The 71,068-nt window shown below is 48.5% G+C and overlaps 1 protein-coding gene across 2 annotated transcripts; it reads right to left on the minus strand.

The window, feature by feature from the left end:
- Window positions 1–13,425: 13,425 nt before the first annotated feature.
- Window positions 13,426–60,717, minus strand: RBPMS2 (RNA binding protein, mRNA processing factor 2). Of its 2 annotated transcripts, none has more exons than XM_006273866.4 (8): window positions 60,275–60,717; window positions 37,728–37,805; window positions 36,058–36,096; window positions 35,119–35,181; window positions 32,910–33,060; window positions 32,237–32,385; window positions 15,200–15,269; window positions 13,426–13,845 (listed from the first exon to the last, which is right to left on the minus strand). In XM_006273866.4, exons 1-7 carry the CDS (start codon window positions 60,332–60,334, stop codon window positions 15,207–15,209), a joined length of 603 nt encoding a protein of 200 aa, XP_006273928.1. In that variant the 5' UTR covers window positions 60,335–60,717; the 3' UTR covers window positions 13,426–13,845; window positions 15,200–15,206. The 2 variants fall into 2 exon arrangements, with proteins under 2 accessions (XP_006273928.1, XP_006273929.1); XM_006273867.4 differs by having other exon boundaries at window positions 13,426–13,948; window positions 60,275–60,716.
- Between the last annotated feature and the right edge of the window lie 10,351 nt (window positions 60,718–71,068).

Genomic DNA, 71,068 nt, shown 5'->3' on the forward strand with positions numbered 1-71,068 from the left:
ATAAGCAAGCATTTAGGAGACCTCACCAAAGTGCCCAAGGTCAGCCTCTGGAGGCAGTTTTCAAAATTGCATGTAATTCTTTGAAAATCTGAGGCTCATCAAGTGGGGTGGCAGAACCTGACCATTAGATGGTACTTCTAAATATTGTGAGCCTGTTTCTGGAGACATTTATTCATGCTCCTTGTTCCACTAATCTAAAAAAAAATGACATTTAAGTTTTCAAATGTATCAGCTGCCCTGGGGCATCTACTAAATAGCAGGCATAGGCTTAGTGGAGTGGTTGTAAACTATGATACCAAGACACCCTGTGGGTGCCTTGATCCTTTCAAGTGCCACAGGATGCCACATAATATTAGCACTGTTAGCTGTGCAAGTGTGATTCACAGGATTAACCCAGAGATTGTGAATAGAAATTCAGTGTTAAAAACATTTTGCCGTTTGTATTTCTGAGTTCTTTGCAACGGTCAGAAAACAAGTGAAAACTAAGAGCTGGCATTTTCTAAGGGGGAATCTAACAAGGGATGTCTAGAGCCTAAAAAGGTTGAGAACCACTGGCTTAGTGAATGCTTACTGCTGGTTATATGCTGTGAAAATACCATATGCATAACTGGCATTACCATTTCTGTGTATGCATTATTATAAACCTATGAATCAGAGGTTCAGAAGATCCCTAAAACATTTTTGTATACTACAAAAGTTTTACAATAATGAAGGTCTATTTTAAAAGATGAAATATTATTCACATAAAGTGTGTATGTGCCGGTGTGTACATGTACACATTATGACCCAATAGTTCTGACAGCAAAGGTCACAATGAGAATTGCTAGACCTTGAGAGCTGGAAAATCTTGAGATATTGAAATATTGAAAGCCTGGCCCTTCCAGAGGGGGCTGAGGCTAATAATCTGATGATCTGAAATCTAATGATTTCTCAAGACCTCCCTTGGGGCAGGCAAACCCCAATACCACCACACAGCTCCGGGAAACCAAGGCACAGACACTTGCTGACACCCCAGAACCACAAAGACAGACAAGGTTCTTCGGGTAAATCCAATATATTTTATTAGACCAACTCAAATAGTTGGAAAAAATTCTTAACAAGCTTTTGGGCACAAACACCCTTTGTCAGGCTGAGGAAGTGTCTGTAGATGGTCTGTGTCCTTAGGCCAACAGTGCTACAACCTACACCTCAGGACCACAAAGGAACTCTTGAGGGAGATCTTAACCAAGAAGTTCATGGAGACACATGGTCTGAGTGTAAAAACAGATGTTGGGTTTATCCGGGCCTGATTGTCCCTGGCTTTCACTCCATCAAAACAGGCCTGGGGACAGACACTTACATACACAGCTTGAATGACAATTAACTTAGCCAACGTTCCCAGGCAGAATATTATCTTGGATACTTCACAGGTACTTAAAGTGGGACAATGGGTTTGTACATCTGTACAATCCCAGAATGGGAGGGAGAAGGGGGGGAAGAAATCCAGCTGCTGTTTTTAGCTTGTGAGATTGAGGAAGGGAACCTGGGAACTTGTCTGGACTGGGCCTTATGTTGAGGAACACTGATGGATAGAGGCTCAAGCAAGCAGCGAGGGCAAACAGCCTTCCCGACAAGCCTCTTCCAGCTGAGAGGGATTTTTTAAAGGTTACATCTATTTCTTTGCCCTATCTGCACATTAATCACGTCTTTAGTTGTGACCCAGCCACACAGTCAATCAGGTAATGGCATGATACAACAAGGAATAAGCCACAAAGTTATTCCAGGGCTTCCAGCCGCAGGGGTGCACACACTGCTACTGCTGCGAGTCCTACAGCTGATGGGGCTCACCCCGCAGGAGCTTGCTACTTGGCAGTGCAGAGGGAATCCAGAATCTTAATCTCAGGCTCCCCCTGCACTGGCAATAAGGTGTGATAAGATTTGATGGCACATCCCACAATTGCGCCTCCTGCCATTCACGTGTGACAAGGCAGGAGGTGTGATTGTGTGGCTCATAAATCAGATCCTATCATCCCTTAACCTGAATGTCTGGCAGCCCCTTACTGTTTGATGCAACTCTAAATTTGGACAGACTGTGCCCCCTAGTGTTCTTTCAGGATATCACAGAATAGCTGGCATTTGGTTTCTCTGCCAGTACGTGCGTGTGACCACTGAGTGTATACCGCCACCTGTCTCCACCAGACACACTCCTACTCTTGCAGAAGAGTTCTTTCCTTGTCTCTCTCAAGACAGATACAACGGTGTCAAAACAACCCAGCAAGTTATTGGTTTGTGATGGGCTGTCTTTTGGGTATAGGTGTAATGATGAAACAGAAACTCTTGCTTTACTGTTTTCTAGTTGAGAGAATGTACTTGAGACTCTGAAAGGCAGCTTGGGTGAGAGTGATTGTGAGATGACAGAGTTCACGATACTAAGGAAAGGGAACTGAATAAAATCACTGGATTTCTCTGAACCAGTTAGTATTAGTCTCTAAAGTGCTGCCCTGCCCTGCTGTCTTTCTGGCTTCAGACAAACACAGCTAACCATCCTTCTCTACTGAAATTCAGCAAAGCAGATGTTCACAGACTTAAAGAACTAGTAGGCAAGATCCCAAGGTAGGCAAGTCTCATGGGAAAAGGCATCCAGGAGAGTTGGCTGTATTTTTGAAGAAACAATAGTAAGGGCAAAAAAAAGCAAGCTATCTTGATGCAAAGGAAGGAGAGGGAATTGCAGCAAGAGACTAGTCTGGCTGAACAGCGAGCAAGTGCAAGTTAAACTGAACCGAATCAGCTAATGATTGCTAGAGCCAAGATTATTGGACAAGGACGATTATTAGAATGAAACGTTTAGACAGGGATTATCTTTCCTTGAGCAGAGGGTTGGACAAGATGACCTCCTGAGGCCCCTTCCAGTCCTATTTTTCTGTGATTCTATTTTTCACAATCGGTTCTTCTATAATGTTCTTGCTACTTGCCAAAACCAGATCTAAGATAGCATTGTTTACTGGTACAGTGAGTATGTGATAAAGGAATCTATCAGCTAATTCAGCCAAAAATGCCTGCACTCTCCCATTTCTGGTAGTATTTGGTATTCAGTCACTATCAGGGAAATTAAAGTCTCCCATAATTACACAATTTCCACTAAATAAAGACAATATGAAGTCCTTCTTTAGGTATGTAGGGAACAGGAGGAAAACAAATGAGAGTGTGGGGCCATTGCTTAACAACTCAGGACAGCTGGTTACAGACACCCAGGAGAAAGCTGAACTCCTGAATAACTACTTTGCTTCAGTATTTCACCAGACTAAGGGGAAAATCATACTAGATAAGGTTCAGAATGGGCATGGTGGGAATGACCACCTTCCTATTGTTGATGTTGAGCTGGTGCATGATCAGTTAGAAAAGTTAGACAGTTATAAGTCAGCAGGACTGGATTAACTTAATCCAAGAGTGCTGAAGGAGCTGCCTGAAGTCATCACAGGACCTCTGGCAAAAATCTTCCAAAACTTGTGGCACTCAGGGGAGGTCCCTGAAGACTGGAAGGGGGCCAATGTTGTGCCCATCTTCAAGAAGGGGAGGAGAGAGGACCTGGGCAACTATAGGCTAATTAGCCTAACTTCCATCCCAGGGAAAATCCTGGAAAAATTCATCAAAGAGTCTATGTGCGATACACTTGCAGAAGGTAGGCTTCTGAACGACAGCCAGCATGCCTTCATTGTGGACAGTTTTGTCTTACCAAGCCCATCTCCTACAACCAGGTAACTCGCCACCTGGATAAGAGAGAGGAGGTCAACATTGTATACCTAGACTTCCAAAGGCCTTTGAGCTGGTATCCCATGATGTTCTCATGGGAAATTCAGAGGATTGCGAGCTTAACTGCTCAACAGTTAGGTGGGTAGGAAGCTAACTGCAGGGTAGGACCCAGAGAGTCCTAATAAACAGATCTATGTCATCCTGGTGAGAAGTGGCCAGTGGTGTACCTCAGGGGTCTGTGCTTGGTCCAGTACTTTTCAACATCTTTAGCAATGATTTGGGTGTAGGGGTAAAGAGCTCACTGGCCAAGATTGTGGACGACACCAAGTTATGGGGAACCGTGGTTACACTTGAAAATAGGCTGCAGACACAGGCAGACCTAGACTCAGTGGTGCCAAACTGACTAGCACCATGACTGAAAGTGACCTAGGGGTAATAACAGGCCATAGTATGAACTTGAGCTGTCAGCGTGTTGATGTAGCCATCAGGGAGAACCATGGGCGACTGGTGCCACCTTAGTCAGGGGGGGCACATGCCCCCTGGTCCCCCAGTGACCAGTCAGCGACCGGGGGGAGTCCCCCTGTGATCAGTCTCGCCAGTGGGGGAGGGTGGTCCCCGTGGGCAGTCAATCAACTGCTGCGGCCACTTCTAAGAGTGCTGCTCCCCAGCTGGTGCTCAGAGGGGGCGCACCAGTGCTCCCTAAGCAGTGAGCATGGCCAGTCAGGGGGTGCACTGGTGCTCTCAGGGGGTGCACATGCACCCCCGTGAACCCCTTATGCATTGCCACTGGGGAAAACAATACTCTGGCATGCATTGACCATTGCATCTCAAGCAAACCCCAGGAAGTGATTCTTCTGCATTACTCAGCATTGGTGAGACCGCAGCTGGAGTACTGCATCCAGTTCTGGGTGCCACACTTCAACAAGGACATGGAAAAGGTTGAGAGAGTCCAGAGAAGAGAGACCCATATGATCAGAGACTTGTAAGGCAAGCCATGTGAGGAAAGAGTGAGGGACTTGGGTCTCTTCAGCCTAAAAAAGAGAAGGCTGAGGGGGGACTTGATACCAGCTTAGTGCTATATCAGGGGAAGACATCAAGGGCTCAGTGAACATCTGTTCACCAGGGCACCCTTGGGGAAAACAAGGAGTAATGGCCACAAACTCCTGGAAGACTGTTTCAGGCTTAACACTAGGAAGAACTTCTTCACAGTCAGGGTGTTCAGGAAGAAAGTGGGGCTGCTCACTATTGGAATTGCTCTCATAAAAAAGCCAGGCAAATTTAAGTTTTGGGGGGTTTTTTTGGTCCTCCAGCAGCTCCAAAATTTGCAGTTTTATTTATTCCCAGTTGTACCGAATCACAAAGGTGTTTCATGGTTTTGGCTGACTGAAAATGTGAAAGAAAAATGAATTTCAGAGCTAACGCTTGTTCAGCCTCCAATAGTCTTCTATTTAGATGTCAAAACATTTTTAATGATTTTATTATTTGCAGAGATATGATGCCCACAAGTCTTTTTGAGTCAGAATACTAACACATTTCATTTTTGCCAATGGCAGAACAAAATATTCTGAAACTGTAGGTATTCATTTGCTTTTCTTTTAAGGCAAACACTGAGACCAGCTCTAAATCAAGTCATGGGAAGTTTTGGCGCTGGTGAACATACCAGTATTCACCATAACGGGGGAGCAGCAATAAGATTTTGCCCAGCTCTGTTCACAAGAAAATGGGGTTCGGATAACATTCTGACAGTGATCTGGTCTGGTGACAAGGTCGTCCTTTGGGCTGGGTGATGAGATGATTTGGTTTCCCAGGCCATAGGGTCTCAGTGTTGATTGCTAGTGAGATCTGGCTGTCTGAGCAAAGGGAGGCCTCGCCCCCACTTTGATGGATTTGCTCTGTCCTGCTGTGTGTCTGTAACACAAACTTGTCAAGACTGTTCCTGATTAAGTCCAGAGATTCAGGGGCTGCTCTGGGCTCCAGAAGGAAATAAGAGCCCCACTGATTTTGTTCAGACTGGAAAAGCTTTTTATCTGACATCACAGGTAATGCATCCAGTCACTGCTACAGTTGCTGCTTTCTTTGCATACTTCAATACCATGGGTTTGCCCAGTGAATACTGATTTAGTTCATCTAAGCTGTGCCTACCTGATGCCAAAAAGAGCGATTCCTGCTCCACCATGTGGACACTGCTAAGGGGAATGGGGTTGTGATGGAGGTAGGCAGCAGCATGAGGGTTTAGAAGACACTGGTGGAAGGGTGTGAGGACTGGTTAAGTTTCTTCTGATGTCCTTACACTGCTGTCATGACACATTCTGCTTCAATTTCCCCATCTCTAAAATGGAAATAAGGGTATCAGCTGTCTTTACAACATTTTTGGAGACCAGTTGGAAACCGCTAGGCATTTTGATTGTTATTATCCGGACAGTTTACAAATGCTGGGGGAAGTACCCTGCATCAAGCAGCTGAGGCTGCGAGGCTCACAAGGAGCCTCTCGTACTGGCTAGCAGAGTGGACTCCGGTTTGTGCTTCCCTATAGCATACCACTAGATGGCAGCTTGGCTCTGCTCAGTGGGGAAGGCACTGGGTGCATCCCAGCACTTTACATAAGGTGGACACAGTGATGATGTCCCATGGATGGGACATGGTGGGCCTCTGCTTTCTAGTCCAGAGGGTTGCACTGAACTCCAGTTTCCTCTCCCAGCATCCATCCCACACTTCCAACAGGGCTAGGCAGGAGATGGGGTTCCCTATCCCCTGGTTCTGTCCTGGGTTGAGACAGAAATATTTAGAAACTTTTTGAAAAGTATTAGAGGGGGGGAAGGCCACCTCAGCGTAGCCAACCACCAGGTGTTCAGGGCACTCAGGTGGGACATGGGAGACCCTGGTTTAAATCCTGATCAGGGATTTGAACCAAGGGATCCCAGATGCCAGGGGATCACTGGGCTGGTGGTTGTTCTGGGGAGGGGTGTCCTTCCTGTCTGAGGCTGGGTAGCAAGCCCAACCTTCCCCCCACAAAAGAGTTTGATGCTGATAGGTTTCCTCCAAAAAAGTTTAGGCTTTGGATATAACAAAAAAAATTTACAGGTAATCAAAAGCTTCCAACCCAGCTCTACTCCCAAACACTATCACTAGCCAGCTCAGCTTAATTGTTCTGCAACCATTTTCCCAGCAGTAATGCAGGGAAACCCCCGTTACCTTCATTTTGGACCTGGCTATGCCAAGATACTACCCTGTGGAGATGCTCTTATGCACTGGCATTCTTCTGGTGAGTTTTAACCCAGTTTGGATTAGGTGTGTCCACCAGTAGAGTTATTCTGGAATAGCTGCTGTACTTTCTGTTCAGGACTTACCTCATGCTGGAGTAACTTCCCCAGCTGTTAGTGTTGCACTCAGGGCTGTCCTCAGAGCTCAGGGCATCACCTCAGAGACAGTGGGCATGTCTACACAACACATTTACTGTGGAGTAGATTAATTAGCTGCACAGTGAACATCTTGTATCTACACATGTGGCCCTAGTAGGCTGCAGGAAACTAATTCACTCCACAGCACAGCAGAGTGGTATTGTAAATACAAGTAAAACCTTGCTGCAGAGTTTTTTTCCATGCACAGCAGCACACATGTAGACACCAGGGCTGACCAAGGCACAAGGGTGCTTTAGTGTGGGGGCTGCCTGCCAGCTAGCCCTGCACTGGAGCTCCCTTGTGCCCAAGCCACCCCCCCCCCCCCCCCCCTGCAGTATGTTGAGCTGGGTTGGAGCAGCCCTAGGCTGACACCACCCCCCAGACCCTCTGTCAGCTGGGGCTGCTCTGACCTGGACCAAGGTGCTGCGGTCCTGGGCGCAGGTTCCAACAGTGCACCTGGGACCAATAAACTCCAGTGCAATATGTGTTGGAGTTTATTGCTCCTTGCTAATAGTACGTGTAGATGTACGTAGTGTCTACTCTCTCTCCCTCAGGGGCTTCTTAGCAGGATGTTCAACTCATTGCCCTTTGATCCAGAGAGATCAGATAGCAATACAATGGCACCACTGGCCTGCCAGCCTGGACTCCAAGCTCTACCACTTGTTGCCTGACTTGTGGATGGTCATGGCATCAGTCTGCGCTTCAGCTTCCTGACATGCAAAATGGTGCTAATAAGGCCATCCCTTTGCAAGACATTAGTGGTGGACTGTGTATTTAAGAACTGTCCCTATGGGGTTCCAGACAAAGGCTAGGCTATCTGAGAGCGGGGTGGTGAGCAAGTATCCAGGCACAGTACCTCTCCCCTGAAGGCACCTTTGCTAAGTCAGCTCAGCCTTGTGTGCATCATTCACTTGGTAATTTGTTGCATCGCTATTTACATTTCCATGGGTTTCTGCACCCCATTTTGGAGCCATGACCCAGAAACAGACCTGAGGACAGAGGACAACACTTAGGAGGAGGCAGGCCCTGGTGTGCCAGCTACGCTGGAAGTGAAAGGCCTCGGGGGTGTGGCTGGGATTTTAACTCTGGAGCTGGCATTGCTCCCCTTGGAGGTTCCCCTGGTCTGGCCTAGCCAGCTCTTCCATGCAGACAGCACAGCTCCCAGGAGGCAGTGGTAGCCCCTGCTGCTTTTCACAGAAGATTACTGGCCACAGAGGCCCACAGAGAAGGAACCACATTCCTCAGTTGCAGCTGAGGCCAGTCTGTGCCCAACCAGCACAAAAGGCGCTTGTCCCATTGCACTCAGCCTGGCCATGCTGCTGTGGGGCCCTACTGGAAGGGCCTGGTGGCTACCTGGGGCCTTGGACTCTATTCTGTACCTGGGAAGGACAAATCAAGCACTCTGGGTCCCTGCATCTCCCAAAGGCTCTCTATAGAGCCAGTCACCAGAGCACATGAGGCAGAGGCAAGTCCCTGCACTCAAGTAGCCAACAAGTCAGATCTAGGAAAGCAGAATGGGGCCAGCGTGGGAATCTGGACTATGGCCCAAATGCGAGCCAGAGACTTAGAAACCCAAAGGCAAAGGCCAAGCCCCCCAGCTTAGTGTATTTTTAAAACTCCATGTGTTTAAAGGCAGGCTTGGCAGGGGAGCAGGTTGCATACTGAGCTGCCTGCTTGGGTAGGAGAGTCCTCTGCAGCCAGTGAGTTGCTGGGCTACAGGGGCCTTGGGCTTCCCCACTGTCCCCCAGCTAGCCCACATAGATATAGCCCCCTGTCAGCTGCGCCCAGGATAGGAGATGGGGGTAGGAGGGTGAGGGAGGGAGTGAAGGCCATCAGAGGAGGACAAAGAATACCTGCTTGAGGTGTCCGTGCTGCTGCAGTGCAGCTATCCCACAGGTGGCCTGAGCTCAACCAGTTGAGGAAGCACCTGGTGTAGGGAGATGATGGGCCTTCAAATCGGACACCTAGCACAAACAGCCCAGTTTCAGGGACCATCACAGCCCTCAGCCAACTCCCCTACCCAGTTGGAGGGGAAGGGGGGAGGTCAGAAGTTCTAGGAGCCCCCAGACTCCTGTGGGAGCTGGCATGTCCTAGAGGGTGTAGTCTGCTCCTCTGCCAAGTACCAAAATGGAAGGGTGGAGACACCAGCAGGGCTGAGCACCCTTCCCAGGCCAGGAGTGGGAGAGGTAGCACTGCCATTGCTGTGCCCATCCAGAGGGAGGCACAGGGACCAGGGTCATGCATGTACACACTGCAGCTACCATGAGGGAAGGCTTTTGGAGCTGCTGTGACCTACTTTTGCTCCAGCATAGGTTCGGGGGGGGGGGGGGCGTCCGTCCATCCCAGTGTAAAAGCTTAATAGAGCCAGGCATAAATTATTCATTGCCCAGTCCATGTTAATGCATGTGATAAAGGTTTTTTAAAAAATCTCCTCTATAATTTAAAACCCCACGTTGTCCCAGTGCTGGGCCCCAGCCTCTCCCCAGGGGGAGCTTATGCTTCAGTGAGTAAAGCTGAGAGCTGTGGCTGGAGCTGGCAGGCAGGAGGAAAGGGAGAGGAGGTGAAGGAGAAACGCATGGCCTAGATCAAAGCAGGGCTTAGGGGAGCAGGTATTTGTAGCAGGAGGGGCCCCGAGTGCACATGGGGAAGTAGCAGGAATAGGAACTGAGGAGTGGAGCCAAGGTAGGGAAGGAGTTTTAATGTGGAATTGGCTAAATAGCACCTCCCTGGCACCCAGGTTAGGGACACCACAGTGAATTAAAGCCCTGGAAAGCCAAAGAGATGCCCAAACCCCAGCAGGGCACAGCCTGCTGCTGGGGTTTGGGCAACCAGAAGAGAGGCAGGATAGGGAAGGGGATCTCCCCACCTCTGTCCCGTAAGCCAAGGGCCCTGGCACAGATCCCTGTTCTTTGCATCCCTCCCTCCTCCTTCCAACACACTATGGAGGATGCAGCTAGACAGAAGGGCTCAGGCTTTCAGCATGATCCTAGTTGCTGTGAGCCAGGGAGTGCTGTTTTCTCTCCTTAGCTGTTCTTCTCAGCTGCACTCAAACAGAGTGGGGCTGGTGGGGAAGCTGCTCTCAGCCATCTCTGCCTCCTCGAGAGGGAAGCAAGGGTCCCTGCGCATGGGCGTAGTGGTTCCGGCTGCCCGCAGCCCTGCTTGGAGGAGCGACGTCAGTGCAAGTCAATTCCCAGGGACAAGGGCCAGAAGGCCTATTTTTAGCACTGACTTTTTAAACACCCCCCCCCCTTTTTTTTTTTTTTTTTTTTAAATTAAGAAGCCCTGCTCTGCCCTCACCCCTGGCTCCTGCTCTGGGGAGAAGGAACAAACAAGCCTAAGGAGCGGGAATCTCTGCAGCCAGGAACAAAGACATTGCCAGGCAGATCTGATCCTGGCAGGGATCTCACAACCCTGTGGGTAACAAGGGGGAGGGAGGACCACCGCAGCTAGGGCAGCAGAGCCGAACCAAGCCCCTGCCAGGCCGCTCAAGAGGCAGTACCATGGAGTTAACCAAGCCTCAGATTGGAAGACTCCCCCTCCAAGCTTCCCATCCCACCATCAGGCACCCCTCTTACTTCATGAAAACAGTCACAAGAGCTTCCAGCTCCTGGGTGTTTAGGCTCTATTAGGGTTAGTCACAACTAGGTGCAGAACAGCAAGTAAAGCCAACCACCTCTAGGTGCAGTGTAACCAAGCAGCAAGAGTGAATAGTGGCTTTTGTATGTGTTCACAGATGCTGGTAGGACACATGCCATTGTGAAGGGAAATACAGCAGCACTTACAATCAAGCTGGCACTGACATAGCCTACCTCTGCTCCCAGCTACCCCATTGCCACTCCAGGTTACATTCCCTAGAAACACCACCTTTCAGTGCAACCCTGACTGAGGGCACAGCCTCGTTGCACTGCAGCAAGTACACACTAGGCAGTTGTCTAGCAGTAGGGTCTGCTCCTTTTGCAAGAACAGTATCCAGCCGAGTGGTTGTTTCAACATGCCTGCTTATGTTGGCATCACTTATTCATAGCAACAGACCTCATTCTGGAGATTTGAGCAAAGCTCTGCTAGATAATGGACAGAGTCTGTTACAGCAGCCCCTACTCCCACACAGGCAGGAGAGGGAGGCAGTACTGAAGCTAGCCTAGACATCAAGGGATGCCATAGACCAGAAGTCTACTTTTTCCCGTCTTGCAAGGCCAAAAAGCACATAGGACAAGGGGAAAACAAACACAGGCCATAGCAAATGAATAGCAACCTCCATAGTGTCCCTACCCCCCCCTTCCATCAGAGAGGATGTTAGGGAGTAAGGGGGTTGGGAAGGAGACAACAGACCCCTTTAGGAAGGCAAGCTATTGTGTCAGCTACATAGCTAGTGGGGAAGGTGAGTAACTGTGGCCTATTTCCTTACCTGGTCAGGGAGCCAAGTCAGGCTAGTCTCCCAGGCAGAGGAAGGGTGCCCAGCTCTTTGAGCAGTGGGACATGAAGTCTCTTCTGCAGCAGGGCTGCTATAGCATTTAAGCTCTTAGCCAGATCCTGGCTTAGTCTTAACAAGAGCATGGCCCATGCTGCTGTTAGTACAAGCAGCCCTGGAAAAGGGTAACAGGGACAAGTCAGATGGGGGGGGAAAGGTTACTAGGGGCTGAGCCTATGGGACTGAACATGGAAGACTGGCTCAGCTGTCAGGCTAAAGCAGCCCAGTATTGTTCATGCCAGGGCAGCAGTCCTGGCTGCTCTCCCACTGCCTTTGCTTCTGGAGCACTCTGTACTTGTAGGGTAGAGGACACAGTGTTGCCCACTAAGCCAGTCTGCTCCCAGCTGCAGGCTGGGAAGAGCTCTGCTGCAATCTTGAGAGAGAGTTCAGCAGTGGAAGATATTTTCCTTCTATGGAGATCTCTCCTGTCCCCACTAAGCCTTCCAAAGCAGCAGGCATTCCTGGTGCTGAGGTGCAGGCCTTGTCGTCATCTGCTGAGAGGCACACTGGCATGAAAGTTAGCTGAAAAAGATTGGGCAGATAAGGACCAACTGAGCTGCTGTTAGTCCTCATGCTTTGCCTCCACATCTCCCCCACCCCTGGCAAAAGCACACACCTAGGCAGCATGCTCAGGCACTGCCTCCTTCAACTTGCAAACAAAGATGGCTTTGCACAGAGTACATCTTGGCCAAGGAAAAAAACAGCCATTTACTGCTAGCCCCAAGAGCTGCAAGTCGGTCACCACTGCTTTGCAGTCATTCCAGCACACATACGAGTCCAAGCAGTTTGCACAGCTCTACCACCATGCCTAGCTTCTGCTTCATCCCGAAGGAGATGCACAGATAGAAGAGAATGCTTTCACTTTAAAAAGAGGCAGCACCATTGCTACAAGCTTTGGTAACAGGCACAGAGATCCCCAACAACAGAACAAAAAGACACCAAACTACAAAAAAGTCACAGAAGCCTCTGGGTTTTTGGGGGGATTTTTTTGCATTTTATATATTATCCAGTTTCACATTCTCATAGGATCAGCAATTATAGCAACTTATTCTCAAGTCTTTTAATACAAGCAAGAGCCATGGTTGTATATAATAATAATTATTATTATAATAATACTTAAAGCACTTCAATACCAAGCAATAAGATGCTAAAACAAAACAAAAAAAAACCAAGAATTGCACAATTTGTTTACTATGCCTGACAGAATCATTATTACAGAAAACAATCCTTTCCTTTCAAGCTTTTAACTAAACATTAACTTCTCTTACAGGATTACAATTTCTCTTTAATAATAATAATAATAATAATAATAATAATTAATTGCACACAAAACACACAAGAAACTCTTTGATGCATAAATATTTCCTTATTACACATGGTACAAAAATACTCGTACTTTTTTTTTTTTTTTTTGTTCGGTATTCCCATAAGGATGGCTGATTTGGCAAGACTGGATTCTCTCCAATCAGAAGGGGGGGGGGGGGGGAAAGAGTTAGGAAGAGGTTAGATATATATATATTTTTACAGCCATTCTATGTATGTCTGAGGAAAAAAAAGCCCTGACTTTAAAAAACTGGAGAGAATGGACAAGAAAAAACCCAGTGCATCATACTTTAAAAAGAAACACTTTTCAAATTCTTCTGGTTGTACTGGAAGAAGGGAAGGGGAAGTGAATGGAGAATGGGTGAGACAAGGAGAGTTAGCAAATTTTTTCGAAAGCCAAGTCTTCACAGAAGCAAGATGAAAAACCTTGATGGATCAATAGTTAGGCCAAGACCTGTTGCTATGGTTACACAAATGCTAGAACAAACAAACTTACACACTCACACATACACAAGTTAAGTGTTTTAATTCATGCCAGAAAAACATGCAAAACCGATTGTCTTTCATTTCCTTCGGCAGAGCTGCATAAACAAACGTTTAGGACAAGGCAGGCCTGGGTATTGCTCTGGAAACAGCAAGGCCTCCAATGGCACTAGTGTCTCATTGGGTACAAACCTGTCCACCACCAGGATTGAGCTTCTCCAACTAGGCTTCAGTGTAGGAGAAAGGAGAAACTCAGTCATGGAGCCTCAGGAAGGGAGGCAGGTGAGGGGAGGGGGTCAAGCAGACACAGAATGCAGTCCACTGAGTTGGGTTCAGATATATATATATATTTTCACAGTCTTTGAGGGGAAGGGGAGGGAAATCCCACAGCTCCGTAAAAGGAGAAGTGTGAGGTTACTGCAGACTTGGCACCTTGTCAGATACCTACAAAATAAACCAAAGGGATTTTGATTGATCCACTGCTTCATCCCTGGCACATCACTCCATGGAGAGACAAAAAGGGAAGAATGCAAGCCAAGAAGAGACTCTTAAAAAAGAAAAAAAAAAGGAAGAGAGGAGAGTGTTACTAGGCATGCCTTGTAATTAACTCCACATGCCATTGTTCAAGCCAGAGAATGTAGCAGGTCACCTCCCCAAGCAGCACGTGGAAGATACTGGCAGCAAACCGCCACCTCCTTCCTAAAGGACAACCTGGAGCAATGGAGTTCATAGAACTGTTCTGACAGCTGGTGGGGGTGACAGCAGACTGCACTGGAGCAAAGGGGTGATCTGGGACCCAGAAAGACTTCACCTTTTCTCCCAGCCGTCCTTGGACTCAGCTGTGCACAGGAAGCTTCTACTGTGGCAACATTGGGAAGTCCTCCTGTCCCCAGTTGCATGGCTGCTTCAGGCCTAGTCTCTCTCCAAGGCCAAGTCAGGACCTTTGCCCTCAGAATTCCCCAACAGCCCTTGCCTCATCTCAGGCCGGTCTTGCCCACTTACCCACTGCCCTGCCCCTTGTTTTCCTACTTTGAGGATTCCTTCAACTCCTGTCTCCCAGGTCATGGTACTAACATGCCATTTGGCTGCCCTTACCCAGTTCATGCTGCCCCTTCCCTGCCCTGTGGGACTGAGGCAGATTTATCCAGCCTACAACCAGATTTACTCTGTGCCCAACACAATGGAGCCCTATTTTGGGGTGGCCCTTAGGTCCAACCGGTAAGGGACTCCAAGGCATCCTGACAATATGCAATACAAGCACCTTGATGAAAGTGATGTCAGTCTCTGCCAACCCCAGTGCAAAAGCTGGGCAGTAATGTGGCTCAGACGCACCCCTCCTGGCAAAGGACAAATTTGCCAGCAGGACATTCAGCCTCTATGCATTTACTGGTTATCCTCACAAAGCTTCAAGCCACCTTCAGTTGAACTGAAAAGGCAACACTTACTGTAACGTAACCCAAAACAGTCATTTACTGACCCAAGGTGGCCATTAGTAGCTTCTTTGCATTTAGGCAATGGAGGGTCCCAAAACTCACTCAAGCAGCAAAGCCAGACTGCCAGCAGCAACTCTACAACTCCAGGCCTCGCATCTTCTAGCAAGATGCAGAAGGAGCTTTTCTGAGGATAGCCAGGTTGGGTAGGTGAGGCCAACCTTAGATCCAAATCTTGCCCTATCAGCTCTACGGTGATATGTGAAAGCCCCACTCAAAGCTGAGCTCTGGGCATAGAACACCCTTTGCATGCAGTCAAGAATAGGAGGATCCAGAACCTATCCATCCCACTCAAGCAAGGTACTTACCGAAGAGCTAACAAAACTGACGAGACTTCCATCCTTGCTGGGTAGCTTCAGAGGGAGGATACCAGCGCATCTGTAAGAGAAAGCCATTCCACAGCTGTGATCCAATGTCAGATGAACCAGAGGGTCCGGGAATCAGGACATCTTCCACCACATACACGTTACGTGGAGGGTTGTGCATCAGTGCTGGGGGCCAGCAGGGACTCTAGGATGATGCTATCATCCTGCTGGGAGTTTCTGCTGTTCAAGGCAGATGTAGTGCATCAGTGCTATTCAGCATGCCAGATTTCCCAGTTCCAGCAAGGCTTTTTGCACAGCTGAGCTCATGCTTGAAAAAGGGTAGTTAGACTCTGATCTCTCTCTCAAAAGTCCTTTAAGCTAATGGAGCTTTCCTCATTTAGTACTTAGGATCAGTATTTAGCTTTAGGGAGGAAGTCAAGTCTTTGTTCATCCAAGGATCCAGAAGTGCTGACATGGCATATTGCTGGCAAGTAACTACTGCTGTCTGACATCTCCAAAAGCCCCCACCTTTGCCCCTGGGCAGGATAAATATTGGTAATACCAGCCTGACCATGTGAGAGCATGACTTGGAATTCATGCCTTAGAGAACACGACAACCAATCTTGGAGACCTACCACATCTTAGTCTTGTTCTTAACATACCCATTCAGACATCCAGAATGTGTCCTTCGGTTCCAAATCCATGAGTAACCAATTGACTAGTTTGCCTTTAGATCCGCATACAGTGAGCTACTTCAGTGTTTCCAGAGGCTTAGGAAGGAGACAAAGCTTCTCTCCACTACCTTTGGGTGCTTTTTTGCACTGCTGAATACAGCTGCTCATCTCGCTGGTAGGGGCAAGGGGAGTTCTAAAGGACTCAAGTCCTAATCTGAAAAGGATGGTCCTTGGCTAGCCATAACCACCAAGTCACACCTATAAAAAGACACCAGCATACCAGTTGCCATGTACCTACTGAGGCCACGTAATAACACAGCCTACAAGATTGAGAGAGAGAGAGAGAGAGGGGGAGAGAGATTCTTTGTTCCAATAAGTTTAAGGAGGCCAGGAGTATGTGACTACACCAACTCCCAGGACTGAGGCAGTGGAAGTCTTCCTACCTTGAAGAAGTGACAAAACAAATCTTGGACTAGTCATTCTTACTTGGGTCCTGGGAATAAGGACACACAAGGCTTACTTTATGTACCAACAGGAGCCTTCTTCCTGGCAAGACAGCACTAACAGGCATCTGTACTACTTTTCATAGAATATGGTATTAGTTCCACTACCAAGATCAAACAGATGGCTAGTAAATACATCCCAACTTTTCTATGGAGTCAACCCCAGCCAAAGGAACAAGATTAAGCCCTTCCTTTTATTCCTATTACTAGTCTCCAAGAGGACATGGCAAGAGCAATACAGATCATTCAGGAAGCCCCTGAGGCCATCAGCAAATGTGTTAAGAGGACATGCCAGCCAATCATGTTTGAGAAGGCTCCAGCAAGGCACAGTTACTGATATCCCAGACCTTGGGTTCTACAGCTCACCAACTGATGCAACAAGGTATCCTCAATGCTCCCCCAACAGCAAGGTCTCACTGTCCATGAACTGGGGTGCTCATCTCTAGCACCCACCAGTGTACCACCAGAAGAAAAAAAAAAAAAACAAAAAACCCCCACCCAGATGATAGTCATCTGCCCTGGTAGAACAGGTCTTGGGACAAGAGGGGACATCTCCATGGTTGCTCTGGCCCACCAGAGTCTATCCACTCCTTTCCCTTCCATAGGAGGAATACAGCCTATTCCCAGCAAGGGTTTGGGCACCACTGCAGCAGAGAAGCCCAGCATCTCTCATGCCAGAGCCCCTTTTTCAAGTGGCCAACAAGGTTTAAAGGACTTTGCAGCAGATCTCTGCTAAGAGAACCCTCTGGCTTCTCAGGACAGTGGGAGGCCCAGAGATGGTTCCTCATAGCACAAAGCATCTCTAAACCAGACAATGGTGCATGTCAGGGGGGAGGGTCTGACAGGCTAGATCACTCGTGTATATATGACCCTCCCCCCTGACATGCACCATTGTCTGGTTTAGAGATGCTTTGTGCTATGAGGAACCATCTCTGGGCCTCCCACTGTCCTGAGAAGCCAGAGGGCTCTTATATCTATATCTAGTGACACCCCTCCCCCCCCTCCCCCCAACCTGTTCATATGCTCTCCCACTGTTAAGGATAGAATAGTGGGTTAGGCCAAACACTGGTCTAACCCAGCACTGGCACTTGTTATGTTCTTAGGAGAAGGGCAGCAGAATGGACTTGCTACACCATCTCATTGTTTGCACTTCAGCAACTGCTCCTCCCTTTCAAGCCCCAAGTTAGTCAGCAAAGGAGTGCAGCCAGACAGAGGTCAGGAATCTCCCCCCCATCCCCTCAGCACTGTGGCCCCAATAGTCACAGACAGTGCAAATGGCTCTCCATTGGCCAATTGAACCAGAGACTTCCTAGGGTCAGAAGAACACATTATGTTGACACCTGCACTGCTCATCTACATTAACATTTTTCCAGCTCAGAGTTCCTTTGGGGGAAGGGAAAGGTGTTTAATTCCATGCCCTTCCTCCCACTAGAACAGCTTGTGTGCGCACACTGATGCAGTTGTTGCAAAAAAAAAAAAAAAAAAAAAAAAAAAATAGCTGCTATTCAACTGGACAGGAAAAAGTTTTTCCTTGCTGCATTCCTTCCCTAGCATCCACCCCTAAAACCTTGGGCATGCTCCTATCTGGGAAGGGGAGTTCTGGAAACTAGCCCCTGCCAGCCAACCGCTGCCACCCCAAGGCCAGTAGACCACCAGCCAGAGTGCAGCCTCAGCCCAGAAGGGCCATGCTTTGGGCTCTTTTGTCACATGCCCAGTGTCTTGGGCCAATGCAGAAAAGCAGGACTTCAAAAGCTTTCTGACCAAGATGTAAGAAGATTCCTTGCACTTCAGTAAACTCTTCCTCTACCCACCCTAGTCCTAATGGATGCATCAAACTGAAGGTGCCACATGCCTGAAGGCAGGCCAAGTCTGCACAGCCTCTAAAACTGGAGTGGCCTGGTTCTGATACAAGGAAGATCCCAAAAGTGATCACCAATTAAACCTGAACTCCACAGAGGGGCAAGACCAGAACCCTTGGCTTCTACCAACAGGCTGCACAGGCCTCCAATACTGAAGCTAGAAAGCCTCCTCCTCCCTGCCCCCAAACACACATTACTGCTTGGGCTAGCAGCTCCCTTACTCTTGGATCCAGCCAAATTGAGTACTCCACAGTACAGGCAAAGCACCCCATGTTCCCACTTGTTTTTAACTAGGAGCTCTGTATTGGACATTTACCTCCTTGGCTGGAGAAGACTGCCACCATCTTGCTGAAGGGCTCACCACAAAGGAAGAACAGAACTTCTGTAGCAGATGATAGTGCAGGTAGTACCTCACCTCTTAGGCCAAGCCTCTTCACCCAAGCTTACAGAGCATGTACACATGCCTGCTCTAACTGGATCACCTGCAAACATTGTGCAGGTAGAAGACTGGCATCCAACATATGGCCACATGGGGGTCTTCCCTATGAGAGTCTTACAGGCTTCAGAATGCCAGGAACACTAAGGCTTCATGGAAGTTGCTTAGCAGCAGACGTTACTACATCCTACAGACTTGTCTGTGTAGGATCTACGTAGCATGCATGAGTTCCCATGCTTTCCAGCCTGCAAGTGTCAGTGGGCATGTCTACATGTGCATTAATGCACTTTTCTTAACGTGCATTAAGATTCAATACCTCCAATGTGAGGTATTAGACCGCTTTAATGTGCGGTATCAAGAGCACAAAATAGGTTACAGCACATTAAAGCACCCATGTAGACACACCCAGTATGTACCACAGCTACTCCTTTTACTGCCAACCACTTTAACATGACTGTTGCAAGCAACACATTGTGCATTAGTTACCAGGCCAGCTCCCCACGCAGCAGAGATTTTCCCCATTGAAAAAAGGCCTACTGGAGATCAGATGAAAGCTCAGCTGGTTAAAGCTATCCTGAGCATTGGTGGAGAGGCTTAATCCCTTGTCAAGAGGGAACATTATGGTTAGGTACAGATTCAAGAAGCCAGAGGCAAAAAAGAAAAAAGATCCAAGTTACAGGTTTCTATAGGCAGTGTAGCAAACAGAGCACACATTCCCCCTCCCCCCCACCCCAGTTTTTTGTTGTTGTGGGGTTTTTTGGGGGGAGGGAGGGGGGGGGGTACAAGTCTTGGACCAGGTTCCACCACTTTTAAATAAGTCTGTGTGCCAAAATTTTCTGTTCTGTTACAGGCCTAGAGTGGTTTCTGATCACTTACAGGTAAAATTGTAATGTCTGGACCTGGTCTATGTGGTAGCTTGCAAGCCACTTGGAAGCCCAGCACACTGCACTCACTCAGTGCTCAGCCCAAGGCCCCAGGATCCATGTGCTGCAGAAGTCTGTTTGCTGCAAGTACTACAAGACTGATGGCATCAACCAGCTATTTTCCACCCCAACACTGGAGAACCAGAATCTCTTCCCTTCATCCTGCTGAAGCTTTGCTGTGCAAACTTGACACTTTAAAAGACTAGCTGTCAGACTGCAGAGCTGAGACTTAACCAACAAGTTCTGCACCCTGGTCAGAGCCCCTGCCAGAAAGCATTTGGGGGGGGGGGGGGGGGGGGGTTTCAAGTGCCAGAGAGAAGGGCAGAATGCCCAGTATTACTTTCCCCACTACTCAAAGACTGCCTGCCACAGCAGCAACATCAGCAGTGTCCCTGCACCCAGCTACTGCTACCATGGTACAGGAATGCTGCTAAAAGCACAAACTCCCCCACGGTGGGGGCTACCATTAAATTGGCTGTCTAGGCTCCTGCCCCATCTTGCCCACCCCTAGCTCATGCTGCAGCAGTGGTAACTAAACCTGTGCTACAGCATCTCCAATGAAGCAGCAAGCTGCAGGTCATGCAGCAAGACCTGCAGTTTGTTTACAGGCAGTCCTTGGGACCCTCAGCTGTACATGCTGGTCAGAGATCACTTGATTCATACTTAGGAGCACTGGAATTTTGCCATTAACAGCAGAAGTTTATAAATGAAATGCAATAGAGCTTCAAGTGATGTCTCTAGTGGTGGCAGCCATTAGTGAATTAAGATGCAGCCCTGCCAATACCTGTCTGTCCAGCTGTAAGAAGCAGTTTTCTTCTGTGGCTTCCTCACGACATGGAATCCAGATATTCTTGACACGGTCCTACAGTCTATCCAGAAATTATTACATGCTAAACCCTGCTTTTGCAAGCTTTGGAAGCTGGAAGTTCCTCCTCCCTAACAGAGGAAGCCCAGGGGCTGGGCTTTCACTTGAAGTTTCCTTCCTCCAACACTGGTTGGATGCCTGTTTTGCTCCAAGCCCTACTTGGCAGCACTGCGAGGGAGGAAAGGGAGGAAGCTGGTTCAGTCACAAGGCGAAACCTTCAAGTTTTAGAGGCCAGAATGAGGAGCCCCACAAAGTAACAACCAGACCGATTGCAAAGTGTTTGGGTCGAGAGGTTGCTGAGCTAGGAGTGCACTCAGCTATTCTTTTGGAGAAAGAGAAACTAGGGAATTCACACTCCTGCAAGTCACTCAGAGTCATTAAACACCTGCAGAAAGGGGGTGGGAGACTCACTCCCAGGGGACTCAATGGAAATTGAATTGTGCTACTGCAGGCTGTTGCCTATGCCAGGCCTGGAATTAGGTCTAATGGGAACTAGAATAACCTTTATGTAAGCTTTGCATCATCCAGATAATCCCAGAACGCTGAAGGGCTCCTGTTCCAAGATAGGGTCTGGCAGAACCTCAGAACAGGAAGAGCAAGTAGTAAGGATGGGAAAAGCTTGCCAGTGATGGAGGCCACTACCTCACCTAGAGGGAGGACAAGAATTGACCGGTCCACTCAGCCTTTGGCTCTCTGAAACTGGGGAAGATGGACACAACAAATACCACATGCATGGCACAGCAGGCAATTAGGAAGGCCCTCTCTGTTGGAATAAAGCCTCAAGTCCAAGCAAGCAATCTACACTGTGCCTATCCATTCACTTGAAGAGCCTCATGTACAGGCCAGTTGGCAGCCATTCAAATGGGGGGATGCATTTGAATCATCAACAGGTGAAGAGGAACTGGGTGCAGGGATGAGTTACAAAGCCAGAACCATCCTCACCCTTCCCAGATGCCAACCCAGCACACACACAGAAGAAACTCTGTGCTCTGACAGGCTAATACAGAGCTACTCCAGCTGGTGGCATGAAGAAGTTTAATGTCTGCTGACTAGTGAGCTGGCTCTGCTGGTAAGGGAACCAAGGATGAACCACAAAAATTTGGGGCTATGGAAGAACATAGAGGATGGTCCCCTGTCCTTACAAACCACAAGGAATGTCACGACCTAGCCAGACATCACAGAGCAAGACATTGGTGGAGCTAGGATCACAGCTGAGTATGGAGCCAGCATCCCTCTTTCAGCAGGAGCTCCACTTCAAGAGGCTCTTCTGCCCTGGCAGGCTACTGCTTTTTACTGACTAGAGCCCTAGGCCACTCCTTCCACCCCTGGCTACTTATCCTGGTCCCACTGCACTAGTGGAACAGCAGCCTGGTAGCTTTTTTGGATTAGTCAAAATCAGAGACCCAGACAAACAGAGTCCCTACTTCTTGCCAGGTACTAGGGCTGTCATGTTTCAAGACTCCTCTATCAGGCTACACTCCACACACATACATAGGAACTGTTAGTTTATAAGAAGTTTCCCAGAGTCACCCCCCCACTCTCCCAACATCTGGAATTAGTTTCTTCCATCCTGCCCAGCAGCTGAGCAGGAACAGGAAACTCCCCATTTGTCAGGCTGCATAATGCTCTTTTAACCCTGGACAGCATTCTCTGCTGAAGGGAACTCCAGCCTCAGAGAGCTTGGTCTCCTCTGAAGGAGGGGGGAGGAGACCAGGTTATATAAACTTGGCTGCAAGAGACGTGTGCACATACACGACTGCAGGGGCTCCCATATCTGGTCCTTTGGCTTCTTTCTGAGCCGTCAATGGATCTTACCCCTAGGCTACAGTAGTAGGGTGTCCTCTCAACTTAACTCAGACTTGGGTCAGTGCAACACCCCCACTAGCCCTCCTAGTATCCAAAGCTTTGTTCTAGAGTTTTACAGGGCTTCTGGCTCAAGGTAGCCAATCCAGCTGGGCTAGATGGTAGCGCCAACTCCAACCTATGTTTACTCTGCCTTGCTGATACCAGCTTCTTAATCCAGGTGATTGTGACTCTTGAATTCATCCTGGCTGTGATCTTTTCCCCCCCCCACCACAATGAACTTTTGTTCTGTACCAGAAGTAGGTGAACAAGTTATAGGCATCCTTTAAATTGATGTTTGAAACTCACATTCCATGGAAATCTGCTCCACTCCTATGCTTAGAAAGCAAGATTACACCTGGGAAAGACCTCATCCCAGAATGGTGCCAACTGGCCAAAAGCTCACACCTGGGATCTCAGGGAGATCTAGTGAAGAGCATGCCGAGCTGTCCATGCACATATAGCCCAAATTAATGCATATCCCAGAGCCTGGGCAATAGTCTATTCACTGAACAGGACTTCAGTGCAGGGAAGAATCCAAGCCTTAAGAGTACATAGAACTATTAGGTTGGGAAGAAGCTCAAGGTCCATTTCATCCAACCCCCTGCACAAGTGCTGTTCCTTAAACCATCTTAGACTAGCATCTATTCAGCTTCCTCTTGAAACTTTTAAAGGAGTCCAGACGCATGCTTGGTACTGCCAGAGGCTCAGCCCCATCTTGTGCCAGTGTCCAAAGCCCATCCAGCCGTTGCCAGACCAAGGCAGAAGAACTGAAGCAGCCAGAACGGATGCTAGCCCTATAAATCACAGACAGCAGGAACAGCAGGCCAAGTTCAGTCACTTTCTCCCAGCTTAAATAGTGGTCCTGCAGAAGCTGGAGAATTCCCCTCCATGTGGGAGGTTCATACAGGTTCCATGTCTTGCTTCTATCTACATTAGAGTACACACAGTACATGTCTATCAGCAGGAATGGAAGCAGCTCAAGCCATCCTTAATTGGAAAGGACAGGATGGCAGGATCTACTCCAGGATCTTCCAGACAAACTTAGCAGTTGAGTCATCAGGGCTCCAAACCAACCAACTTGGAGACTAACTCCTTCCCTGGCCTAGTAGCAAGCTTCCCTAGGAGACTGACTGAAGGCCCCCTGAAGACAGAATCTCAGTCATATCTCAAGGTCTTTACAGCTTCTGCCACTTTCTTTACAAGAGCATGTCACTCATGAACCTCTCCTATCCAGTCAGCTTGGCCTCAGATGTTTTCTGCATCACCAGAGTTCTGCATGGACAAGAGCCATTTTCTATGACAAGGTAGATGCCATCATGAGACCAGGACAGCAAGGTTGCCCTGCATGGCTGAACAGGTTTTTTTATATGCAAAGCATTGTTTAAGAAGAAATCCAAAGACAGTGGATCTTTGCTTGATTTTATTCTGGACAGTGCACTGCAGGTGAACCCACCCAGCAGATGAGACCAGTCTTTGGGACAAAGTCCACATTGGGACAGTACAGGAGCTAGCACACATTCCTGGAGCTGTAGAGGATCTCAGGCTTCTGGATGGCTTTTAACCAACTAAGCCTTTGCTAGGAGTGATGCCATGAGGGATTGGATAGGACTAACAGCCATGGCACCACTGGAAAGTTTGAAAGCTCTCTAGACTACAGGAAGCAAGATCATAAAATGCTAAAGGAAGTTCAGCTGCAAGACAACTTCATCCTCTTTCTATTTTCTGTGCAAGTTCCCCTTTTCCCCCACAGGGGCAGAGTTCCCTTTGGACATATTAGAAGGCAGCAACCCTGACACTAATCATGGCTGAAGCAGGGGCACTATGGTTAGACTCTGCATCACCTGGCAGAGAACATGAACTTGACTGTTACCTTAGCTAAGGGTGAGGTTGTTTAGATGCCCCCCCTAACGGTCTGAGTACCAACACTAATAATGACAGCGGAAGTGACTGCAGCTGCTTCAAGAAGTCCTGCACATGCCAGGCCATCATTCAAGTTCAACCAGCTTGAGTTTCCAGCAAGGCCTGGTTGCCAGCTGCTTAGCAGAGAGGAGACAGCTTCCAAACAATCCTTTGAAAAAGCCACTGTGCAACTACAAGCCGCAAGTGCTCTGCACAGTGCAAAGCTAGAGCATGCTGTTCACCTGCCAAGTGAGCCAGCCATATACTATTAGCAGCTACACTTCCACTAGGCCACAGGCCAGCCTGCCAGCCACCACCAGGCCTGATGGGGCCTCCATGAGTCATGCAAGAGGAGATGCCAGCAGTCCTGCTGCACAGCCAAGTAGAGCTTGGACACTTGGAGGACAGAATGCCCACTGCAAGCATTTTCCCCACTTGACTGATGCCCCCCAGCTACGAGCCAGAAGGCTCCAGAGACATCTCACCATGTAGCTTCAAACATGAAAGTAAATCAACACCAGACACTAGTGCTCTCCAGCCAGGTACTCTCAAGCCAGCAGCAGGCACTTGAATCAAACCATCTGTTCCCAGGACATTCCCAAAGGGAATGGAGAGGATGAGGGAAAAGGCATTTCTGTCCAGCAGCATCTGGCATTTGAGTGACAGGCAGCATGGAGCATGCTCAGCAAGGGCCTCCTAGGGTCAGCTCAACCACAGCACCTGCTGGGCAAGTGTCCAAGCTTTTAGCCAACTTCATCCTGGGGATGAAGGAGGATGCAGGGGCTATCAGGCAGCTTCAGCCCTTCTAAGCCTGCCCTTGCAAAGGAAGCAGGCCTACATGCACAAGTGTTTCCTGAGCCACAAGGCACACTTTAGCAGCTATTCAATGCCTAGCTTCACTGTGGCCACAAATGTCCTTTTACTGCCAAGGCGGTTTCCACACTGTAGTGCCTGCAGCCAATGCAGAGCTAAAAAAAACATAAAGCTTAGCACAAGGCAGGAATGCCCAGCTGAGCCTTTCCCAGCATCTCAGATACATTTTGCCAGAGTTGTGCCCCCAAGCTGCTACTGAAAGTCCCCTACTAGCAACCCCCAAGCTAGCTCAGGTCTGGCTACACAAGCTGCAGGCACAGCAATGCAGGTTCAGCTTTGTGCGCTATTGGTGCAAGGTCTCCTCCAGCTGCATGGAGTCTGAGCAAAGGTCACCCAAGCCTGGTAGAGCATCCGTCCCCACTCCACCCCCCTCCAGTCTGGTGCATCTATAAATACTGCAGCACTTAATTTGGGTTCATCCAGCTATGACTAGAATCGCATCAAAGCTTCTTCTAGAATTATCCATCTCTTTTTCTGACTTCCCCAAGCCAGAGTCTCCTGCAGCATGAGAAGGAAATGAGTAACGAGCTTGCTGAAGCAGACTTATCTAGTCCAATAGAGCGTTGTTCCTCCTCCCACCCCATATTGAAGTGTTCATTTCACCTAATTAAAGCCCTGAAAAAAGGTATCAGAGTCACTGTTAGTAAAGGAGAATCAGAGCTGTGCTTATGGCACTGGATTCCACCAGCATCCTCCAAGGCAACCAACCAGCAACCTTGCTAAGGGGAGGGACAAGCCCACATTTGAGTACCGGAAGCCTCTTCTGCTACTGCCATGCCTGGCCTCCTGGTCCTAGGGAAGAAGTTTTCCAGATGCACTTCAGACCACATCATAGCAACATCCCTACTGGCACCATAAGGGGATCTTCACAGCTATTGTTGACAGCCACTCAGCAGCTCTCGACTGCCAGCCTCAGGGGGCCACTGGTGTGCACTACTGTATCAGTGCATAGGCATCTCCAGCTAAATCCACGTGGAGCAACACTGACCTCCCCTTCCATCGATGGGTTCAGCCTCCATCCAGCGTGATGAAGCTTCAGGGTCCTGCTGAGCAACTCACCTAGCCAGGCAGCCGAAGTGATGAAGGCCTTCTTCCACCTAGAGCTTGCTGTAGTGATGTCACCATTTTGTTGGAAGCCTGACCCTAGTCATTCACCATGGCTATTCACCTAGTCATTCATTCATGGCCTCCAGATGGGACTGCACTAGGGCAGAAGGGGCAGCAATGCAGGGAGACTCTGGTGAGTGCCTGTGCAACCAGCCCTCAGTATGATGGATGTGCTACTCCCCACATACTCCAAGTCCACTGTCAGTTTGAGGCCTTGGTGCTTGTAGCTGAACTTTGATATATCAGCTGTCATATATGGGACCTGCCTAGACAGCTGAGAAAAAGCTGGAGACCTGCTTCAGAAGAGTGGTGCTGGCCACTGAAGCAGATGTCTGGACTGGGGCTTACCCTATTGCCTGCTTCACCAGCACAGTGCAAGGCTCCTCCCTCTCAGAGGATCAAGTCACAGGATCCCGTGATCCCAACCAGCAGAGCTCTGCCTCATTCTAGAAGTCTGTACGCAAAGTAGCAGCACTAGGAAGCCTTGACTCCATGCTATAGTGGGTGCTAGAGACCATTCTTAGCTCCATCCACAAGATCCAATTGAGTACAGAGCCCTGTACCCAAATCATACTACCCCTTCCCTTCCTGGAGGGTACCTTGGCATAGGCACAATGTTTCTATTCCTACCACAGCCCTGTTGCTTCCTTAACCCCAGGAAGCAGGTCTGGATTGCCCACACATTCTACCACATGTTCCTTCCTTGAAGATCATTCAAGCAACAGTAGAAAAACACTCCTGCATAGGAGAAAAGTTATCTGTACTTTCTTCCTGCCTTTGACTTCCAATTCCAAAACATAGCCAGCACCAACAACACTCTTCCCCAACCTCTTTGGCCTGGAAACAAACCTCCACCTTTGAGATGTGATCTCCATTTAGCTTCCAGAGTGCCCCACCCACCCCTTCCAATCTACAGATACCAGCCTCCAAGCATTGTTCCTGCCAGCTCCAGGAAGCTCAAACTCATGGTCTTGTTCTGTGCAACTCTTATTCCCTGTGCCCCATTAGTGATGGCTCATTTTAGCTGCTTTCTGGCACTGGTGTCAAACTAGAAGAAGCCCAGCTCCAGGCAGGAACTAGCTTCACTTCCAGGAACCGAGAAGAAAAGAGGTGAAGAACAGACCCAGTAGGGTGGTGCTGGGTCCATCCCACCCCACTGCCCCCACCACTCCCTCCCCCAGGTCCTTATGAGATGCTGAAACAGAAGGTGACGGAAATGTGCTGTTCTAACGTGCGCAGTAGAATTTAGTTATGTGCTTCCATTATCACGTCACTCACCTCCCCACCATGTGACACGAGTGAGATAGGGTGTCTTTGATTGCCTCTGAAAGATGGTGGTTTGGGAGACCAAGATATCCTTTTGTGCCAAGTCACAAGGTATTGTTCCTCCCCCCCTCCCTCCTGCCATTGTTTGGCCAGGTTCTTCCCCTCCCACAGAAAGAAGGATTTTTAAAAAAAGTCAATCCTAGCTTGCTTGGGAGAAGTTGGTTGTCAGATGGTGCCATGCTGTGGTGCCAGGTTGTGTGCTGCCAAGTTGAGATGTGGGTTAGAAAGAATGTCTGGCTCTGGTGTGTGGCTAGCGTGAGGCCCATGCACTGGCTTGCCAAGGAGATATGGGCTACAGAGATGGGCAGAAGCTTGCAAATCCCGCTGTGCACCCTGGAGTAGAGATGGTGACCTTACCAGTCTTTCCAGACGTGGGTGCCATCATGCTTAACACTTCTAGGAATGGAGCTGTAGTACAGCCACTCCACTAGCTGCAAATAGGCATCACTAGGGTGTCCCATCGCCAGGGACAGCTCTGAGCTTCAAGGCTAGCCTGCCATGGCATCGCGGCTGGAGTTCACTGGGGACATCAAAGGAGGGATTTGAGAGAAGGTGGGGAGGAAGATGGGACATTGAGAGAATCAGTGCTTAGCCTCTGTAGGAGTGCCCTGGAAGAGGGGTTTAGTGGGCAGCCCCCACAGCAACACCATCCTGCTGTGCTAGGCCGTCATCTCCAGCAGAACTGCCATCAAGGATGCAGGAGCAGCTATGTTCAGCCTAGTCATCAGGCAGGTTACTGAACACTTTGGATTTGAAAAGGCAAGCTCACACTGCCCTTCATCCCCTGGCATCTGAGCAAGAGTCATTACACCAAGTCCAGGGCAAGCTTATGACTAGCTGAGTTATGTTACCAAGTCACTCCTAGGGTTCAGGAGTAAAGTAGGAGAACCCACTCATTACCAGGGGAAGAAGGGGTCCTTACCAGTGGGCATACTGGGCTCTTCTCTCCAGACAAGTTCTACATCCCAGCTCATTTGGGGTCACATGAACTCATAGCATGGAAAGATTAAGAGTTTAAGTTGCTAGAGCAGAGGGTGCCTAGCACCAGGTACCTTGTTCCTGGCAGTGCTGGGACATCCTCTAGTCATCAAGGTGGACAGCATTTCCAGTTACCGCAATGCCTTGGGGAGAAGCAGCTGCAAGGAGGAACCCTGAATGGCATGAGTTCCTAGATACAGTGTCACTGCAGGAAGGGCAGTTACCTCCACCACTCACCCCAGCAGCCAGCATGGGAGGGAAGACTCAGCATGCCATTTCCAAACAAGACTGGCTTTGGAGGACAGCACCTTGGCAAGGCTTTTATCCACAGCTTCAGCACAGGAGTCCTTGGAGGCTGATCTTATCCCACCCTGGTACTGGCCTCTGCACTGGAAGAGGACCCCAGCCTACACATTATGCAGCTCAGAGCTGCCAGCACCTAAGTAATATTTAACTCCGTAAAACTTTATTGGTAATGCACGCTGTGTGGGAATGCCCAAGAAGGTTGCCAGCTAGAGCACAGAGCAGGCAGGCAGCCTGTGACCAGCTCAGGACCCCCAAGGTGCCTGACCTGCCCTTCCCAGACACTCCTCCCAGCTACCTGCCAGAGGGAGCAGGTGTACCTAGCATAAACAGAGGTTGCACCAATGGTTTTAGGTGAAATGTTAACCCATTGCTGACTGTTCCAGGAAGTTGGTTCAATCATATCTGCCCAAAGCACAGTATAACAAACAGGACCTGCCTATGCTACAGAGCTGGCATGTGCCAGCTGAGCAGCTCCCAGCTACTCCCTACACATCTGCAGCTGCAGGCATGCACTAAAACCAGAAAGGCACCAGGCAAAAAAAAGTGCTGCAAGTCCTCCTGTGGCCACTTAAGACACCAGTCTCTGGCATGTTTGTGGCAACCCTGGGACAGCCTCAGCAGTCTATTTCTGGGCCTCTAGGAACAGGTAAGCAGGACATACTTGGGGCTCCGATTGGCATACAATGCCCAGGCAGTGTGGACATGTCTACTAGTAGCATTAGCTGGTAGTATTTGCTCTGCAGGGGTGAGATTCATAGCTCTAACAGCCCCACATGGAGTGTCCTCTAGAGAAGCTAGTTCTTTGAGAGGATGCAGAGGTGGCTTAATACAACAGGGTGCCATAATACTCCCTTAAGTTCAAAGCCCTCAAGGGACACAGGGTAGGTTAGCCATCCTGCCAAGGACAAGTCTGAAGCAGGGCTTGTAAGCAGTTTCCCATTCCCCAAGCCATCTCTGGTCACAGTCTAGAGACCAAGAGGGTGTCTTGCATGTTGGGTAGAATGTGTTAAAGGGGCATCATTCTATATTAACCATAACCAATCAGTCCTTCTGGCAAGTGCAATATCCTGTTCAAGCTGGATGTCTCATTTGAGACACTGGAAGTAGGTCTCTTAACTACCTCTTAAGGAAAGCAGAAGGAGATATGGCATGCAATGGGGGGGGGGGGGAGGGGGGGGTGTCCACAAGTGTGCCCCAGGGAATTCCTTAGGGGGCACCAGCTGTTAGAAGCTACAGCCTAGCCCTGGAATAGTGTCCATGGCAGCAGCACAGGGACCCAAAATATCTCTGAATGTGTGTTGTGGCAGGCTCCTAGTCAAGGAGAGAAGGGCTACATCCCATTCCTGCCCTGTGCAGCTTATAAGCCTGCTGCACTTTTCTGTAGCCTGTGCACAGCCACTGCCAGAAGAAGCCAACAAGCTCTTAGCCTTCAGTAGCAGAGGTGGGCAGGATATAGCCTACATGTGGCAGTGTCTCTCAAGCAGATTTAAAAAAAAAAACAAAAAAAACACAAACTTTGCCATGCTGGTTTTTTTTGTTTTTTTTTTTTGTTTTTGTTTTTGTTTTTTTATCCAAAAGGCAATTCAATGCTGCCCAGTTTCCATATTAAAACCCAAACATGGCAGAGTTTCACACCTTGGCAAGTTTTAGAAAAAAACAAACACAAGAAAAACCCCTCAAAACAAAAAACCTCTGGAACCCTTCTGCCCACCCACCCCAATCACCCACATCCTAATTCGAAGAGTTATCCCAAGTGACCCTCTGTCAGGATTGTTTGACAGTAAGTTGATCCCAGTCTCCCATAGCCCTGGCTGGTGCATTACCAATTGGTCTGTTCCCTTTCTGCTGTGCATCAAGGCCATTTGCTTGCCATCTATACTAGGCCACTGGATTTGTGGTCCCAGGTTAGATAAACACTTTTTTTTTTTTGGAAAAAAAGTTAAAAATTAAAATCAAAAGGCAACTTTCCTACCCACCCCCCCCCCCCCCAATAATATGGGAACAGAGCAAAATGAGTGTGCGCCTCAGTAGTGTTCCAAATTCCTGGAATTCAAAAGTTTTGTAACCATCTAAATTAAGCACTACAGTCTGCCCTTAAATGAAGGACGTACTTTCAACTTTAAGATTCCATTTTAGTGTAGCTTTGTCTTGGCATTTAGAAACCAAGTTCTGTTCAAGTTACAAGCAAGAGCCCATAGAGAATGCTGCTGCTTCCAAGCTTGGGCAACAAGTTGGTGTTTCCCCTCCTTTTACAGGAAGATTTACTATTAGGCCAGAGCAACAGGAGGGCAGTGGAGATTTGCAGACTTCTTAGGGCAAAGCCAGAAGCAGGCTTGCAAGTCTTGCTTCAACACAATCCATTAAAGCTAGCAAGCCTGGCATGCAAAGGGCAGCTGACCTTCTTCACCACACCAGCAGCTCTAGACTGTCAGGGCTCCTTCCATGCTCCTAAGACAGTTCCCTTGCAGTGCTTCCTTTGGGCACAGCAGAAGGAAAGGGAGCAGAGCTACAAGGAGCCCCTCAAGTATCAACACCCAAGCTATTATGGGGCCATGGGATGCTCAAGAACAACTGACCCATCATCTACCAGTGACTAGCTACCTCAATCCAAGTCACTTCTCCCACCAAGCCATTGGCTTCTAAGGAAAAAAAAAAACAAAACAAAAAAGCCACTACTGCATGCAGTGTTACCCTTCCACAGGGAATCTATACTAATCAACTCAAGTGGGGCCCATGTGACATGCATCTAGTCCCAGTTTTAGCCTACATGTAGCTGAAATGCTGTAGATAAAAGGTTAGTGAGAAGTTACAGGGACAGTCTGAAGAGCATCATTCAAGATGAACCTAAAACTCCTGAAGTACCAAGTTCAACTGAAAATGGATTTAAACACAAAAAAAAAAATCCCTCTGAAAACAAAAGTAAGTGGATTCTGGTTTGGGCAGAACACTTCAGTCAACAAAGGAAGTCCTCCTTTCAATGTGGAGAAAGGAGCAGCCTTCACTATGGAGCTGGAAGATAAGCCTCTTATGCAGATGTTCCAGATCAGACATACGCCTATGGAAGTTGGGCTCTGCTGGACTAAGCCCTGAGCCCAAGTCAGCCAAGTTCCAAGCAGGCTTTCCCCAGCCGTCTGCAATGCAGGCCAGACCTACAGTGCCAGAAGTTAGTATACATTTACTGCACCCTGAGCAGGGGACCTCAGGCCATCTATTTACTAAGCAGCTGGCACTTTGAAGTTTCTTCCATGGTTCCTGGAGGAAGCCTCCACCCCAGACTGCTGTTTATTTACAGCAGGGAATATACTTTGCTCTGGAGACAGGTCAAGGTGCAAGAGAGAGCACAGGTTTCACCATGGGTCAAACCAGTCATGCAGAGATCCGAGTGAACAAGCTGCACTCGGAGTTAGTGTCTCCAAAAGGGAGCAGAGAGGCTCAGCATGACTCACCTGAGCGTGAAGGGCAGCAGCAGCGGCGGCAGCAGCTGGGTATGTGAAGGCAGCATGGGGGATGGCAGGGGTTAGTTCTGTGGTGTACAGTGGATAGGGAGCCCATGCCTCTGGAGATGCTGGGATCAGAGCTGCTCCAGTCAGGTCATCTAACAAAAAATATATAAGAAGAGAAATATTTCAGCTGTGCTGCCTAATGGCCAAAGCCAAGATGGCAAGGAGACTGACTCTGAACTTTAGACTCCACGTTGTTTGGGATTTCCAGTTCTCAAAAGGGGAAAAAAAAAAAAAAAAAAAAGGCACAGCCTCAGATATCGGGACCTATAGTGCAGTTGCTTTGCTGGCCTCCCTTTTCCACCCACTCTGAATAACCAACTCCTGCCTAGGGTCAGCGCAGGCCTCCATCCCAAGGCACTGCAAGCAAAGGAACTCGGGAAGGCATCCACCTCTGCCTCCATTTCAGTGTTCCCCTAGCAGCCAGGCAACACAAACATGCCCAAGGGCAGGCTTGTCCTTGGCTGGACTCTAAGGTCAGGACTTTGTCTATTCCCCATCTCCAATGCAGTGGCAATGAGTCTAGTGGCTTTGGGGCCTCTCTGGAGCACTTTCTGGGAGGAGGAAGGTTGAGGGAGGTGAAGCAAGCCTGAGCAAGGACTCCTCAACAGCTACTCACAAGGGTCCCGTGCGATGAAGTGCGCGCCCAGGGCAGGGTGGATGTTGGTGGGGTTTGGTGTGGCCATCAGCTTGCTCTTTGCCATCTTAGTGTTGGCTTTAGCAAACTCTAACCGCAAGGTCTGGGGGTTCTCTGGGTCAAAGCGGATGCCCTGCAGAAGAAAAAGGAGTCTCACAATGAAAACAAACATTGCTACCCATTTTCTGAATTCTGGTATACATCTGTGCCTATTCATACCACCCCCACAATAATATCAGGGCCCATTCTGCTGTGGTCTGTACAGACACACCAAGTGCACTGGCTGTTTCACCTCTGAGGGGACACAAGAGCAAATGCAGATCTCAGGCCTCCAGCATGTCTGCAGGACCCCCAGCCTCAGTACTGGAAAGTCTGCACCTTCCCTCAGACATCAGCAGCTCAAATGTTAACAACACAGTTAGAAGCAAGCCAAGCTCAGTTTTATCTCTGGAGCTAAAGGCCCTTGCTTATGCCCACTGCTTGGCATAAGGCTATGCTGAAGAGGGGACAGTCTACTTGTGTCACTTCCCACTGACAAGGGCCAAACCTGCACCCACACCCACTGACAAAGGTTGTCCTGATCAGACAGCTGTAGGTTACTTGCATGTCAGTCTACAGGCTGGACAGCTGTACAAGCAGGGAAGACTCACCTAGCAGAGGGATGCTAGGTGACAAAGTAGCTTTTTTGCAGCTAGAACGAGTAGGGCTGTGCCTCCCAGCATGGATTACCTTGGTTAGTCATCTTAGCCACAATATCTTTGAGATGGCACCAAGCCCCAGACTACACAGGGTAGGGACATGGCCAGAGAGATTTATGGAGTAGCAGCTTTCTCCTGCATCACATGTTATGTCCCTAAAGGTGGAAGGGCCTCAGGCCATGAAGTCAGGTCCCCTGCATTTGCAAGCAGTTGCTTGTCATTTTGGAAAGGTCCCTACTCTGCACAAGCTAAGGCTAGTCCTTTGCTGCCTGGCTGAGCACTCCCAGGTTCCCTGGAGAGGTTGTGCAATCTTGGCCATTTGGGAGTTAGGTCAGGCAGATGTTTTTTGTCTAAGCCACCCCACACAGGGCTGGTGATCCTGCCTTGAGCAAAGGATTGGACCAGATATTTTCTTCTAGGATTCTGACATACCTTAATGCCAGTATAAGAGGGAACTAGTCGAGTTGAAGTTTAGTGTCCAAAAAAAAGCCACACAACTTTTCTATGCCTTTGAGGCAGGCACTAAAACAGCAAGCCTCTGGCACACTCACTGGGTGAATAGCTTATTATGTCCAGAAATGGATTGCTGTATGGATAGTTCTGTATGACCCATTTGACATTGGGTTAGTGAGAGGCCCAACGCCTACTAATTTCCTTGGGCTTGGTATTGACAGTGCGACTGCAAGTCAATGAGATTTGGCCCTCTGCTCAATTATCCCTGTACGAAAGAACAGCCACCATCACCCCCCTCAAACCCTTGCCCCACCACCCACTCATACCCCAAATTAGTCTATTAGTACTTGAAACGGAAGCACATCTTATGAGCAAAGCCCGAGTAATCTGATCAGGCTGCAAGGGCCAAAGGCCCAGGTGATGGGAGGTATTTACCCTTCAACAGGCAGGGACAGCAAGCTGGCATTTGCTGCGCCAATCTTCTCTGGTGTATTAATGCAGGTGATCCATCTTGGTGTGGACCAAGGTTCACTACTGAACTACAGAAAAGTTCCCAGCCACATGGGACCACATTAATGCCAAGTCCAAATCTGGTTTGGGAGTGGCCCCAAGATACCCCTTCCTGCTTTGAGTCCAAGACCTTGTTAGTAAGAGGTAATGACAGCAGAAGTCAGTCATCTTAACACAAGTTGGTTTGGGGAGTTTTGGTTTCCTATTGGAAGATCCAGACTCTCATGTCTTCCTAGCCTGATACATGCAACCACAGAGTTAGACCAGGAACATAGTTCTATCATCCTCAAACCAATATTGCCTTGTAGTTTAAAGAGCTCTTTTCCCTCCATAGGGTATTTGTGGAGGGCAGTTGTTTTCCTTGAGCCTTCCCCTCTTGTCCTCCTCAACAGCTCAGGGATGTCATCATCAACCCTTTGCTTGGCCTGTCCACAGCACATTCATCTAACTTGCAGCAAGTGCTGGAAGTGACAAGTGGTTATCCAACATGCATGAATGTACTAGGGACACACGACTGGCCAGGTACTTACGTTCAAGGCATTCTTTGCTGCTTCTGCACCAGCCCGGCTATCAAAGGTAACAAAACCAACTGGCTGGAGGAAAGAACAAAAAAGGTGCAATTTGAGAGCTGCCTCAGATTTACTCAGCTTGCTGTTCCCTAACTGGGGCCAGGACTTGGCCTGCTGACATGTCCTTCGAGCACTCACCTCCTGACACCTGCAAAGTGGGTGGTGGGGAAGGGCATTCATAGGCCACATTTGGAGATGTCCAAGGACAGAAAAAGCTTTTTACAGGGGCCCCTTACCCTCCTGGCTCCAGAGGGGGAAAAAAAATTTCTACTACTCAGCATGCCAGCTCCCATTTCCATTTTCCCCTAAAAATAACAGCTCTAACAGAAGGAGAGTAGGAACACCCCAGCCAACATGAGCAGCAGTTGCTCATTTCAGAGGTAGAGGAAGTACAAGCTCAGCAGATGCTGTTCAAGGTCCCATCCCACCACTACCAGGATTGTTACCTTTGCCACAGCCCAATAAGGCAGCTACTATGGGTAATGCATCTCCAACATTAGGCTGGAAACTGGTTTGAGGATAGAAAAGCATGGCTTTTGATGGGCAGAATAAAAGCCCAATGGCTCAACAACTTGGCATTCCACTCGGGACACCACCACATTCATGTTTGGTGCATACTGGACAACTACCACCCCCCACCGGAGCCAGAGTCTGGAAGAGAAGATGGGAAGTGAACAGAAGACAGGAGCACACAAACAGCTAGTTTGTGGTATAAAGCCCTGTGGTGTTAAGGTTACAGCAGAATAGCCACTAGCCCTGCAGTACCTAGCAGAGACAGTTTGTTCCTCCCTCCCTCTCCATCCAAGTCTAGTCCTGTCCTAGGAGAAGCTGGGGAAAAAAAACAAAAAAAAAAAACAAAAAAAAACCACACACTGGAGTGGGGTAAAGAGAAGGAAATACCTGTTTTGATGTTAGCTTGATCAGTGACCCTTCATAACCCTGGAAGGAGACACAAAAGAGACCAAGTTAGTTGCTGGGCTTCTTGAGAAAAGGCCACAAGAGGTCCTGGCAAACCTCCAGAATTTTATCCACAGCAAACCCTGCAGGCCTGGGAGATTTTGCTGTGTGCAGTTTGAACATAAGCCACCCATCCCCTCCTAGACCTCCCAGGAGGACACCATTTGACAGTGCTCCATTCCCTACCAGCTCCTCTCTCTAGGTGTGTGGCACATCTGGAATGATGAAGTAGCAGGGGAGGAGGTAACTCCCCCTCCTCCTGACTCCATTTGGTTTTATTCCAGTAGCTGCTCTCACAGCAGCTCGCGTTTCTCACCAGGAAAAATAAAAGGTATGAATCCCATTTTTGTCCTGTTCAGGAAGATACGTCCATCTCCATCTCACCAGCATGCTAGGGCATCAGAGGCATGGAGAACTAGCTTAGAAACAGGAGCTAGTGCTCAGGGAAAGATGCTCCACCTCAGTAGCAAGTGGATAGTGTCACTAATGCACCTAATTTCCCTAGCCACCATGCAGCAGTACAGTGAAGGCTCAGGCAGTGAACCTGGAGGAAAGGGCATCCTGCTTCAGATATGGGGCCACCTCATCCCAAGTAGCCATTTCTGGTCCCTCAACATTCAAAGCAGCATCTGCCTGGCTAGCACTTTCAGGCTAAGTAGCACCACCTGGACTGTACAGGCTGCCAACCAAGGCACCAACACGTCCATTTGGACCATGACTCCCAGGCCCCCAAAGGAGTGCCAATTTTTGGTGCCAGAAGCCATAGGCACTTTTTTGCCTAGAGCAGATGACCCGAGCCATGAGATACTGCACTGACGTGCTCCAGATACCTGGACAGCACCATGGTGCTGTCCAATTCCTCCCTCCAGCTCCCTCTTGTACAGCAAACTGCTTGTAGCCTTGGCTCAGGCTGGCAAGGGCCAACAACTAACCTACATGGCTACTATCACTTCTGCTCCTTCCCATCCCAAGCACTTACCTTGTGGCTGAGGATCCTGTGCTCTAGGGTCATTGTGTTGGGCAAAGACTGGCCTTTTCACCAGCTGCCCTTATGCAAGGAGAAAGGTGCTGTGGTCATTTGGCTGTTCACTTCAAGCCAAGGTATTCCCAAGCCTGTCATCTACCCAGCAACAACCCAGTTTTCACAATGGTGGCAGGATCTAGCTCATGTTGGCCTAGAGGACTCCTATTCCTCTAAATATTGTTAGGGACCCTGGTGCTCTTCACTTCCCTTTTATGAAAGAAGCATTGGGCATTTCTAGACATGCTCTGGGAAGCAAGGGGGGGGAGGGGGGGGGGAAGGAGCACTTTAAATTAGTGCAGCTCTGACAGCCACACTTTTTTTTTCCAAAAAATTTAGAGAACCCAAAACATCACATGCATCCCCATGCTGAAAATGGTGGCAGGGCACTTTGAACTAAAGCTCATTTGAAAGTGCCCTGCCACCATTTTTCCAGTATGGGAACGCCAATACATGTGATGCTGGAGTGTGGTAAATCTCCACTCAGAAACATCTTCCTGGAAAAAAAGAGTCAGTACTACTCAATGCAGGTCATTCCAGCATTTTGCTTCTACTGTGCACTTAATTTTAGCTTTATTTTGCCTCTGCTTACCTTGAACGGTCGGAAGAGCAGGTAGAGCTCTCTGGGTTTGATGTCGACAGGAAGACCACTGACAAACAGTGTCCGTACCTAGGAGATATGGTCAATACTGAGTACCAAAACACACACCAAAAGAAAACCACACAACAGGTTTTTTTTTGTTTGTTTGTTTTTGTTTTTTTAACAGTATCCAACTCTGCAGGCTGGATCCAGCCTGTGGGCTGTAAATTGCCAGCCACCTAAAGCAAGAGAAGTTATTCACTTCTGAAGTCAGCATCATCTTCAAAAGGCAGTGCTAGAGATCCTTCACAGTGGAAGGAACCAAAAAGGAGGTGCTTAAGCCTGTATATGCTAGAGCCAATCTCCAGGGGGATTTTAGACCTATGCAGGATTTTGGTTTGCACAGCTCTCCAGTTTGGGTGTGAACAAAGGCCCAGACTCTGCCCCTCAGTATGAAATAAGCTGTGCTCTAGTGTCAAAAGACACATGTTTTTAATCCAAGCACAATGATTTCTGAGAAACCCCCTTCTGACTGGAAGTTACTTTAGTCCTGAAATATGGCCTGGCTAGCAGTACTGCCAGCCTTACAAGTGGTCTGTTAACCAACTCCTCTCCGTTGCCACGAGGGTTCTCATTTGTGATCCAGCCTTCACGCCCACGAAAGCATTCCTCCATTGGGGCAAATCAAAGTGGAGAGTCCACATTCCCTTAGCCTCTAGGGCAAGTTTGTTATTTCCATTCCCCTCTCCGCCCCCCCAAATTGGTACAAGAACTAAAAAGGGACCTGGGAAGCAGCTACATAAGAAACTAGGTATAAGTCTCCACCAGATACGAGGTGCTGAGCAAGAAGAGGCCAGGAAGAGGAGAAGGGAAAGAGCTGTTGTAAGAGTACCAGGTAGAGAAGATGCCCATGGATGGCAGAAGGTTATTGTTTGGTTGGGAATCAGAGCTCAGGCTGCATAGCCCTCAAAAGGAAAAAAGGTCATGTAAGCAAGAGGAGCTTTCATCATTGCAAGAAGCCTTCCTGCAGGCAGCATTATCGCACATAGAAGAGTTCACAGGAGGTTGCCTGAACTGCTCTTCCATCTCCCAGGCCATCCACCATCTGCAGCTCCCCCTCAACCATCATTCTACCCCACATGCATCTTTCACTGGGTCTTATCTGGTGACTAGCCCCAGTGTCATACCCTAGAGCATATAGGAACAGCCAGTTCTCAGTGAAGCTGAAGACCTACCCATAGATAAGGAGGCAGTTACCATCTCCAAGAACAGTCTTCCCTCCAAAAAGCAGATAAGCTGCAGGGGAAGAGTGATTGACATCTTGCCATCTTCAGCCCCATTGGCAAAAAGGAAGAGGGAACCCATTTTGAACAAGGAAGTTACTTATGGCATTAGTCAAATTTGAGGGGTAAAAACCCCAACTGGGAACTTCTGTTAAACAGTAGTTTTTGGTAGCTGTCAACAAGATCTCAAAAAGGGCATGACCTACTGAAGCTTTCCATCAGCTAAGAAACCATTTTCACCATTAGATCAGAGGGGCCATCATACACCTCAAATTATACAGGTAGCATTTCCTTCACCAATGCCAGGAAGTTCAGAAACAAGGCAGGCCATTCTAGCACCACATCCAAGTGGAAAGACTGTCACCAGGTGGGAAGAGACTCCAGCTGAAGACCCACATTGAAGAGGCTTGCTGTACCCTGGCTTACTTCAAAGGAGCTCATTCACTTCCCAAGGAGGTTCTTCCTCCCATTTGTAACATCATGCAGCTGGCACTTCTAAACTTAAGTGCTCAGCCTGTACAAGCACATTTTGCAGCTGCCCATTCCCCCTTTTAGCTGGATAGGTAAAAACAGAAGATCCAAGATCCCTGGTGGACACGTGAGTGGAGCATTTTTTTCCATCTTGTCTTAAGCCATGGCCATTGCTTTTAGTTCCTTGATTACTTGCTGGAAATAGGTTGTAGAGATTTTAAAGAGCATGATTGAGGGGTCCAGACTAAACCAAATCATGAGAAAGTGTACTCCCTCCTCCCTGCATCACTCTTTGCTGCCCTCACGCATTGGAGGGTATGTTGAGTACATCTTCAGCATGGCTCTTTTATGGCCATGAGAACCACCTGAATTCCAGTTTTTCCCCCACTTTCCATCCACCATCATGGAGCTACAAGCTTTATTATGCATACCATCCCCTGGACTTTCAGGGTGCATCTCTCCAGCTTAGGTCAAGGATTCACTGAATAGTTGGCTACAGGAGTAGGGAGTTCTCTTCAGGATTACTCACTAAGAGGCTATGAATCAGTCAGATACATATGCATGAGTTGCCCCTTTTTATGGGCAGTTTCTCCCAGAAGAGATGAGACCTGTCAAAGCACCATAAAGAGAGGCAACACAAATGAGGAGCCAAAAAACTTAGATTTGTTATATTAAAAACCTAGGATCAAGCCCTACACCGAGCTAGGAAAGACAGTTTTGTACACAAGAAGCTTGCGGGTAGAGGGGAAGTCCTAGATTTACCCCTAGTTACTGCCAGAATTTGGGCTCTGCAGTTTCCTGATCTGGCTCACCACACCTCCCCTTGGGGAGTCCCCTGGTTTGTGAGCAAGCCAAAGTGATTTTGCCTTGACCTCTTGCTGCATGGAGCTATGCTGTGTGCAGGCAGCTGAAGCTTTAAGTCAGCTGCTAGTGAGCACATAGAAGTCCAATAGGAAGTGGCAATTTGGACAGTTGCCAGTCCACCCAGATTCACCCAAGCTCTCACGGTACCTTTCGAGTGCTGCGGACCACCCACCATCATGGAACTGATGCTATCAGTTTGACATCTCTTGTACTGCCTTCAAATGCTCAAATCATGGAGCCTCTGGAGCTCAACCTTTCTGGCCCAAGACAGGCAAGAAGATACTTCTCAGCTGTAGTGAGCTTAAACCTACTGCCTGGGTGAGCTATTAGTTTCATTTCTCCTTATCCTATTCCAGCTGTCCCTGCAGTTGGAAGGCTGCTTCACTTATGAGTTCAGGACACACAACTCTACCCCCTCTCCTCCCCCAGCTCTCACAATTCTCCCTAATACCCTGGACAAGGAAATGCATGCCTTTGCAATTGCAGCATTCTACCGGTTAATGTTGAACTAGGCAGTGCTCTTCTGCCAGTTAGTCTCTCCCTCACGCTCAGCTGGAGTTGAGGACAGGGGGCTAGTCATAAAACTATTCCCCTTGCAAACTGCTTTGATCTCCTAAGAAGCTTATTGCTTTGGGTAGCCCAGTTAAAAATTTTCCAGGAACAGTTCTAGGGCTTGTTCAGCCATTTCCCTTTCTCTTACCCTGGAGGGGTGAGGAGGTTACTGCCTAATGTCACAGCTCAGTGTTAAGCCTTCCCTACTCCCTTTTTCCCAAAAAAAAAGGGAACACTAGTGCATGCCCCTGGTCCACCAGCTTGGATGAGTTTATACATGTAGTGTGGACAGGACAGTGCCTAGTCCCTAGTTTTAGTAGCCAACTGTGCAAGCTTCCTCCGTGCTCAAGAGCCAGGCAAGGCCCCCCTCTGCTCCCCTTCCCCCCCCCCAAAACAAACAAACAAACTTACAGGAGACCTACTTTTCCCCTGAAGTCTCTCCCACTTACAAGAACATATGTTTGCATCTCTTTCCTAGGATTATTAATTATGCCAGCAAGCCCAACAGATAGTACAAGGTAAGTGTCATCTCAGACCCACCCCCATCCTCCCCAGAACAATAAAAGATTCGTTTCTAGACAAAAGAAGCTACCCAAGAACTTCCCAGAACTACAGCTTTCAAGTGGTCTTCGAGTACTACCCTCCTTAGAAAAGTGGGCTTTGCCTTTCCACAGTGTTTGCCACCAGTCTATCCTGGCAGAACAATGCTGTGCTGTATTCTGCCTTGGTGTGCTACCATCCTCTCTCCCACTTGAGCCCCCTCCTCCCCCAGCCAAAGAACATCAATAAAAGCTACCTACATGGCAAGGCGGGGGTGGGGAAGATTTTTCCTGGTACAGTGTGTCAGAGATCACACCTCATCACATCCTCCACCCACATAGCTGGGCCTGCAAGAGCTCCCCAGTATAGATATTGCTTGGAATTCATAGAGCCTGGTCTCCTAACAAGCCATGGACTAAATATAGACATTGGACTTACAACTCATTAGAAACTGCCCGATATCCGACTCCCCAGGTACCTCTCCACTATTTACCTGCTACATTCATCCCCCCTCTCTCCCCACCCAGCTTGTCCATCACCCACTGACTCCTCAATTTACATTTTCACTAACTGCCTACTTCACATGCAGACCAGCCCAGCCTTTGGCTTCTTTACTATTTATTCCATCCAGGAAGAGCACACAAACTGCAGAGGCTTCCTCAGCCCAACAAAGGCTTTTTAGACCTGAAAACTTGCCAAGAATCCCCCCCACCCCCCAACTATTTCAGTTGGTCTAATAAAATATATCAGATTCACCCAAAGAACCTAGTCAGCAAAAAAAGTAGACATTCAAGTTGCAACAGTCCCAAGCTCTTGGCCTCACTTGGGATAGAGCTGTTCACCTCATCTGACTGGCAGCACCAGAGATCAAAGCCAAGTTACAGAGCATCAGACCAGACAAGCATCCTTGAACTATGTTCAAGTTTCTCCTTCCAGCTAAAATTCTTCAGACTATTCTAGTCAAGCAACTAGCAGAGAAACCACCCTTTCCCTTCCCTCCCTAAATGGGTATCTAGTGTAACCTATCCCATCCTCACCCCTAGCCACTAGACTGACTCCTACTTTGCTACAGGCAAGGTCCCAACCTAATCCCATCCCTGCTTTAAGGCCATTTTAGCCTGTTCTGCATTTGGACAAGCCAGACCCTTGGCAGCAGGAGTACTATGTGGCATTTCATCTAGGACACATCTAGAGCATTAGAAAGGATCTATTGTGGGCAGCCATATTATTCAGCAGGCTCTGCTTGCTTAGTTGTTGCTGCAGAAAAGATGGCTCTTCATATGCTCCAGTTGCTGGTCAGGGCTGCTTGAACTACTGAATACACAACACCTGCACAGATGCTGCCTGTGCATAGCTGGTGGCTGAATAGCATCAGTTCAGAGTACAACAAGCATCTGCCATGTGTTCCCAGAGGACACTGGCCCATTTCTCTGCATGGAAAGCAGCCACACTACAAGCTCTGTGCTTACACATGCATTAGCCTTGTGAAGGTGCCTTCCCTCTTCAATATTTCAGGATTCCTAGTACACTTCGCCTGCAGGAGGGGGATGCTTTTTCTGTTCAGATAGAAAGAAACATCCCTAATGGTATTTAACATGGTCCTATGAGGTGTTGATCAGTAAGTCCTTGTGACAGGGCTGCTAGAAGGAAAGAGCTGCATTAGTTTCAGGTGGATCAGGGAGATCTTTAAGGAGTCCTGGGAAATAGCTTGAGTAGTTTAGATCTCCTTCCTGGTCTCCTGTGCTTCTAAAGTGATGTGTTGAGCTCAGGACAAGCATGGTTCACATTAACAATTCACTCTGAATTACACAGTCCCCATCAACATTAATTTAATCCATTTACAACAAAGGTAGGAAGAGAAGGGCTCTGGCACAGTCTCCCCCGCTAGTATTTGAAAATTGTTCAAGCCATGTTAAGTAGAATAAGCCACTGGAAAAAAAATCAGCTCTCAAATTCCAGCATTGCTTGTCCAAGCTCAACAGGAGACTTGGGGAAGAGTGGGAGATTGTCCTGGGCAACTTCCAACTGCTGCCAGCAACCAGTTTGGCCCTTCTCACAGGAAGTAGTCTAGAGAAACCAATCACTCTTGAAAACTTGCACTGGGTAAGAGCCACGCATTTGGCTTGGGACCTGGTTGGATGTCCCATTTCCCACAACCTTGTATGCCATAGCTTCGCTTCTCAGCTCCCCTTAGCAATGACCCTCGCTTCCCCTCCTCCCACCCCTCTCAACCCTTCCATCCAGGGAAGGGAAAGTAAATCCACATACAGAGATTATAGCACAAGGGAATGTTACAGATGTCTGGAAAATAGACAGACACCAGGTATATATGCACATGCCTTAGGATGAAGATCACAGAAGTGCAAACTCTGGAGGAAGGAAGAGCAAGAAAGGGGCTCCAGGGACTGAAATCCACATGTGCTCTCAAGCCCCATCACTTATACAATAAGGAGGTATTGATTTATTGGTAATGATGCTCCATGTCAGTTGGCTGGTGCAGTCAACTGGGATAGTGGGACAACTCCCAGATGGTCTGGTCTGAGAGAGATCCAGTTTCCGATAGACCAGGACTCCAGGTGCTTCTAGAACAGCTGCCCCTTTACCCTCCCCAAAACATCTCTAGTGTCCTGTGCTCTTGTTGTAGCACCAGACTCAGGCAGGCTCTTTGGTGCTTAGGGGCAAAGTGTTGAGCCCATACAAGTATTCCTGGAACTGCCTTTAAAACCCAGCGTTTTGAGAAGAGTAGGGCATTCTGTGGGGGTGGCCCTTTGGGACCATGAGAAAAGTCTCTCCTTGGAGAAGAGTAAGGAATTCTCTCCCCATTCCCCACTGCAGAGCAGCAGGCACAGCCTCCAATCTTGGATTCAAGAAGTCTCACCAATAGCACCACACTGGGAGGCAAATCCTGTTATCCTCTGCCCCTCACTCCCCTCCTCCAAAGTTTCACCTCAGTAGCATTAACTCCACAGGTGTAGGAAATGGGTACAACCAAAGAGGCAGATTTGAGAGAGAATCATTAAGTATGGGACCGGGGTGCTCTCCTTAGCCAGTTTCTATCTAGCATCACACTGCATCTCTTCCTTACAACCATCTACCATAGCACTTGCAACCCTAGGTCAGGCTGGGAGGCTTAGATAATGTTGATCTAGAGCAGCAACCTCTCTATCCAACTCCATTCTCCTTCTCCACCTCCCCCCACACCAAATTATGTGGAAAAAAAAAGCATTACTCCTTTTCTGAGCATTAGAGAAGCAACAGACACTTTTTTTTTTTCTTTAAAGAAAGTGATGCTCAACTCCAGGACAAGATTCACAGCGCAAAAAGCTAAGTGGATGCAGACATCTCACCATCCCAATTTGAAGAGGTCAACCTTAACACTGTTCCAGTTCCCACAAGAAGTCAGATGGGGGTGGAATGTCCTCACCCTGCTTGGCATATAGCCAGGCTGGCAACCCTCTGCCCCACGGCCTTGGAGATGGAAAAACAATTTTGTATTAGCATAGGCAGAGGAAGGAGGAAAACAAGTTAAATGCACCAACTCCACTAGTGCTTCTCACTGCAAAAGTAAGAAAGAATGAATACACACTATAGCCAGTCTTTTGTGCAGTGCCCAATTCCATAGGCACACTCAAAGTGCACCAACTGAAGCCCTTCAGGAAATAGTAGTTGTCTAGAACAGGCTGCACACGTACAAGAGAATGCTGAGCCACTTGGCGCATAGATCAGTGGTTCCCAACCTTTTTTTTGCTGTGATACGCTGCTGGGAACAGAGCGCGGCCATATCAGCCTTGGGGAAGGAGTTCCCGGCACGTGGCATGGCTCATCCTTTGTGTGGCACCACTGGCATTGCCCCGTGACCCTCATTTGGGTCACAACTCAAGGTCAGGAACCACTGGCATAGATGCTTGAGGGCAGTAGGAATATCAGAACTTCAGGCACCTGAAAACTTTTACTGACAAGAGTTAGACCAAGAGACAAGGGAGGACAACTTTTTTTAAGGGGGCAGGTGGGGGGAGGGGTGGACTTTCACACCTAAATCCCTTTAGGAACAGTTTAAACAAACACAAACACACCACCTCTTGTTGAGTGTTGCCTTCAGTCATGAGCACACATTCCTTCTGCTTAGGTAAGGCTCTATCCCTTTCTAGATAAAAGCAAGGCCTCCAGGCAAGAAAAAAGTTTGGTGTCTTACCAATCAGAAGTCAGACCAGAAGCTAAGACAGTGCTGGTTCAGACCCTGACAAGCCCTGTGCTATTTTGTTCAACAGGGCAAGACTTGCAGCCCTTCCAGTTACATAGAAGCACCAATATCTTGCTCCAGCCTACACTGCGCTGATTCCAATGTTAAGCCTGTTCTACTAGTACCACCCACCAGTCCCAGCGTTTTGGAGTTACCTGCACATGACAAAGTTCTGTCATTTGCCCGTGGCAATAGCCCAGGGGCCCTCAACAATGGGAGCAGATTCAACCTTTTGCTGGTGCATGGTTTGTTTTCCAAGTCACTTACCACTCAGATTTATGGATGCTTAAAGTTCAGTCCAGACCAGAACACAGTCTGACCTAGCAGCCAAAGGACTGGACAAGATCATAGAAAATGAGGGTTGGAAGGGATCTCAGCAGGTCTAGTCCAACCCCCTGCTTAAAGCAGGATCATACCCAACTAGATCATCCCAGCCAATGCTTTGCCTAGCCAGGTTTTGAGAGCTTTCAAGGATGGAGTTTCCACCACCTTTGAGTAACCTGCTCCAATGTTTTACTACCCTCCTAGGGAAGAACATTCTTCCCAATATCCAACCTAAACTTCCCTTGCTGAAGGGAAGTTGCTCCTTGTTCTGTCATCTGCCACCACTAAAGACAGTCCAGCTCCATCCTCTTTCAAATCCCGCTTCAGGTAACTGAAGGATGCTATTAAATCCCCTCCGTCTTTTTTTCTCTAGACCAAATAAGGCCAGTTCCCACAGTCATGTCCCCCAGACCCTTCACCATTTTTGTTGCCCTCCACTGGACTCTCCAATTTGTCCACATCCTCTCTATAGTGGGGGGCCCAAAACTGAACACAGTATTCCAGATGTGGCCTCACCAGTGCTTAAGGGGAATAATCACTTCCCTTGACCTACTGGCAACACATCTACCAATGCAGCCCAGTATGTCATTAGCTTTCTTGGCAACAAGGGCACACCGCAGGCTCATATTCAGCTTATTGCTCACTGTAAACCTCGGGTCCTTTTCTACAGAGCTGCTGCCCAGCTAGTCAGCCCCCAGCCTGTACCAGTGCATGGGGTTGTGCAAAGTCCTGCACTTGGGACAGAACATGTCCTTGTTGAATCTCATGAGACTGCTTTTGGCCCAGTCTTCCAATTTGTCTAAAGATGATACTAACCAGGTGTTCATACTCCCCTCTGCCCAGAGATTCCTCTCGAATTAGTCACTTTGATTCTTGCCCAGGTCTGCCTCTACTATCACCTCAACCAGCTAGTGAGCAATAGATATCAGAAGCTGGCCCTGCCCAACATAACCAAGAGCAGTGAACTGACCTGGGAAGGAAAGCCTTGCATCATGGCTATATCCACCAAGCAGTGCCAATAGAACAGCCTGTCAGGTAGTCTCAAGCATAAGTTTTAAAAGGAAGAGCTAGATCTAAAAAAGGCTTTGAGCGAGCCTCAATTTTAGGGGCCCCTCAAGGGGAAAGGTACTCTTCAAAACCTTAGCTAACATGCCAGCCACCTGTGCTATCCACAGAAAATGCTGATCCAGCTCTTAAACCTAGAGCTCAGATGTGTCCCATGGTACATGGACCAATTTTAGCCAAGTGAAGCTCTCCTCTACAAGCAGGTGATCTTAGCTCAGACGGCCTGAACCCACAGACATTAAAGTTCCCCCCGGGCCCCCTGGCTCTTCCCGTCATGAGTTACGTGGCTTCAACATCCGCAGTGTGTGCACTATCACTACAGACACCAAGGCTCTTGCTTTGCCAGAGATGTGTAGCAGCATTAGAGAGGTTTTCTTGGAAAACTGCCTCAAAAAAAAAAAAAGTGATAATCTGCTATAAACATAGCTGTGCAGCCACTTTTAAAGAAGGCACACCGTGTATTCCACCTGCAGGACAGGGCAGCCCCCTCGTGCATTAGAAGCCAGGCAGCGCTCCCATGCAGCTGGGACACACGATTCACAGGGGATTACGGCCGTGGCCCCCATGGCCGGTTCACAGTGCTGCGCATCAGCTCCGCCGAGCCTGGAGCTCTGGACGAGATGCAGCTGGGGCCACTTGACGACAGGCTGATGGAATGCTGTGATGCAGTCAGCTGTAGGAGCCGGGACTTATAAGGCACTCCTGAGTAATGCAAGGAACATGGAGCTTGCAAAACAGGACTGCAGGAAGAGAAACATTTAGAACTTCAACCACGAAGATTAGAAAAATTACGTTAGCTGGCAGACTCATCTGTCAGCTCAAGATGTATTCTCCGAGGCTTAAGTTCCTGCCACTAGGCACCATGTTAGAAAGGCCAGATTCTGCATGGAAAGTGAAATTGTATTTAATAAAAGAGGTTGTCACTGACAATAAGCCCTGGTCTGATGTATTCCCCCTTTAAATACTTTGAAGGGGAGTTAACATTTCTAAAATGATCCCAATTCAAAGAAGGGCCTGTAAGCTGTCCTCCTGCTAATGGAGAGCACAAAAAAAAGGTACAGGAAGGTTTCAGGGCAGGTCGCTTGAGTTGCAGCAATTCTGGTGAACTGCAGTGATCTTCCCAAGCATAATAGCCCAGTCCCTGCCCAGCCAGAAAGACAGACGCCCAAAGTCCCTATTCAGAAGACCAAGTGTTGGGACCCTCCAGGCACTTGGCCCCCAGCTTGCGGTAGTAGCAACAGAAGCCATGTTCTTGTCAGTAGACCGGGGTGGGGAAGGCACACCAATTCCTGGGGGAGACTATCACAAAACCACTGCACTGGCTACTCTGAAAGTCCAAGACCAAGAACTAAATGCAGCATAAGACCCAACCTGCTTTTTTCGTCCTGAAACTGGGCCTTCAAGGCAAGACTGAAGGATCTTTGAATACAGAACAGCAAGCATAGCAGCATCCATGCCTATCCAGCTTGGGATCACAGAAAGAGCCCTTCATAGTGTTCAAGAACAGGAAATGGCCTCCTCTGCAGGAGAAAGGATGTAGTCAGTACAGACAGGATCCCATCTTGGCAGCCATGGGCTGACTGCTGGTCATTTAAAGCTTCCCAAGCACCCAAGAGCATCCTGCCACTCAGCCATATTCCAGCCTGGACACATGCTACCGAGATGGCTTCCCCAAAGGTTTCACTCAATGTGACAGTCATATTTCAAAAGCCACTTAAGACAGAATGCGATAGCCAGCCAGACGGACGCATTTCTGGGGGGCGGGGGCAGACATTCCTAGCGTCTAGCCCAGCAGTGCAGTCGAGGAGTGCTCTAATGAAGTCACTGTTCTCCCCGGCCTGCCTCCCCCCACCCTGGAGTACTCTCCAGAGCCCCAGACAAGGGTCTGAATTTGCTTTTTGAGTCAAAGCTCGTTCAGAGCAGTCTGTCCACATCAGGGGTGGGCAAAATGTGACCCATGGGCTAGAATGGCCTGGTTGGCTGCTTCTATCTGGCCCGCAGGGCCCCTAAAAAAACAAACAAACAAAAACAAAAAAACCCACACAAATTAATTTTAGTCTTTCCCTGGCTACCTGCCATGCGGCCCCCGATGGCCTGCCAAAAAACTCAGTAAGTGGCCCTCCACCTGAAGTAATTGCCTGCCCCTGGTTCACGTCAGTCAGTTGCCTGCAGAAGACTAAGCCATCTGATAACTAGAGATCTTACTATACCAGTCAGGGAGGGAAGAAAGGATCTTCATGCACTGGCAAAGATACATCTGCTACTACTTTTTAGGGCAGACCAGCCACTGTTTTTGCATACCCATCAGTGACAGTCTATATGGCTGGACTTCAAGCAACATGGCTACCTCTATCAAATCAGAGGCATGCATAGAAGAACTTCTAACAAGCAGCACATGGAGGATGGAGGGAGTGGGACACCTGTATCCAAGAATGAAGTGAGAGCTTTTTCCACCTACCCCCTGCCCCCTATGACTGCACACCTGAGCTGTGGTGCAGCCACCTGCCCTCCCCAATGGTGCATGAGGAGTCGGATGCTATCAGCCTCATGTTCTCATGCCTTTATGGACTTGCAACAGTCAATCCTTTTTGCCCAGCCAGGCATGAAAGTGATTTTAAACAAGTCATGGGTAAGAATGACTGATGGAGACAAAGAGAGCCTATGCCAAGCTCCCCTATGCAGCACACCAGTGCTTAGGCCCCAATCCAAAGCAAGAGCAGTCCTGTTCATGCAAGGGGAACAAGGGACAGGGATGGAGGCATGCAGTGTCAGTTTAATGGCAGCCATCAGTAAAGCTGTGCTGGCTAAAGCAAAGCAATGCAAGTGCATGGGAGGAAGCAATGAGGACTCCCTCTTTTTTCAATTAAAAAAAAAAAAAAAAGAGTTAAAGCTCAGAAATGGCTGAAGGGGATGCAGGGGAGTTTTATCCTGCACATCTGGCTACAGGGAGCTGTATTAAAACTGGGTTCTAGCCCAGCTGCTGTGGTCAGGGCAGGAAGACTGTACTCGGAGCTCACCAGGAAAGGGAGACAGATGCTAGTTTCTGCGAGACAGGGCAGGAAGCACATGGATGGAGATAAGCCTGGTACAGCAGGCTAAGTCCCACAAAATGGTGCACAAGATTAGTACCATTGGCCCAACCCAAGGAAGCCCTGCTGGGCTGGAGCACAGTGCTCAGCTCTGTACCAGGGAGCTTCTACTGCTCTGTTATTAGCCCAACTCCGTTCGCAGCTACAGCAAGAAACAGGTTACTGCCTGGAGCATTTGCTACAGCCTCAGATGTCAGAGTTCAAGGAAAGTCTGACTGAGGCTTATAGCAAGAGCCCACTACGGTAGTCCATGACTGAAGTGGACAGAGAACAGATCAACAGGGAGTGTCATGATGCATAGTTCAAGTAACAGGACTACTGGACTTCTAATCAACTGTGGATCATTATGAGCAAGTAACACCCCTCCCCCCAGTCAGTGACCACTCACAGCCAGGAGTGTTACTGAGGGGTGCAAGGACTCCCAGACCAAACGGGTACATGGAGCAGCAAGAGTCTGGAAGCCAACACCCTGAAAGCCGCTCACACCCAACCTCAGCCTAGAGCACAACCCATTGGGAAAAAAAAGCGTTCAGAAACCTCCTGACAGGAAGACTCAAGTATAGCATGCATCCCATGCACTAGGGGCCCAGGCAGGGGAAGGGGTCCTTCACTCCTGTAGCGTTCTCTGCACCACATTAGAGGAGCTCAGCCCTTCAAACTGCTTAAGGCTATGGGCCCAGGATCACTGAGACAAGGAGGTTGGTGGCTCCAGATGGCTGCACCCGGGTCTTCATCTCCCCAGTGTATGGCTGGTTGTTCTAGGTAAAAGAAGAGGCCAGGACCAGAAGGACCAAGGAGATGTGCCCAGGGCACTGGAGGAAGTTCCTGCCCAACATGCTCCATAGACAAAGGCTGTCACCATCCAGGGTTAGTGTCACCCTTTCACTAGCAGCAAGACACTGTAGTCAGCCATGGATTTCAGATACAAGGTGCAGCCCTAGACTTCTGATACTTTACGTCATTGATGTAGTACAGCAGTATCCCTGCTGAGCACACCTCCAGGTCCTGAGTGGGGTCCCTTCCCTCAGCCGAAGGAGTCCCAGCCTTTAAATAGGTCATTAGTTCTGGTCCAGAACTGATGCGAGGAAGGAGTCCACTGCCAGAAGCAGTAGCAGTACAAGGGGACTATCAACCTAGTTGAGCATTCAGGCCCTACATCTTCCCCAAACACCAAGGCAGACACAGGACTGTGCCCAACCCATGTCTTGCTATAGGAGACCATGCGAACATGGAAGAGGGATAAAACAAAGCATATGTAGGGCAGAAGCTCAGGAAGAAGACGGTCCAGGAGCAGGGAGGGCCTGCACTAAGCCCAGATAGAGGCAAGCAGAACTGTGCAGGGGTTGGAAGGAGCTAGTAGGGACACATCAAGTGGGGAAAACCCACTGCTCCCATCACCCTCTTTACTGTAGAAAAGTTCCAGGCCTGTCTGAAGAAAGTGGCAGAAGGGGTTCCTTGTACCTCCTGAATCTACACCCACACTGGGGAGCCTTGAGGGCCCTTCTGCAATTGTCTTCTTTCTCTAAAGCAATCTAGAGGTCTTGGAGTCTGGCAAGGACAAGGCATGCCCCAGACATTAGGTATTGGGGAGAATGTGGTAGCATGACCTAGATACAGCCACCAGGGACTCAAAACAGCATCCACACAAGATTACATCCAGAAACTTGTGCGCCATGTGCCTTCCACCTCATAGGCAATCTGCAGGGAGAGCTACAATTGTGTGTCCAAGAGTTACACAGAGCATTTGGGCCATTTGGGGACCGTACAGCTGAACAAGAGATTGGCATTCCAGCAGCACTGGCCTTTGTGGTCACTCCAAGCAGCAAGTCAGGGTCTAGACTTACTGGCCAGTTGCACACAGTTCCCAGCTTTCATTGCACTCAGGCAGTGTCCAAGCATAGACCTTCTACTTAGCTTAAGGGAGTCCACCCTCTTATCTCAGAGTATTGTCCCCATTGAGGGATAAAAATCCAGCTCTCAGAAGCCTGGTAGCTAGGGTTGCAGGGCAGTTCAGGCCATTCCCACCAGCTAGCAAAATATCTTCCTATATTCCATCCTTTGGTCAGAAACAAGCGCCTCAGCTCCCAGATCAGTCCATGTAACTGCCTTCAAGGGCAGCCTGGAAGATGTGAAGGAACATATATATTGCTATGGAATCCATAACAATATCCAAGGGGGAAGGAAGGAGGGAACCAGTAACTGTCATGGAGTTTGAGGCCAGACTCTGGACAGACATTAGTAATCCGAACACAGACCTTGGACTTGACTCCCTGTGGAAAGGGCCATCAGGCAGTTAATAACCAAGTTAAAAAACTAAGCCTGCTCCAATGTGGGTGGTTTTCCATCCTTCAGGACTTAGAGAAGTTGTTCCAAGACAGGAAGATTCAGAACAGCCCAATGTTAAATTAAAGGAAAACTTCAACTCCATCCCTCCCTGACCTTTGATTTGTAAAGCCAGGAACAACTTTGGGCCTAGGGAGCAGCTCTCCACTCTAATAGACAGATTATGATAGCATCTAGCAGGCCCAGGGGCCAATTCCTGGGGAGACTACACACCCAGTCTTCCAGCTTTGCTGCATATATGTACCTGATTACCGCTGCCTAGTCTTTGCATTCTATTCACCTCCTAGCCTTTCTATTTCTGCAGCATGTCACTCAGTCTCCTCCAAAAGAGAGCTCCGACAGCTCAAAACACCCGCCCCGCAGAAGGGTATTAAGGCATGGGCATTTCCTTCCTGGTATGGAAGCCAGAACTGCCTCACACTAGCCCTTATGAAACACCTTTGAGGGCAGTGGCTCTATCTGGCATTACTATCATCTTCACAGAGACAGGCATTTATGACCATTGGCATACAACCCTTTGCAGAATTCCAAGCCATTCAGATGCTTTACATCAGCCACTGACATGCCCCATCCCATAGACAGGGATGACTGCACCAACCCCACAATCCAAGTTTGGATCCAAAAGTCAAGATCACCGCGTCTAGAAGGTTTGCCATGCTACAAGATTAACACCTCCAGTCTAGTTAGTTTATTAACCAAGACTATGCCTCATAAGTAGGTAGCCCTTCTTACCAAAAACATGCAGCAACTACTTGGCAAGGTAGGACCTCGTAATCAGTTGGCATTTTTACCTGCAGGCACTGCCTATCTATCCCTTCCTGCAGCAGCTTGGGTTCTCACTGAAGTCTCCCATCCAGGCATAGAACAAACCAACTTTCTCTGGTTATCATACCACCTTTCTGGATGAAGCTACGTTGACTTAAAATCGATCAGAGTCTGAGAGAGGATCCAAGATGCTTTCCAGATAGCCTTTTAAAAACTCTCAAATTACTACATCTCATCTCAAGTCTCTTCCCAGTAAAGGAACTTAATTCCCCAGTTGAGTGGAATGAGAAGTAGTTAGTACTTAAAGATCCCCCACCTACCCTTCCCCTCAAGCCAGTATCAAAGCTATTTCCCCACAAACAGCACCCCCGCACCTTTTCAGTGTGCTAAAGTTGCATTCCAGCCTGTTTTGGTTGGGTTTTTTTTGTTGGGGGGGGGGGGGGGGGGGGAAAAAGAGAAGAAAAAAAAGAGGCAGCACACAATGCTATGCTTCACCAATCTTTGGCCAACTAAAAACTCCATCCTTAATAAAGCCAAAATCCAATTCTTCCATGAACAGCAATTTGCTAGAGATCCCTTATAGTGCAGCATACTATTATTTTACTTTTATTATGAAGACCAATCTCCTTGCTATCTGCAAGGCAAGAGTGACCATTGGCATGTAGTTTCTGATTACAGACAGCCTTAGGCTAAACCAGACATTAACATCTTTGAGGGAGAGCACTTTAGATTTTAGCTCTTGCATGAGCATTCGATGTAGATTAATCCAATGCAACTATAAGAAAACTCCAAACTGTTAACCATATACTGTTAACCCACAAAGAAATTTAAAGATTAAAAACTAGCTGGTTAGAACAGGGCAAAAATAGGCCAGAAGCTCCTAGTGGCTTATGGCAGTGGGAAGCTGTTTTACAGTTGGTCACAAAGATGCACAAAGAAACTCCTTGTCAAGAAGTGACTAAGAACAGGCATGAGGTAGGACACCAGTATCTTTGATGATCTAAGCATTCCCATTTTAGTGTAACCCACCCCCTGGCTGATGTAAGTTAGGGAAAAAGATATCCCTATAATGGAATAACTCCTTTGCAGGCTTATCTACATCTTCCTCAGAGGCATCTAGTATTTTCCAGTGCCAAACAGACCTAGCTTGTCAGTCTCCAAATTGACAACAAAATGCTAGACATGGGATTAAGAACAAATACATAAGCATCTTAGAATCCAAGTGTATCCCCCATTGCGTTCACAATAAGGGGCCTTGCACCTCCAACCTGTAGAGCTGTTGATGAAGAATGATGTACTAGACGAAAGGAAAAAAAAGGTACTTTACTGCTTAGGACACCTTCCTGCAGTAGGACTGATACGAGCATTTTGCTTCAGCAGAGATGATGCTAGCAAGATCAGGACTAGGACAGGTGTGATGAGACAGTGGGAACATAAAACTATTCTCGATTGGTTTAAAATGCATGCAAGCAAGCATACAAAAAGAGTAAGTTTCCTTTATTTGGAAGAACCCAAGCATGAGACTTCTGCTTTTTCTAGCAAGTGGGATGTAGCTTTTGCTAGAAAAGACAGTTCCCAAGGCTAGGCTTTACTAGAAGACCCATCTTGGGGGTCACATGAAGTTAGAGCTCCCCTGCATCTAATGACTTGCAAAAAGGAGCTTAGAGATCAGGCAGAAACTGAATTGTGACATACCTGAGAATATCTACAGAAAGTAGAAGTATGGAAGAAAAATCAGGAAAGAGTACTGTCAGAGTCATAGGGATGTGTAAAACTAGTAACTAGTTTAGCACAATTGAGAGTTCACTTAAGATTTGGGTGCTGGAACACTACTGTGTGAGCAGGCAGTGGTATTCAACAGACTGTTGGGGAAAGGAAGGAAAAGCCTGGAAACAGAAGGGGCATGTTCATGGACAAACCATGAACGAAATTTGTAGATTGCTTTTCTGTGCTCAGTACCACTGCATTTAATTGGAGATTGTAATGACATCTATTGGATGAACCAGCACAGCCAAACACAGATACTCCAAGTCACGCCTTTATAACCCAGAGGAGGTAGACAAGAGCCAGAAATACAATGGGACCACCATTCTATACTGCTCGGAAGGAAGTAATTAAGACAAGCTTGTTATCCATGACCGCTAGCTACTCAAGCACCGCATTGTAAGGAGCAGGGTCACTGTCAGGATGTAGCAGTACAGGGCCATTAGATTTGAATCTACTCTTAGGAGGAGGCTTCTTAGGAAGAGCAACAAAAAAGGCAGCTGACTCCAAGAGGGCACAGATTACCAGGGACAAGAGATGGCCAGCATGGTTGCATAAAGGTACTCCTCAGATGTGATGTAAACAGAGTAAAGCCTATTGAAAGCCATCTACACCTCCCACAGCTGGGGAGAAGTTAGAACTCAGGGCCATTCTTCCAATGAGGACCCATTCTCCATCATGGCTGGGAAGTAGCTGAGATGAGGCAGAACATCCCAGCTAAGCCCAGCCATTTTTCCAGTAAACGCAGAGCCAGTTTGGGAGGTGTGCTCTACTTCTAGTTAGAGATTCTTTTGAAATAGGTGCCTCAGACAGGGGCAGGGCAGAGCAGAGCAGGCAGACTCATCACTTCTCCCCTAGCCTGGATCTCACATGCCCCTGTGGCCCTTATCTTTTGGATTTGCCTCTGTTTAAAGTACCTTCACAGGTGCCTCTGAACCTGCTAGCAGGTACTGCTGTGGGAACTGGACTGACATTTAAGGAGTCACTGAATCCTGAGCAGTGTTGGGGGAGGAGGAAAGACAGTGACAAGGCAGGGACCATCTTGGTTCCATATGTCCAACATTTACCGCAGTGGGGATGTTCATTAGGACAGAGGTCCTTGTAATATAAATAAGAAGCATGAGCCCACGCACATAGTTAAGCAAACCTCTGGCTAGAGCAGTTCATACACCAAGACTGAAGTGAAGGTTTCCAGGGAAGGCTATAGATACAATGTTTGCACATGGGCAAAGCATTTGGTGCAGTCTCCCCCTCGCACTCTATGTTAACTCAGAATACCCTGCATACATAGGCTGTCATGTGGATTGACGACTGGTTTAAGAATTGTAAACAAAAGATAATGATAAGTGGTCATGTATCAGTTTTGGGTTGTTGGGGGGCGGGGGGGGAAGGAAGAAGGTGTCTAGAGAAATAGAACAGGGCTGGTGTTGCATCCTGAGTATTTAACATTTGGGGGGGGGGGGGGCAGCAAGAGGCACATTCCTATCACTTGCAGATTTCATTAATCAGGAAGTGCTGTGAGAGCTAGGGACCTAGAGATTAGACAGACAGAGAAGCCAAGTTTGGGAACCACAAAAAGCACTGCATCTGGGAAAAGATCAAGGAGTGTGCGTGTGCGTACGTGGGAGAGCGGGGGGTAGGAATCATTTTGTAAAGTGAAGATAATTAGAGGCAGCAGTGCCAGAACCTAGTGGGTGACTATGGACCAGTTTTGCTAAAACAGTTTTCAGAACAACAGGAGCAGGTCAAGCTGGCCAGTGCAGAGGCAGGTCTAGAAAGACTAAATTAGGGGCACACCAAGAACAGCAAAGCTGTTGCAGGACAGGGCAGCATAGAAGGCAGAAGCATTAGCTGTGGTACAGTGGAAGAGGACCCGTACTTGCTGCCAAACTTGCAGCTTTGAGTGAATTCCAGTCAGCCAAGACCCTGAATTGAAAGAGTTTATGTCCCCCCCAACAAACCATCACCAGTTTCAAGTTGCTTATCCCTGGTAGAAGGGCTGCAATCTAAGACACACACCTGGCTTGAGAGGCTACTCTGCATCCGCTGCAGTTTTGACCCTTTTCCATAGGGCAGGGCTCCATCCTGGAATGAGCCTTTACAGCCAAGATGCCTCTTCTCCCCATGCCCCTTTTGTGTAGAATTACAGGAAATGCTTAGCAGGCATGACCCACCCATCAATACTTCTTGCTGACACTGCTCCAAACAAGGACAACAGAAGAGACCCTCTATAAACACTGTGGCCATTGATCAAAGCCATTTTGGTTTACTTTGAGTCCTTGATGGTACAGCTATACCCTAACTGCAGACTGGCCACACCTGTACCCAATCAGAAGGAGATTTTCTGTTAAATGGAGGGGGCAACACTTATTCTCCTTTGCCAGCTCTATCCCTCCCCAGAGACATGCTTGAGCCCACTGTAGATGCTAGTCTTCTCCAAGGCAGCCAACCCTGTTCTAGCCTCAGTTGTCATTTTTGGAACAACCAAACTTCCGATTTCTCACGCTGCAAAAGAACGTTGTCACAGTGCAAAGTGTTATTTGAAGGACACTGGGCTTTCCAGTGCCCACTCCACTAATTGAGAACTACGCAACCCTCAGCAGAGGCAGCACTGAGAAGTGACATTAAAAAGATGCTAACAAGCATTGTAGAAAGTAATTTTTGCAAAAACTGGGCAAGCTACAGGATACACCCAGAAGCAGCCAAGATAGAATTAGGTTTTGCCAGTTCTGTAACCTGGCACACTGGGCTGGAGCATCATGGATTTCCCTGTGGGGCTTCACAGGCCAATGAATAGTCAAATTGGGTGCTGGGTACCATTCCTGCTGGACTGGTATTTTCCATTAGCACTTCTTCCTGCATCATGAGAATGTTAGCCAGATGTGCCTATTCTCTGTAGACCTACAGGGGTGTACATAAAAGAAAGTGCCCCCCAGAAAGACAGAAACCCGTGGTTCAGTCAGCTCACTAGACACTGCATGTGTGCTGTGCAGTGTCACTGCTCTCCCACCATCAGATCTCTTGCATGCCATGCGCTATAGAGGGTTTAGCCAGAAAAGAAGATTCTCTACCTAGAAACAGAAAATTCAAAAGAAAGAGCAGGTGTCATCCATCATGGACTGCTGGACTCCATTTCACTCCGCTCACCGCTAACACCTCCAAGCCGCTATGCAAGTGGCATTGTACATTCTCATAGCCCCCACCAAGCAATTCTACATTGAACAGAGCACCTCGGAGGATTATATTGATCCAGACAGTAGCACACACTACCTATACGCAGGGATCATTTGCTCAACGCTCTAGGATGGAAAAAAGAACATGGCCACCATTCTGCGCCAGCCCTGCTACACGACTCTCCAGGAGGGGGAGGGAAGAAAAGCATCTGTTACGTGAAAGATGGAGAACAGTGCCTCGCTGCATTCCCACGGCGATGCGCAAAGAATGGTTCAGACTGCGCATGGAAGGCCACCATCTTTGGGCTTTCTTCAGAGATGCCTTGGAACCAGACAGAATTCAGGAGGGCGCAGGCAGCCATTACCAGCAATTCCCAGAGGGAGAGACCGACATTCAGGTAGTGGTGGACATTACAGCAGCCAACGGGAGCTCTCCCACCACCCGCAGCACATAGCTACGAGGAAGCAGGAATAATGCAGCCATCCAGCTGTGCTGTACAGGTTACACCCAGGGGAACAATGCCTCAGTTCAACCCCTCTGCCCCCACACAGGTCTGTAAGAGTCACCGTCACCAACTGCTTGGTGTAGCACAGAACCAGGTGGAGTCCACCCAAGAGAGTCGGGGGAGGAGAATAGCAAGTTTGACATCCCTCCTGCGCTTTCTCCATCCCATACACAGCTCTGTCTCATCCAAACAGCTGCTGTAAAGCTCACGGGTCTCCAATATATAGACAGCCAAATGCATGCCTACATCTCAGCAAGCAGAGGCAGCCTGGACATCCACACAAGTTCCAGGTCTTGAAAGGCTGCAGGGCACAGGGGTCCTTTGAGTCATGGGAGGTTTGGCACCCAGTCTGGAGTAGGAGTAGGCACCCTAAACCTGCTCCCCACCACCCATCAGAGCACTAGCACCATCGTACACCTGGCCAGCAGATTCCTCCCCACCAAGATCAAGGCAGGGGGGTGGGGTGGGAGGGAGAAAAGCCACATTACAGGTCAAATGATGTTTCCAGACCTCTCAGCCTGGTCTACAAGAAGTCACCAGGGCTGGGGAAGTCTCAGCATATTCCCAGGTGTACAGGATGCCACATTCAAAGCACCATATTGTCCCCCATCATGTGTTAGGAATCCTTGCACAACAAAGGCAGCTCAACCAGGCACCCGTTAAGAGTGGCACTTCAGAGCCCACCCCTATGGTGACAGAACTGGGGTAATTTGGTGGCATTCAACATTCCCCCCACATTTCCCAAAGTTTCCCTCACCGTAGGCCACAGGTGACTGGGTAGAGAGAAGGGGTGTTTACCCTTCTCCTCAAGAGGGGCTGTGCAGTAGACCCTTGGCCAGCCACCCCAGGGAGAGTCCCCTACACTACAGACATGAGTAGCATCTTTTCACTACTGCAGGTACTCAGCCCCTCCCATAGGAAGGCAATGGAGGGGCTGCCAGGCCTGAGAGTTGAGCAAGGAGCTTGCTTGCCTGCCAAGACAGCCTGCTTTCCCCTAGTTTCTCTGTGAGCCAGAGAGCAGCTAGCATTAAACGGGGGAGAGGGGGGAGGAACCCACAACAAGCCCACCCGTGGTGCCAAGCCTGAAGACAAACATTTCATCCCCCCACTCAGAGCTGGGCATGCAGCACAAGTCCCACAAAACTTGGAGCAGCTTCACTCTGTGCCGTGAGTCGCCTGCACAAGAGATGCTTAGAAAAAGTTTAAGTTTCTTTTCTTTTTTCCTCCTTTGCCTGTTGTTGCCTCAGTTAGGCCCTTCCTGGTCCAGCTCCCCAGCCCAGACAAGCCACGTGCAGGGCTTCTGCATCCCGGGGCACCTCTGCACAGCAGGCAGATGTGAAGGCTGGAGGAGCCCCCACAGCTCCCACCCCAGCACCCACAACAGGGGCAGGAAGAGTCCAGCGCAGCTGGAGACGGGCCAGGCCAGCCAAGGAGCCACAGGGCAGCCCACGCCCCAACACCAGGGCAGCCAAGCCCTGGGCTCTGCCCCCTCCTCCAGGACCCCCAAGCCCCCAGGACCCAGCCCCATCTGCTCGGGAAGAGGCCAGCTGGCCAGGGCGAGGGTGAGGGCCAGCCCCTACCTCTTCCTCGATGTTGGTGGTGCTGTTGCTGTGCTCGCCCTCCTTGTTGAGGCTGCTCATGGTGGGGGCGGCGGGGCAGAGCGGGCTCGCCCGGCTCCTCGGGACCGTCTTTGTGCAGAGACCGCACGGGACGAGGGGGTTGCTTTTTCCGCCCCCCTCTTCCGTCCTCTGTCTCTCGCTCGCTCAGTCCTTGCCTCCCCTCCTGGTGCGCGGGGGCCGTGCGGGTGCGGGGCGCGGTGCGGGGCGGGGAGCTCGGTGCGCGGTGCAGGTAGGAGCGGCGGCCGCGTGGCTATTTGTAAGCGCGCCGGGGTCACCTGGAGGTGGCCGGGGGGGCGGGGAAGGTGCCAACCAGCCGCAGCTGCCGGGCCCGAGCGCAGCCCAGCGCCGTCCCGACCCGCTCATCAACGGCACTTGCGGGGAGAAGAAAAAAGCAGCAGCTCTCCCAGCCCCCGGGCGGGGAGCAGGGGGGTCGGCCCAGCCCGGCCCCTCGCCCTGCATCACAGCCTCCCGGAGCAGCCCGCAGCCAATCCCGGCCGCCAGCTGCCCCCCCGCTCCCGCCCCCGCGCTTTTTTTTTCCGCAAAAAAACTTTGGAAACTTCGATGAACTTTCTTAAAGGGCCAGGCAGCTTCGCCGCGATCCGAGCACCGGGCCGGTGGGATGCGCGCCCCGCCCCGGCTGCAGCCGAGCTGGCCCTGCAAGCGGGCAGCGACCCCGCGCCCCTGGGTCCGGCCCAGCCCAGCCGGAGAAGAGCGGGCCGGCCCCCGGGCTGGCACCGGCGGGACGAGGGGGGCGCCCGGGGCGGGCTCGGGACGCGGAGGTTGCGGCCCCCGGGCAGAGCCTCACCCGCTCGCACCTACACACACACACACACACACCCATCTACACACCCACCTCCACACGCACTCACATACCTACACACACACACACCTGCACCCTCCCCCCAGCCCCCTCGTCAAATGCAGGATACAGTCTGCTGCTCCTGATGCACTCGCTTGGCTCAACCGCCTAAATGTAAAGTTGTAGCTGCTGCTCTGCATTTACATCAGACATACGAAAGAAGGAGCATTAAATGCTCTTACTCCAACCACACACAAGATCCCTGGGTTCTGAGCATCTGGCAGAGCATTGCCCCCCCAACCCAGATCCAATGCCTGGATTTTAGCAGTTGGATTTGCTCAGGGTTGGGGTCATCACTGGACCCCTGTTTCTGTGGCTCTGCTCTACCAAGAGGCACCTGAATCTGTTCACCTCTTTCCGTGGCACATCCGAGAGAGCTGGACTTGTTCTCCAGCCAGCCAGCGGGGGACAGTGGGGAGGGGCAGGGCCAAGTGGTGGCTGATCCAGCTTTTGACACAGCCCTCCCCTAAGCCATTTTCACCTTCCTTGCGTTCCCAGTTCTGGCTCTGGGGATGGGGGGGGGCAAGGGGAGAGAGCAAGAGTGACAAGGAGGAGAAATCGATATTTAAAAGAGGCAAGGATGACTAGCTGCCTGGACACCCTGTAAGTGCAGGAGAATTTAAGTGACTTGTCTCACATCCATGTGCTGGTACTGTCTGCCTTCCCAGCGCATGGTCTGTACACCAGTGGGGTTTCCTTTGTGCAGCATGTGAATGTTGATAGTGATTATTTGTGTCATAATGAAACGTGCAATAAAGATGGAATTCAAACCCCCAAGGAGGGAAGGGGCTTTTACAGGGAAAAAGCACTTGTTTATTTCTGTGTGACTGTGAATAATTAATAGTGTGTGTGTTGGGGACAGGGGATTGCAAAAAGTCCAAAAGGAAGCATCCAACAACATGTCCTGGTGCCTCCATACGCCCCTTGGGTCACTGGGCAGTCTTTGTTCGTAGAGCTGGCTTGTAGCACTAGCATCCAGTGTTGCCCTAACCCTCCACCCTAGCGTGAACATGTAGTCTTACTAAGGAACAAACATAACCATTCCCTTTGCGTCAGTGAAATCCAGGCCTCAGTCCAGTAACACAAATACTTGAGTCTGGTGTCTGGATCCAACCCATCTCGACCTCCCCCTACAGACTAATGTCTAAATACAGAAGAGGCTGACTTCTGTTGTTTACCGCTCGAGGAGGGGGAAGGTCAAAGCCAGTTAATAATCATGTCCTGGCATCTTCTAACCTGCCTGTCATGTAGTTTTCTATTCCATTTAGTTTGCCAAAGTGGCCTCAGGTGGCCAAAAGCCCCAAGCCACCCCCTCAAGTTACCTGGGATGCCTGTGAATGTATTGAGCCTGCCATGAGTGCATTTGAACCTCCACAGCCCTCCTTTGCCTAAAAAGAGTGAAACACCAGAGTCCTGTTCTCTTGCAGGTTCTTTTGCCAGCAGACCTGGTTGACTTCTGGTCCTCAGTTTTGCCAGCAAGCAGCCACCCCTGCAGAGCTCCATGCCTAATATCAGCACAGTCCCCCCTTCACAGTTTGCTTCCTTTCCTCTGGCTTCTTAGCTGGCATTTGTTGTCTATAATGGCCTAGGCCTTTGCCAAGACCATGGAGGGGTCCAGCAGGCTGAGTTTGCAAGTGGCAGTGAGAAAGCCCTATAAGGAGATGCTCCAGTTGGTCACTGCAGACTGTATTCTCTGGTTAGAGACCATTTATCAGCTGGTGACTTGTCCACAAGCACATTGTGTTTTGAAGGAATTAATCTGTTGTTCAATCATTATTTTTTATGAACAAATCTTAGCCTGTACTCCGAAACTCATCAACAGCTGATTTGTCATTGCCTAATAGAGACCTGTTCCCCTAAGCCAGAGACTCTCAAGCTGTGCTGCACAGGGGGTGTCTTTTCCTTCTTTCTTCCAGCTCATGGCAACACAAAGAGCAATGATCCACTCAGCACTTTCCTGATATCCCTCTTCCGCATAAGCAATTGGCACAGGGATGTTCTGCTATTGTCAGTGTGAAGGGAGGTGGTTGTGAAAGTCATGAGCAGGAATGGAAGTGAGGGCCATGGCGTTGAGAGTGAAGGTCAACTCTGAGCACAGATGGGAGAGGCAGGGGACTGCCAAGCTGTGGCATTGAGGGAGGTGAGATGTGAAATAATGAATGCGAGGGTTGGTGACCAGAGGGCAATCTTTATATAAAAACTGTGATCCAGAGAGTCTGAGATCCCTTGACCTGTGCTCTAAGGGAAGGGTTCTGCTCTTACACTGGGAGACCTAAGTCTTATCATCTGCTTCCTCTGCTGCCCTAAATAGAGTGAGCCTCATGACAGAATTGATTTTTTCTGTGATTAAGCGACTATCTGCAACATGCCTGAAATTCCCCTTTTAGTGATAGGTCTCAAATACAAAATGGCCAAGAAAGAACTTTGGAATCTATGCCCAGTAACGAGGTGGATGTGGCCAAATGGAATTCCCTTCCAAAGTCACTGCTCTGTTTTCCCATTAGCCAGCTGGCTTTAGCCCCATGTTGTAACCCCAGCTCTGCCCCTGACCTTGGGCACATTACTGAGAGGTACATGTTCATCAGTGGATGTGAATCTGGGTTGCCTACATTTTTGGGGGTGTAACTTGAAACACCAGAAGGATGATTAATTCTTAGGGCAGTGGAGCAACCCCGTGTTTCAATGTCACAAGAACTTGTGGATAATCAAGATTTATGTAAATCAGACCTGTCTCAAACTGGCTATCCAAAAACTGGAGCGCTCAGATTGTACTCTCCATGTCAGGCATCTCCATTACATCCCAGAAACCTCCAACACACCTGTACCCTTTCTGGCACTATGTAGAAGGAGATGCTGGAAGACTTGTATCACACCTGGGCAGAGTTAAGGATAGCATGCACTCTTTGGAGTAGGTCGAGGTTGCATTAAGAGTGATGGGCATCTGTGGGTGTAGGAACATAGGTTATGTACTGTTTCAAGCCTTCATTTTGAATTTCCTGGCATTTTAGGTTTTAGGCTTTGGAGAGTAATCTGATCTCTCACACAACACTAGGCTTTTGCCTTCCCTAGCCTAGAGAGTGCATTCCCTCTGTTCTGCATGAAAAGTGCCACTGCTAAGTCAAAGGTCCTCATCTCCATTAAGCTGTTCAGCTGACTCTCATAGCCTGAATCAGCCAGACATTATAACCAGGTGAGCACAATCTTTGACATAGCATTGGCTTTTTCAAGAGACGGGAAGATCTTTGTTAAACAAATGGACTATCCCAGATCTTGTTCATCATTAAAATCTTCAACTACATCAGGAGCCCCTGAACAGTTTCAAATAGGGTCTGATCTTCAAGAACAGCCACTTTGTCAAAGGTCCTGACTGTCATGAAACCATTTTAGGAAGATATCCTGGTTCTTTAACAAAAAGAACATCTCTCCTGTTATGCTGGAGAGATTTTGGGCCAGCATGTATCTTGTCCCCTGTCAGGCCACCATGACACTTAGTGATTCAGTTGTGATTAAGAACATTCAACATTTTTTTACTGTTTTAACTAATAAAATAATGATATAACTCCAAGCAGCATACCAAGCACTTACTTTCTGACTTTCCACAGTTTGCGGTTTTTAAATTAGCGAAATTAAAAAACCAGGAGACTTAGAATAAGACATTTTGGGGCTAATTTTGAATGGATGAGAACAGTGGTTTTCAGCCTGTGGTCTGTGGACCCTTGAGATCCACAGACTATGTCTAAGGGGTCTGCAAAATATGACTATTATCAATCAAAAGTATGTGCCTTCCCAATTCAAAGGGATTTAAAATTTTTTAGGGGTCCACAAATGAAAAAAGGTTGGAAACCACTGAATTAGAATTTAGAAAATAAAGAGCTGATTTTTTGTTTCTCAAACACCTCAGCTAATTTCTCTGAAAGTATGCAATGACTGTTTGAGGCAAATGCATTTATTTTTCACATGAGCATAAACAGAACACAACCTTAACTGTGACATCACAGCAATGAAAGTGTAGCCATGGGTACCACATCACACATGCACGCTTCTCCCTTTCCATTGGTTAGTTGGAATCCACTCAGTCCACCTCGGTCCCACGAGGTCTTTGTGCTATGGGAACTCATATATATGTTCTGGTATTCTCTGTGTGATATATGTCTTCACAGCTGCCAACTGCTCTGCCCCATCCAGTGCAACAAGGACTGCCACAAGCCCACAGGGGAGGCACCCAATGTCTGTGTGATGTTCCAGTGGACGCTTGAAGTGACAGAGATGCAACTGGGGGCTCCAGCAATTTCTGTCAGAGCCATGTGCAGAGTGCTAGTCTGAGATGGAGGTAGAGGCTTTTCCCTGGTACGGCAAGAACCAGCTCCATGTAACAACAGGAAACACTCAGACATCTGTTTCACTGCAGATTTCACCATGCACACCAGACCTGGTTTCTTCTGTAAGACAAGTGCCCCCTTAGAGTGCATTGTTAGTGGCATGAATGGGTAGATTCAAAAGCATGCATGTGTTTTGAGCACAGTGCAGTAATACAGACTGCTATGCATATAGAGACTGTGTTTAGTTGGAGGAGTAGATTGGATACAGTGTTGGGAGAAGAGGTAGAACAAGAGTCCTGCTCTCATACAAGACATAACATAGTTGTTATGATCAGTAGCCCTGAAGTGGCCACAGCCGAGATCCCAGCCGAGGCTCTGAGAATGACATTGAGGCAGTTCCCATTCCAGAGTTTGTAAGGTGAATAGACAAGATGACTGACAAAGGGCAGAAGAAAAAAAGTACAGATTGCAACTGGTTTTAATGGCTTGCGGCTGGTTTTGTGGGGGACCCAGGGAAGGGCTTGAATTACACTTGGACTCTTGGGGGGTGTCTGCAAAAAAATTAAACTGTCTCATTGATTAACAAGTCTACCTAAGTGAAGGAACAATCCGATCGGAGACTCCCAGATTATGGTTTTCAAATCTTACAGGGGGGCTCTCATCTCTTATGGAGGGGCTCAGCCCACCTGAGATCCCCCTTAAATCATACCCCGACCCAGAGGCTATTGGGCCATATAAAGAGTCTTCCCAGTGGTAATTGTTATGGTCGATGTTCTCTGCATGTTGGGTTTCCTTGCTGAGAAACAGCCCCAGGTAACATGACTGAATTGATATAGAAAACCCTCCTGATTTAACAGGGATGATTTCAAACTAATTTGAGTTCAACTGTGTGAGCCTTCTGCTTCTGAGGTAGGCCAGCACTGACCATCTGACACCCCCTCTTAATTCTTGACAAGCTATCGGTGAAGACCTAACCTGTGTGGTTTAGGAACAATTAAATCAGGTAACTCTTATTTGTTTCAAATAACATGTTGGCTAACAGCAGCGTGACTATCTTGTTAGACAAGCTCATAGTCTGTTAAGATCAGTGGTTTTCAATCTCTTTAGATTCAAGGTTCTCCTAGTTTGGCCCAAGGCACCCTCCATAACTCTGTGAATTGAGCAGCACCTCATTTCAAATGCTACTTTATTTATTACAGTGATTACCTCCTTCAGAGGGGATGGGCAGTGGGGAGAAGGCAGTGGGCCAAGCAGGGAAGAGCCTGAGCCTGCTTTTATCTCCTCACATCTGCTTATCTCCTCACATTTCACAGCTCCCTTCAAAAGATCTCACAGCACCCAGGGTGCCTCAGCACCCTAGTTGAGAATCACTGCTATAGATACTGCCTAGGAGAGACCATGCTTCCCCCTGGTAAGAGCAAAAGACTGGCACTGGAGACACTTGGTTCTATCTTCAGCTTCAACCTGATGCATTTTTTGGCCTTTGGCAAGTCAGTTTATCTCCGGTTGCTTCAGTTTCCATAAAACTGAGCTTGCACTGAGGCCTGCTCCATTTTTTCAATATTTTTAAAAAAATATTAACAAACTCAATGTTAATAAAAATAAAGTTTATCCAGTCACTAAGATGAGTTGATTTAATCAGAATACAAAACTTCCACATGCCAGGAAACCCTCCAAGGGGAAGCTTTATAGACAGGGCAAGATGAAGGAAGTATTATAAGAAAGGGAAAGAAAACTATAACTGAAAGAGGTATGTACTTTAATTTCAGATCCATGTAAAATCATCAGGAGTGCCTGGATTTATAGGAAGAGGCTGACTTGAGAGGGTGCGATACAGAAGAGTTATTGCACTAGGAGAAGAAACATCATGAAAACCCAAGTCATTGCCTAGCTTTCAGACTTGGCAAGGGCAACCACATGAGCCATAGGGCATCTTTAGAAACCTACTGGAAATCATGGGTTGGTCTGAACAACACACGGCACAGACAGGATTACACTTACTCCTTAGCCTAATCCAAGGACTCAGCCTGTCCTAGGCCAAGCAGTGCCAAGATGGGGTCTTGCATTTGCCTTGACTTTCCAGCTTGCTCAAAAAACAAGCTTCCTGGCTGGATAACGTTATGGCAAGACCAGAGCTTGTCTACGAGTGCCCAAGCACAAAGATGTAAATGTGAGATGTAGAGATCACAGGATTCAAGAAACACAGGCATACGTGAATGAGAAAAACTATGCAATGAACTTGATTGTAGAGCAGTAGACAACCTCTGCCATCTCTTGGTCTTTCTAACTAACCTAACTGAGGGACCATCTCCAATTCCCAACTTCTGTAGTCTTCTAAGTAAGGGAGCATCTCTATTATGTCTGTCATGACATGTGATACCAGGAACTGAAGAAGAGCCAGCTGAGCAGCATCTCACCATGACAGCCTGCCAACATTTAGGAGTGTTTCAAACACCCAGTAGAGCTGGGATTAAACCCAGATCTTCTGAGGCCTGGTTCCATACTCCATCCACTAGTCCAAGAAGACAATCTTGCCCAGGCAGGCAGCAAAATGGTTGCCTGGCTTTCTGGAGAACAGCGCTCTCAGGAATTTCAGGCTTCTGTGTTCAGAAGCAGGCATGTAACTGAAGCACATGGCACTTCCTATCTGGAGCAATTTCCCTGTGGAATTAAATCACGTTCCCTCCCCAGCCCTGCTCCCACCTCCCTCCTCAGCTTTGCAAAGAATATACAAGTAAGCAAAAACACCAGTGGTCAGGAGACTGCTGGTTTTCTTAGGCCAGTTTGCTCATTCCTGTTGCTGCAGGAGGAGGCTGGCAGTAAGGCCAGTCCTCTCCAAACAGTCTCTAGTACTGGATGCCTGATGGCAGACACTGGAGAATCCCTAGCCTGCCCTGGGGCTACTGAGCCCTCCTGGCAATCAACCCCTGCATCTCACCCTCTGTCTTGCATCAGTGTCCCCCTCCCCAGTAAAGTCACAGCATTTTGGAGAAGAGGGAGTGAGTGTATGGTCCATTCCCCTGAGGAGCTATTTTTACTGAATCCTAAAGCAGGCAGAGCCTTCCCATCCCCTTTGATAACACAGAGTGATTGATACCCAGCTCCCAGCTTTCATACAAACAGCGATACGTTGTTTTGAAATAGCTCCACACCAAATATGGCATCACCATTGACAGAGAGTGAACAGACAAATGTATCGAAGGCAACACACAGCAATGCAACCCAAATAGCTCTCTTGAATGAATGCTAGGCTCGCAGCAGAGTTAGTCCCGTGTCTTCACATTGTGGTGAATTGAGCAAAACTGAACTGAATTGCATTCAGCTTAACTAGCGGGCCTATCACCCAGAAGAAGAGTATTCCAGAAGATCAATGTTTTCAGTATTCTGCAGGCCAGCAGGAGGATTAGGCATCTCTCAAACCTTAAAATTGAGCTCTCTCTGAACTCACCTGATCCTAAGGCCCTGTTCTGGCTCTTTGCATGAAAACAAATGTCACCCATAACTCCAGCTGGGTGCCCCAATTGTACCCACTCACTGTGCTCTTCTATGCTATGAATTGGCTAAGCCAGTGGTTCTCAATCTTTGTAGACTCAAGACACCTCTTGTTAGACTCAAGGCACCCCTCAGAAAATGCCAGCTTGTTGTTCGCACTCATTTTGTGACTACGGAAAATAACCAGAGTAATTCTGTTGCAAAAATTCAGAAATACCACAGCAGGGCAGAATATTTTTTGATATTCTGGATTCCTATTTGAAATATCTAGGTTCATCTTGTGAATCATATGTATGTGTTTGCACACCTAACGGTGCTAACATTAAGGGGCACCCCGCAGCACTTTTAAAAGGACCTCATGGCATGCTGGTTGAGAATTACTGGACTAAGTGGTTCACAACTCCTCTCCAGCAAATGGGAAAGCCTGAGTGCTAAGGAGAGAAGTAAAGCTCAGAGTTCACCTTGGAAATGCACTGGGGGTTGATACCATATGCCAAGCAGTCACCCAGGGCAACTGAATCCCGTCCCACACGTGGTCATTATTAAATAGCTTCTTCCACAGAAGACAGGGGTGAAAGTCAGGTCAGGAAGCTTTAGGACTCATGTTATTTAAGAACTCCGTGTTTCAGGTACAAGAGAGATCTGGGCTTGAACTCCCACCCTGTTTGGCTCGGAGAAACAATATAAACCTAGGTCTCCCACCTCAACCACCAGACTCTAGACTCTCTGGGAGTGGGTTTTCCCCTTTCACTGCTGTTGGAGCTGTTCCATTTTGCATTACTCATTAAACAGATTCTGCAGCAGGGTCTTGAACCTAACTCTCTCACATACCAGGTGGGCTAAAGGGTCAGTCTCTATCATCCTCTCCCTCTCTATGCCTGACTTAACACCTATTTAATTGTCTATCTGAAGTGAAGCAACTCCAACATAGGAGAGTGACAAAGACTTGCCCCAGGAAGCTGCACAGCCTGGACATTTGGAAGAGCTTGTGGAAGATCTGGGTTCACCTATCTGCCATGGTCAAGTTTGATATAAAAGTCTCTACCATCCAGCTGAATGCTCTAGCCCCTGGCTTGTTGACAGAGGGGACCACTCCCTGAAGCTTTCTGGGTGAGACCTAATCTGATTCATGTTCTCAGAGCATTACATAAGAACACAAGAGCTGTCATACTGGCTCAGACCAAAATGATCTATCTAGCCTAGGATCCTGTATCTCGCAGTGGCACAGCGCAGATGCTAAAGGGAAGAGTATTTATGAAAGGTTGCTCCAGACTGATCTGTCCACTGTCCCTCTCCTTCCACAGCTTCCACCGTGCAAGGGCATAGGAAGTCCTACTTTGGAGAATGCATGCCTGACTGTCATGTTAACTACCCAATGACAGACCTGTCCTACGTGAATTTGCCCAACCCTGCTTTGACCCTGGTTACAATAATCAGCCTCTACATCATCTTGTGGCAATGAGTTCCACAAGTTAATGACACAGTGGGAAGAATAACTTCCTTTTCTTTCTCTGAAGACTGACACCCAATAATTCCATTGTCTGCCCCTAATTCTCATATTGTGAGACTAGTTCTGGTCTCACTGGTGGGGGAGAGTACCTCATTTGAGAACCACAGCAGGGCATATGCATGTACCTCACATCTCAGTGCTTCAAACTGAGGCCCTTTTGGCAGGCTGGGAGGCAGGTGTTCAGGTGTAGTGGAGACTTCACCAACAGAAACATAAGCACCTGACACCTCTGCGTGCCTCTAGAAGTGGGTGACTCTTGCAGAGGGGTTTTGAGGTTGGATATTTTAGCCCCTTAACTTGGCAGCGAGGCGGCATTGAGGCACCTGAGTCCTTTTGCAGATCTAGCCCCAGCTTCAGTGGTTCTCCAACCTTTTAAGACTCAAGCTACCCCTTGTTAAACTCAGGGGCCCCCTCAGAAAATGCTATATTTTACCTTTCACTTATTTCTTGACTAAGGAAAAGTAATAGTCTTTATTCTGTTGCAAAGAGCTGAGAAGGAGCATGACCGGGCAGAATGTATTTGGCAGTATGGATTCTTTTTTGAAATCTCTGTTTAGCTTGTGAACCGTCTGCAG

Source organism: Alligator mississippiensis, chromosome 11 (assembly GCF_030867095.1).
Source record: "Alligator mississippiensis isolate rAllMis1 chromosome 11, rAllMis1, whole genome shotgun sequence".
NCBI classification, from domain to species: domain Eukaryota; kingdom Metazoa; phylum Chordata; order Crocodylia; family Alligatoridae; genus Alligator; species Alligator mississippiensis.

Excerpts from the sequence above, each read along its gene's own strand:
- RBPMS2 (XM_006273866.4), bottom strand. The coding sequence starts at position 60,334 with ATGAGCAGCCTCAACAAGGAGGGCGAGCACAGCAACAGCACCACCAAC. Across the intron at positions 32,386-32,909 it reads CTTCATCGCACGGGACCCTT|ATGACCTGACTGGAGCAGCT; the intron begins GTGAGTAGCTGT and ends ATTTTTTGTTAG. Across the intron at positions 15,270-32,236 it reads CTGCTGCCCTTCACGCTCAG|ATGCGCTGGTATCCTCCCTC; the intron begins GTGAGTCATGCT and ends TTTCTCTTACAG.